Source organism: Cuculus canorus, chromosome 3, assembly GCF_017976375.1.
Source record: "Cuculus canorus isolate bCucCan1 chromosome 3, bCucCan1.pri, whole genome shotgun sequence".
In the NCBI taxonomy this organism is placed as follows: Eukaryota; Metazoa; Chordata; class Aves; order Cuculiformes; family Cuculidae; genus Cuculus; species Cuculus canorus.
This window is the reverse complement of record NC_071403.1, coordinates 101933956-102002431: the sequence shown is the minus strand read 5'-3', so window position 1 is coordinate 102002431 and position 68476 is coordinate 101933956. Positions and strand designations below refer to the sequence as shown.

General features: G+C 50.3%; 4 protein-coding genes across 12 annotated transcripts in view; 2 read left to right on the top strand and 2 right to left on the bottom strand.

Moving 5' to 3' along the window:
- The window catches only part of RNF8 (ring finger protein 8), a 14408-nt gene extending 14152 nt beyond the window's left edge, over positions 1–256 (bottom strand). For 2 of the 3 annotated variants that reach the window (XM_054061259.1, XM_054061258.1), the window contains exon 1: positions 101–256. In XM_054061259.1, the coding sequence (XP_053917234.1) occupies positions 101–178 (78 nt within the window). In that variant the 5' untranslated portion in view covers positions 179–256. The remainder of the gene's footprint in view (positions 1–100) is intronic. The other variant, XM_054061260.1, reaches the window with a different exon arrangement.
- Positions 257–1995: 1739 nt separating this feature from the next.
- AARS2 (alanyl-tRNA synthetase 2, mitochondrial) lies at positions 1996–20628 on the top strand. 2 transcript variants are annotated; one of them, XM_009559204.2, is made up of 22 exons: positions 1996–2259; positions 3138–3326; positions 4012–4157; positions 4956–5150; positions 5655–5799; positions 6249–6394; positions 6677–6785; positions 7398–7436; positions 8192–8303; positions 8845–8972; positions 9708–9858; positions 11674–11843; positions 12840–12953; positions 13364–13504; positions 14128–14265; positions 14654–14763; positions 15906–16014; positions 17528–17650; positions 18087–18197; positions 19037–19120; positions 19260–19370; positions 19762–20628. In XM_009559204.2, exons 1-22 carry the CDS (start codon positions 2035–2037, stop codon positions 19924–19926), a joined length of 2961 nt encoding a protein of 986 aa, XP_009557499.2. In that variant the 5' UTR covers positions 1996–2034; the 3' UTR covers positions 19927–20628. The 2 variants fall into 2 exon arrangements, with proteins under 2 accessions (XP_009557499.2, XP_053919156.1); XM_054063181.1 differs by lacking the exons at positions 1996–2259; positions 3138–3326 and having other exon boundaries at positions 4993–5150; positions 19762–20622.
- Positions 20629–36467: 15839 nt separating this feature from the next.
- TCTE1 (t-complex-associated-testis-expressed 1) lies at positions 36468–47646 on the top strand. Of its 3 annotated transcripts, none has more exons than XM_009559194.2 (5): positions 36468–36568; positions 40903–41169; positions 43059–43615; positions 44689–45138; positions 47070–47646. In XM_009559194.2, the coding sequence occupies exons 2-5, from the start codon at positions 40977–40979 to the stop codon at positions 47244–47246; spliced, it is 1377 nt and encodes a 458-aa protein (XP_009557489.2). In that variant the 5' UTR covers positions 36468–36568; positions 40903–40976; the 3' UTR covers positions 47247–47646. The 3 variants fall into 3 exon arrangements, with proteins under 3 accessions (XP_009557489.2, XP_053918674.1, XP_053918675.1); XM_054062699.1 differs by having other exon boundaries at positions 36476–36560; XM_054062700.1 differs by lacking the exon at positions 36468–36568 and having other exon boundaries at positions 40929–41035; positions 42907–43615.
- Positions 41070–68225, bottom strand: TMEM151B (transmembrane protein 151B). Of its 4 annotated transcripts, none has more exons than XM_054062695.1 (4): positions 68055–68225; positions 59010–60990; positions 58513–58915; positions 41070–41282 (listed from the first exon to the last, which is right to left on the bottom strand). In XM_054062695.1, the coding sequence occupies exons 1-2, from the start codon at positions 68145–68147 to the stop codon at positions 59554–59556; spliced, it is 1530 nt and encodes a 509-aa protein (XP_053918670.1). In that variant the 5' UTR covers positions 68148–68225; the 3' UTR covers positions 41070–41282; positions 58513–58915; positions 59010–59553. The 4 variants fall into 4 exon arrangements, with proteins under 4 accessions (XP_053918670.1, XP_053918673.1, XP_053918669.1 ...); XM_054062698.1 differs by having other exon boundaries at positions 41071–41282; positions 58797–58915; XM_054062694.1 differs by lacking the exon at positions 41070–41282 and adding an exon at positions 48005–53570.
- Between the last annotated feature and the right edge of the window lie 251 nt (positions 68226–68476).

Genomic DNA, 68476 nt, shown 5'->3' with positions numbered 1-68476 from the left:
GCGGCGCCGGCAGCGGACACCGATGGCCGCACCTCGCCCTCCCGCCCCCTCCGAGGCCCCCGAGCCCTCGGGGAGCCCTGCTGGGCCCTCCCCGGCTCACCTGCGTGCCGGGCTCCAGCAGGAGCCACTCGCTGCTGGCCCCGACCCGCCGCAGGCACCAGGTGCCGCGGGACGCCATGGCGGCCGCGCCAGGCCAGAGCAATCGCTGCTGCAGCTGCTGACAGTGCTACTTCCGGCGCTCCCGCAGAGCGAGCGGCAGCTCAGCAGCGCCGGGTAATCGAGCCCGGAGAGTGAGAGCAGGCTGCGCATGCGCCTCACGAGGCAGGGGGGTGTGGGGTGTGGTCTCCCTGTATGTCTGTCTCCCGGGGCGCCGTTTGGCATCGCTTCCGACACCCAAAGTGTTTGCAAATCAACGCTCTAAGACTCTTTTCGGAGTCTTTAGAAAGCAAGCAACCTTTAATCAGGTCTGGGCAACACAGGAGAGCCATCTCCATCAATGGTGTGCAACGAGACAAGAGCTGGGACAGAGCCCGTTTCCCACTTACATGGATAAATTTTCCCAGAAATCTTGTGCATATCTTGGTGATACAAGAAGTCCTTACTATTACAAAAATTGAAATGTCTTTGACTTAAGCTAAAGTAGAGTTAAGTTTCACCTAAGCAGCTATTTTTTTTTAAATTTAGACAGAATGTCCCTCTGATGGTGTTTTCCATCAGATAGTGTTTTTCCAAACGCTGTTCATTCTTTGAAGATGATAACATCTTGTGTGCACTATGATCTGTGCTGAACAAATGTGTTTTCTTCTGTAAACACCTCTGTTTAGACTATTGTAAATGCAAGGTAAGACAGAGCTGGAGCCAGCTCCAAATCAGCAGAGTTTTGACTGTTGTGAAGTTCATAATGACATTAAAATTAGACCTTAGAAAGTAATAGAGCATGCATAAGATTTCTGGGAGAATTTATACATAATGCGTATGAGGGGGAAAGACATTCTGTACTCAGCTTTTGTCTCGCTGCACACGATTGATGGAGATCACTTCCCAGTGCTGCCCAGGCCTGATAAAAGATGCTTGCTTTCTAAAACTCCTGAACAGTTCTTAGAGAGTTTATTTGCCAGAATTTTCAATATCGCTGTTACTTTCCAAGGACTAATTTTAATGTTATTATGAAGTTCACAACAGTAAAAAGCTCTTGCTAATTTGGAGCTGGCTCCAGCTCTGTCTGACCTTGCATTTGAGATGGGGAAAGGTTGCAAACAGAAGTGATTACAGAAGAAGACACACTGGTTCAGCACAGATCATGCTTCACACAAGATGTTATCATCTTCAAAGAATGAACAATGTCTGAAAAAAACCTGCTTGAAAGAAAACATGCCATCAGAGTGACATTCTGCCTAACTTTCAAAAAAATAGAGTGACTTAGATAAACTTTACTTTAGCTTCAATTAAAAAAAAATCTACTTTTTGTAATAGTAACTACTTTTCATGTCACTCGTGTGAAAGTTCTACTTGTGTGAAAGTTGTGGTTGTCCTGTGCAGGGACAGAAGTTGCACTCAATGATCCTTGTGGGTTCCTTCCAGCTCAGGAGATTCTATGATTCTATGAGCCTATGATTCTACAAGTCTATGAGTTTCTATGAGTCTGTGTTTATATGAGTTTATGGTTCTATGAGTCTACGATTCTACGATCCTGTGAGTCTATGATTCTATGAGTCTGCGACTCTATGGCTCTATGATTCTATGGTTTTGTGATTCTATGGTTCTATGATTCAGTGGTTCTATGGTTCTACGATTATGAGCCTATGATTCTGTGCTTCTATGAGTCTATGGTTCTATGGTTCTGAGTCTATGATTCTGCGAATCTATGATTCCATGATTCTACGGTTCTATGACTCTATGCTTCTATGAGTCTATGGCTCTATGAATCTACAACTCTAGCTGTCTATGAGTCTATGATGAAGCCGTCCCTTCCGGCTTCCGCCCTTCTCTCCGCCCCTTTCGGAAGCCGCTGCGCCCCTTCCGCCCTGGCGCATCATGGCGCTGCTGTCGGCGGGAGGGAGGCGGGCGCTGCTGTCGGCGCGGTGGCGCTGTGTGTGCAGCCCCCGCCGCGGGGGTGCGGGGTGCCCGCCCGCCGCCCGGGTCCGCGACGCCTTCCTCCGCTTCTTCGAGGAGCGTCACGGCCACCGCCGCCTGCCCTCGGCCCCTGTGCGGCCCCGCGGCGACCCCCGCCTCCTCTTCGTCAACGCGGGCATGAACCAGGTGCTGTCCTGGGGCTCCGCGTCGCCCTCTTCCGTGGGGCCGGGGCGCGAAGTGCTTGTTGGGAGAGGGCTGGGAGCAGGGATATACTGTCCTGATGACCAGGCGCTAGTCCTCAGGTGAGGCTGGGTATGAGATGAGTTTTACTCCGTGCCCACGCTGCAGCCTTGCTGCAAGAGGAACGCCTGGATGGGAGAAATGCAGTGACTTTCATGGCCACTCTGGTGATACTGAAAATGATGGCAAATAAAACTCTAAGACTCCTTTTGGACTTTTAGAAAACGAGCATCCTTTCTCAGGCCTGGGCAACGTGGAGGTGTGATCAATTGTATGCAGCGAGACAAAGGCTGGTTACAGAATATATTTCCCATTTCCATGCATTTTCTCAGAAATCTTATGTATGTTCTATTACTTTTCAAGGTCTAATTTTAGTGTTCTGAACTTTACAACAGTCAAAACTCTTGCTAATTTGGAGCTGGCTCCAGCTCTTTGCTTGGCCTTGGCTCTAAGATAGATGAAAACTCCAAACAGAGGTGATTGCAGAAGAAAAGACATCTGTTCAGTACACAGCATACTACACACAAGGTGGTGTCATCTGCAAGGAACAAACAATGTCTGGAAAACACCATTTTAAAATAAACATGCTATCAGAGGGATATTCTGTGTAACTTTCAAAAGCCACAACTATACTGTACTTTAGCTTAAATCAAAATATTCCACTTTGAAATATTCCACAAATTGTGTCACTAGAGGTTGCTTTTTCGGAGCTTTTTACAGGCATAAGTGGTGATTTGTAGGCCAGACAAACCAGTCGGTCATCCCACAGCCCCATGTTGGGTGACGCTTGGCAACAGTGGGTGTCTCTCTGCCTTTATTTCTAGTTCAAGCCCATTTTTCTGGGCACGGTGCACCCCCGGAGTGAGCTGTCGCGGCACCGGCGGGTGGTGAACAGCCAGAAGTGTGTACGTGCTGGAGGGAAGCACAATGACTTGGAGGATGTGGGCCGAGACACTTACCATCACACATTCTTCGAGATGCTGGGGAACTGGTCCTTTGGGGATTACTTTAAGGTGAGGCCATAGGAGTGAACCCTCTCCAGGGAGAAATGCAGCCTTTCTTTCAGAGCTGTGCTGTAGCTCTGTGCTGTCGTGCCACAGGGCTCTGCAGAAGGCATTTAGATAACCTCCAAATTACTTCTTGGGAGCTCTGTGGCCTGGAGCAGAAACAGTCAGCTGGTGTGCTGAATTGCTAAATGTGCAAAAAAAAAAATGTCTCAAGGCACGCTCAGCCTTTCAAAGCTGTGAATAGCAAGTGCAAATCAAAAGTTCTCTGTGTAAGTACCAGTGTTGACCACTTAATATGGTGAAAAGAGGTTTCCATTTCATTTGGTGCTTGTTACTAAAAAGCTTGAAAAGTGGAGAATGATAAAAGATGCTGGTTATTTTGCTAGCAAATACATTCTTTCCTTGGAAAGAAAATAATCCATGTAACTCTACTGGTAACTACATGGGTGTGGACTATGCCGTGAACTTGAGGGCCTCACAACAGTTTAGGAATGTCAGTTTTCCACAGGCAGCAATGAGTCGTCTCACTCATCTGACCCTTCCTGCTCTTTGCAATGCACTTTAAAACTGGGAAGGGAGAGAGCAGCTGAAATTAACCTTCTTTGCTGGTTGACTCCCATTCTAAAGAGCTGTCCTACTTTACTCTGGTCTCTGGATTACTCTGCTTTGTTTATGTTCCTTGCGTGCTCAGGAGGAGGCATGCAGCATGGCCTGGGAGCTCTTGACAGAGGTCTACGAAATCCCCAAAGATCGTCTCTACGTCACCTATTTTGGCGGAGACTCCTTGTTGGGGCTGAGCGCAGATGAGGAGTGCAGGGATGTATGGCTCCGCCTGGGGTAAGTGAGTTAGAGAAGAGGTTGTGAGCAGTGAGTGGGCATTTCAGTCTCCATACTCTCTCATTTGCTCTTTTGTTGATGGGAATGTTGATGTAGGGGCCAAAAGTTGAGTTTTAAACCCCTTTTGCTTCTGGTTTGTTTGGGCTGCTAGAAGTCAGCTGGGCTCTGAGCACTGTGGGGCACTTGACCTTTAAGCTGTAGCTCAGATGTCGTCAGTCTAGGGGCCTGTGTACCTAGGAGTGGCTGGCCTGGAAGAAGTGCATGAAGGATCTCTGATCCTTTGCTTCCTTTCCATCATGAGCTGTGGAGAGTATATTCAACTCTGAAAGCTAGCAATGACTACTTCAATGTTAGTTTAAATCCATCACAGAGAGTGCTGAGCTGCTTTGGGAGCTTGTCCCACGCTGTATGTGGGCTTTGGAGCCAAGCCAGCCAGCTCTGTGCTGTCATTGGTGTCCCACCTTGTCTATTGTGATCAGGTCTTAGCTCTGCTGGATTTTTTTTCCAAGGAGGAGGGCAGGCAGCTTCTCAGACCCAGTGGAGAATATCTCTGTTAGCAGGAGCCAGACTGAGTCTGCCAGCCATTCTGGGCAGTGAGTAGGAATCTGTCTGGTTTGATCCAGCTTGTTCCTGTTAAGGAGAGAGTGAACAGAAGCAAAGGAATCCTAATGTGTTTGGTTGTTGAGTTTGTAGTAGTCATGAAAGGACTCCTTCCATCCATCTTTCTCTGTGATCTAGGCTACCATGTGCTTTGTGTGCATGCCCTAGTGCTGCCACCTCTGTTGTTTGCCTTTCCAGGGTGCCTGCCAGTCATGTGCTTCCTTTTCCATTGAAGGACAACTTCTGGGAGATGGGGGACACGGGTCCCTGCGGCCCCTGCACAGAGATCCACTATGACTACGTGGGTGGTGGCAGAAATGCTGCAGCACTGGTGAACCAGGGCAACCCTGATGTGGTGGAGATCTGGAACCTGGTCTTCATGCAGTATAACAGGTACCAGTCTGGACTCCAGAGCCTTTCCCTATTTTCTGACTCCAAAATCGTAGGTGTGTATTCCCCGACATCTCACTGCTTTCCAGGAGGTGGCAGTGCAGGAGCAAGGGAGAAGCTGTCCAAAGCGGCTTTCAGTCCCCTTTGCTTTATTTGTCCTGTCCTTCAACCACTGCTGCCTATTCTTCCTAACTGCTGCGTCCCAGAAGCCTCTTGAGATCTGCAGCACCCTGGGGAAACCCGCAGAAGGAAAAGGCCTTGGGTCCTGTTCAGGGAAGGCCTTTTTCCTTGTATCACAGTCTGTCTTGACTATCAGATGGTTGGATCCTGTATGCCTGACAGTGCCAAGGCAGGCTGCTCTTAGTCTCATTCCTCAGCTTCCTTTTGTTGGGTCACCTTGCTGTTCCTGTCCACTGTCACTCTCCCGTTCTCTTTGACTCACCTGCACCTTTTCTTTGCCCCTGAACTGACTCTTGCTTCTCTTGCCTTTTAATTTTTTCATGACAGAGAGGTGGAGGGGAATCTGCTTCCCTTGCCGCAGCACCATGTGGATACAGGAATGGGCCTAGAAAGGCTGGTGACAGTTCTGCAGAACAAACGCTCCAACTATGACACAGATCTCTTCACTCCCATCTTGGATGCCATTCACAAGGTGACGATGCTTCTGCTCAGACTCACAGCTAAGAAAAAGCTCCTTGAATGCAGACTGCTTGCCGGGTACCGTAGTACTGCCTTCTCTATGCATACTACTGTGCAGTATTTTGAGACAGCAGGTATTTCTAGCCAGGTTCAGAGCAGCGTTCTAGGGAAACTGGGGAGAATTTCAGGCTGGAAATCCTTTGGGATATCAACAGTTCTGATCTGTTGTTCCTCCAAAGTTCCTTAAATTCCTCAGTGCTAGGGCATTGGCTGACCAGTCAGAGGTGTGGAAGTCTTGGTGTGTAATGCTCTGGAAGGATTTAATCAGTACATCTTAGATGCACAAGGTTCAGAGGTGGCTGAGAAGCATGATGTCAAGCGTAGCTGGTTGCCTCTTGCATTGAAACTTTTCCTTCTGTAGTCATTGATTTCTGCTCGTGTGTCTCCTTACTTTCTGTTTAGGGCTGCAGAGGCCCCAGATACCAAGGTCTGGTTGGGGATGCTGATGTTGGACGTGTGAATATGGCGTATCGTGTGGTGGCAGATCACGTGCGTACCTTGTGCGTCTGCATCACTGATGGCATCTACCCAGGCCTCTCTGGAGCAGAGTAAGGACATAAATAATGGCATGGGGAGGGTGGAGTTAGGTCTAGACAGGAATATGGACAGCCAGAGGAGAGGTTCTGGCACAGGATTTGGGAAGAGAGGAAGGCAAAAGTCTGGAAGAGATGCCAGTCTGCAGGCTCATTCTTGGATGGGCGTAGAGTGTATGGAGCAGCTGGCCTGTGTCGGTAGATCAGTCCAGAGGAGCTGTGTGGGTGGTGTGCTGGATGTAGGAGCTGGGCAGGATTGCTTACATTGCTTCCTGGTGAATCTTGCCCTGTTTCCAGACTGGTGCTGCGTCGGATCCTGCGCAGGGCTGTGCGCTTTAGCTCAGAAGTACTTCATGCTCCACCCGGGCTCCTGGCCTCGCTGGTGCCTACTGTAGTGGAAGTGTTGGTGAGTAAAAACTGCTGTCTTGGAGGAAAAGAACATCACGTATGTCCTATGCAGCCCATGTCCTTTTCCTGTACGCTGTCAAGAGACAATCTTGAAACTGAAGGAGGTCCAGGAGGGTGTATCTATGGTGCTATTCACTACAGCAGTAAAAATCTTTTGCTTCCTGATCATTTGCAGTAGGAGGGACGGGGCCTAGTGTGACCACAGCAGTACAGTCAGCATGAGTCTGTGTGTGTAAGTGTATGCAAGTGCACATCATTGTGTAGCAAGGATAATGACTTCCAAACAGTCTTACCTAGTTAATGCCATCTGAAATTGGTCCCTGTGAATACTAGCAGCATCCTAAAAGACAATGTTTTCTTCCTGAATGGATGTGTTCTCCAAAAGATGTTGTGCATGGGCTAGCAGAGGCAGGTCACAGGGAGGCAGCCAGGAGATGGCAGCTATAAGTCCATGTCCGATTCTTCTCCTTGTTGCTATCTGGAGCTGTGTGCTGGGGCTCCCTTCGCAGCTTAAGCTGCCTGAGAAACAGCTATGATGCTTGTGGCATGCTGGGAGATCCTTTGCGGAAAATGCTGAAGATGATATCACTAACTGAGGCTCGCTCCACAGGGAGATGCCTATCCAGAGCTGACGAAGGATGCAGACCAGGTAAGCAGTGTGGAATCCCCTGGAGGGAAACCCCATCTCTTGTTATCTTTGTGAGGCGCTGCTTTTAGGGCAGAAGTCAGCCGTACCTTGGGACTTAGCTGGAGAGTTTGCATAGGCTCCTCCCTAGCCATGTTCTCCTGGGTGGGCTGAGATGTGATGGGAACACTTTTTTGTCCTGGACACGAGAAGTATCTGTGGCAGACTTCCTTGAGGGAGCTCTTCTAGATCCTCACCAGGGACTGCTCATCCTGGTATGAGGCAGCAGTTGCCCTAAAAAAGCCAGGGTAGCTTTTTTGTTGAGTGCAAGTACAGCCTGTCTCAGCCTGTGTACCCCTTGTCCAAAATGGATTGGTGATTTAAGGTAGGTCCCAGCTTGCTTCTGACAGCAACTGTGATGATGAATTTCTCTTGCTGTTCCAGCCATGCCATTTTAATAGGGTCACAGATGTCAACATCTGGCAGGGAGCATTTTCAGCCACCAGCCTACCCCAGGTGGACGGTCAATATTTCTTTGAGAGGAATGATGATAGGAGGCACAATGACTTTGACACTGCTTTGGAATGCATCAGAGCCATGTTGTGATGCATACTTACAGAGCAAAAAAGCTGGTTCAGGCAGACACAGTAGGCCTGTTAGACACCTGCTTCATTTGCTTTGAGCTGACTGTAGCAGGGGGCCCAGTGGTAGCAGGGCTGAGCTGAGCTGGGGAACTCCTTGAAGTGTTGTGGCAAACCATTCTTCTGATCTTTTGGCAGATCATGGATATCATCAATGAGAATGAGGCAGCTTTTCTGTCCTCCCTTGAGCGTGGGAGGCGCGTTATTGACCAAACAGTGCAGCAGTTGGAGCCCTCCACAAATTTCCCAGGTGAGTCTCCCTCCTCTGGCAGGCCACACTTAAAGATTGTTTGATCCAGGTACTCACAAGCATTGCAGTCAAAACTGTGGTGGATGTCTGCCTTGCCCATGTGCTTTCAGTGACCTTCTAGCCCAGAGCAGAGAAACAGATGTTGCTCCTTTCTCCAGATTCCAGTTGTATTCTAGCACTTTGTTCTCACAACAAACTAGGCATCAGGATAGCTGGAAACATTCCCTTGCTGCTTTATTAACTGATTAACTGGGTCCTTACAAGACAATGACTGTAAGAATGAGCTGAGAACCCAAGCAGACCAGCTGCCTTGCCTAGATGTGCTAGCAGGAATGGTGCTGTAAGGCATCATTAATACTCAGTCCTGTACAAGAACAACTGCCTGGCTTCTTTTCCTTTCCCCATTACCAGTGCAGTTGCACACAACACATGTACATCCAGTTAACAAGACACACACTAGATTGGTCACATCCAAGCAAATCTTGAGATGTCTTGGCTTTCCATGTTCATGTGGAGTTCATGTCCTTCTTTTTTCCTGCAGCTGAAGTAGCCTGGTCTCTCTATGCAAATTTGGGATTCCCCCTGGATCTGATTGACTTGATGCTCGAAGAAAAGGGAATCAGCTTGGATTCAACTGCTTTTAATGAACTTGTTTTGGAAGATGCAAAGGCAAGAGGGAAACTATTCCTGTTAGAATAATTCAGAGCCTTCCATCTCTCCTTTGAGGATGGAGGTAGAATTTCTTTCACTGCTGAGGCTCTTTGGATGTATCACAGAGCCGCCGCGTGCCTTTTACCTGAAGGGGAAGTGGGTTTGAAAGAGCAGTGGGGTCACAATGCCTTTGCTTGTCTGTGTGTGAGGGAGAAGTATTGTCTGGGGATTCTCTTCCAATCAGTAGAAGCGTTTTATGATGCTGACTGTTGCTGGAGTGAAGATTACCATAGAATTACATAGATTAGGAGTGTCCTCTGTCAGTCATGTAGTCTAGCTCCTCACACAAAGCAAGGCCAGCTTAGATAGCCCACACAACAAGTAATTTTTGTAGAGTTTATCTCTATGGTCTCTAGTGCTGGAAGACTTGCACTGCCCTCCCCGTGCAGTAATCTGGTTAAGGCCTTGTTCTCCTGAGCCTTAATGAACTGGAAGTTTCACTGCTACACAGCAAGGTGCACCAGAGGAGGAGGGTTGTATTAGCAGTTGCTTACAGCCTGCTTCAAGGCTAGCACGGAGTGGTGTTGAGTGCTTGTGGGGTTTGAAAGAATGGGGTTGGTTTGCTAGTAGCCTCTGGATATAAAAATAGTCATTTCCAGAAAGGTGAAAGAAGTTCCTAGCTGTATAGCTCCAGTTATTGGTTTGAGTGCCCCCAAGTATCTCCCATCTAATTGTGCCTTTGTTTTGCTGTAGCGGAAGGCTAGTGGCCTACAGGGAGGACCGCTGGAGCACCCAAACACACACCTTGATGTGCACTCGCTGGCTCAGCTGCGGAACAACAACGTGCCTGCTACTGATGATTCCCCAAAGTACGCCTACACCCTTGGGCAGCACGGCCAGTATGGTAAGTGGCCAAGTCCTGCCTGTAAGGCAAGATCTGCCCGAGAGCACTGGCATTCCTCAAATGGCTGCTTTTGTTGCCTAACCTCATGCATGCAGAACATGTAGTTTGTGGTTCAAACCTGTCCACGTTGCTGCTGCACCTTTTCTCTGCCCCTGTACCTCATCCCAAAATAGATGCTTTTCTTATTGCTGTTGATGTGTCCCCAGGGTGGCTCTGGGTTGGTATTACTGTGCAGTGGTGAAGCAGGGACTATTGGCTTCTGCTAGGGATGAGTCTGTTCCCAACAATTAGGCTTCAGGGTATTAGTGCAGAGGAGAAAGAATAATAATTATGGAAAGGCTTTAGGTAAATGTCTAAAGCCATGCACTTGCTATTTCTTTGACAAACCACTAGATGACAGTGCAGACTTTTTATCATTTAGGGTAACTGGGGTTGCTGATGCTTTAGGGAATGCATAAAGCTAAACCACAGAGAGTAAGAGGTGGTGTGGCTGTCACAAACAATTAGAAATAGCTGTGTATAGCCAGCTTCCTCTTACCCAGTGTGCTGGTGGCAACTCACGCTAAGCAGAAAGTGAGGCAATTCTAGCTATATATACTATGACAAGAGTATGATGGAGGAAGATAGCCCAGCAGTGACGTTGACTGTAATCTCCAAGCTAGCACTGTCCCACCTCCTCTGAATCATGGAATGATTCAGGTTGGAGGGGATCTCTGGATGTCCCTGTTTCTTGATTGAAGAAACATTAGCTTCACAGGCAGATCAGGTTGCCCACAGCTTTCTCCATTTATGTTTTCAGCATCTTTAAAGATTAAGATCCCACAGCCTCACTGTTCCCTGTTCTTTATCACCTTTAGTGTGAAACATTTTTTTCTTTATGTACAAGCAGAATTTCCTGTACTCTGGATGTAGTCTCACAAATGCTACGTAGAGGTGAATAACCACTTTTGTTCACCTGCTGACTGCATTTATATTCATACAGCCCAGCAGGCGAGCAGTCTTCCTTGCTGCAAGGGCAGCGTGTTGACTTGTGCTCAGCTTGTCCTGGGGACCCCAAGTTTTCTGTCAGTCCCTTTCTGTAGCCTGCTGAGATGCCTCTGAAAACCCGCTCTTCAGTGTATCAACCAGTCCTCAACAATTTGTTGCCATCGACAAGCAGAATATGGTTACATTCCATCTTGTCATGGGTAGTCATTAATGAAGATGTTAAATGGTGTTGACCCTGGTATCAGCCACCAAGTAGCTCCACTAGTAACTGAATATCAATTGAACCTTGAACTATTGAGTGATTCTCTGTGGGGCCAGCTGCCCAGGCAGTAGTAGACCCACCTTATGGTCCACCTGTCCACTCCACATTACCTGAATTTGCTTCAAGGACCCTACAGGAGAGCATGTTAGAAGCTTGCTGCATCAAGAAAGGTAGCATCCCTGTCATCCTTTGTCCACCAAGTCTGTCATGTCTTCATAGAAAGCAGGCAGGTTTGCCCAGCCTGCAGTTTAGCAAGATGCAGATGTGTCTGTGCCACACCTTATTCTACCAAGCTCTTGTGCAGCCAGCCAGACTGGGCATCCGTGTCTGATTACCTGCCACACAGCAGGTCTGTCACTGAGTGAGGGGTGACATAGTTCCTAATAACAGATCCTTTGTTCTTTCTGCCAATAGCTGGTCCTCTCCTACCAAGATAAAGAAAAATACCAGCTTTTAGTATAGACTGGGTGTTGGCTGGGTTGGCATGGGAAAGTGGCCCTCTCTTTCCTGTTGCAATTTGACAGGGTGTTTGCACTGACTGCTGCCTATTTTCTTCCCTCTGACAGAGTTCAGCCCATGCAAGGCCACTGTCCTGATGCTGTACAGAGATCAGTCTCTTCAGGAGGAGGTTGGGGCAGGGCAACGCTGTGGTGTCATCTTGGACAGGACTAACTTCTATGCAGAGCAGGGCGGGCAAGCCTCTGACCAAGGCTACATGATACGTTTAGGACAGCAGGTAAGACTCTTTGCTGGCTGAACCTGAGGCCACTGTAGGCACTGAGACCAGGCAAACTTCCCCAAGTGACAAGGTCCTTTACTGTATTAGTTTGCAAGCTGGCTGTTGACACTTCCCTTGGCTTTGTGTCAGGGTTGGTGGGGTGAGGGAGAAGCAACAGTAACATCAGATGTGTGCTTGCTGCTCTAGTTGTATCAGCCCTTTGCAATTGCTTGCTTGGTAAGACTGTAAAGTCTTCTTGGTTCTCCTTCCAATGTGCTGCGCTCTTGCCAGCGGGGGCTGCAATGCAGAGAAGGCAATCAATGATCAGAGTATCTGTGAAATGAGTAACTTGTCTCTGGCCACACTTGGATGGCTGCATGGAATGCCCAGCCTGAGACCTGGTGCAAAAACTCTTATCCCTTCCGAAAGCATCAGGGAGGATTTCTGCCTCTGCAGCGTATTCCTTCAACCTTGCCAGAGCGAGAGCTTTGACCCTGTCCTAGGAAGTTACATGGAGTGCAGCTTCTTCTCCCTCCTGCATTCCAGCTTTTGAGAATCACCCCTGGACATTGATCCTGCATTTTTATCCTTGCAGAATGTGATAGTGCCTTGCTCAGCACTTCTCTCCAAGGTGAAGTGGGGATGCAGGTTACTCTTACTAGCCCAGTAAGGCAGAAATGGCACCTTGGATGCCTGAGACTGCTGCCTTGGCAGCTGCTGTCCATTCTGTCATGGACAAGCATCCTTTTTATGAAAACTCATCACCATAGAAGGTGTTGCTGCCCCTCCACTGCGAGCTGGCAGCCTGAACATGTGCAGCAAGTGGCTGGGTTAAGGGAGGGTCTGAAGCAATATGTTTATGTTTGCAGTAAGCTTTTCAGTGCTTTTCCTACTCCATCCTTGTCTTTTAAGGGTGAATAGATTGTGCGTCCCTGCTGGGTCAAGCAGCCACAGAGCATAGGTATTTGGAGGTTCCCTGTGTTCTGATTAATCTTCCTGTCACTCTTTGCTCAGGACGTGCTCTTCCCCGTAAAATTAGTTCATATCTGTGGTGGGTACGTGATCCATGAGGTCATCACTGTGGAAACCCTGCGTGCTGGGGACCAAGTGCAGCTCTTTGTTGATGAGGTAATAACTCATAACTCGCTGCTCTTATTTGTAGCCTTATTTTGAGAATCCGGTGATATCCTGAGTAATCTGGGCACAGCAGAGCCTTGTCTCTTTATATTCCTGAGACTACTCTTCATTGTGATGTGCCATGGGCAGGAGACCTCACAAGTAACTCTGTAGTCTTCTGTGAGCCATTTCTCTGTTCCAAAGTATCCTGCCTACCTTTGCCGTTTTACAGCAGAGATCTCATAGGAAAAGAAGTTAGATCTGCCCTGTAACATAAATTTATCTGACAGCCATACCCCTTGCTTTCCCCCCACATCTCCCATCCATTCACATGCAGCCTTTCTCTTATCTCTTCATGCCACCCCCTGCTCCCCCAAGCTGTGGAGAACCAGCACTCCTTGTCAACTTGTCTGTACTTTCAGGCCCAGCGGCTAGCCTGCATGACAAACCACACCGCTACCCACCTGCTGAACTTTGCGCTCCACCATGTCCTGGGTGACAACACAGAGCAACGAGGGTCCCATGTGACAGCAGAGCGGCTGCGCTTTGACTTTGATGTCAAGGTGACTCTGGACTTCTGTTTTCTTGTTCTCAGCAGTACCAACATCCCAGTACTGACCTTTTCTAGAGGAATATTTCTCTTCTCACTATAATCACTCCTTTAGAGACAGGTCACGTTTTATCTGAGCAATGAAACTTGGTCCTCTGGAGTGACTGGCTCTGTACTGACCCACCTCTGAGGAGGGCTTGCTGAGGCGGTAAATGGAGGTCAGAGGGGAAAGGATTTAGCAAGGCCAGTGGAAATGAGGCTGAGCTAAGTAGTGTTCAGGCATCAGAGATTCGCCAGCTTGGCTGCGTCACCTGTCTGATGTGTGTGCTGGTCATCCACGTGAGGGATTGGGAACTGAAAATTGTTGGGTCAGGCTAAGCACTGTCCCTGGTAACCCATCACTTGTTGCAGCATCTCTCTTTAAGAGTTTGGTCTTGGATCGAAAATCCTCATGGAAGGAGGGAGGTGGGAGGGTCATGATACTCACAGTTCCCTTTTACAAGTCGGGAAGATGAGACTTAGAGGGAAAGTGATGTGCCCAAGCTGAGTTGCCTGGGGGCCCTGCCCTAGTTCTGCTTCTTTTGTTCTGTGCCTCTCAGGAACCTTCTCCTCAAGGTGGCTGATTTACTTCCTCAGGGCCCTGTAACTGTGGAGCAGCTGAAGCAAGTGGAACAAGTGGTCCAGGATATGATCAAACGAAATGAGGTTGTGCATATGGCTGAGGTCCCCCTCACACTGGCAAGAAGAGTTCAAGGTCTCCGTGCAGTGGATGAGGTATGACAGGATGGTAGTGCACATCTTTGAGCCTTCTCCTTCAGCAGGAATCGTCTAGGTCACTGTTAATGCAACAGGTTTCTGATTCCCAAAACTCAGGAAAGAATGTAGGACAGAGATGAGATCTCAGGAGCACTGTATTATAGAACGTGGAGGCTGGTGATGCATAGTCTTTCTGGTCATTTCTTTGGTCCAGAGCTTGTAGGGTCACCCAACTGTTTCTTTCTCCCTGTTGTGGCTGGTTGTGGGGGAGAAGCAGTGTTGCCCCTGACCGGGGCTACTCTGGAACAGAGGAAAAGTAAGGCAGAGATCTGAAGCCATGTGGTTGGTCTGTAAGTGCCCCTGAAGGACCATGTTGTTAGCTGCTGATCCCTGTCTCCTCTGTCAGGAGTATCCAGATCCAGTGAGGATAGTGTCCCTGGGGGTCCCCGTGGAGAGTGTGCTGGCCCGCGACTCGGAGGCTGCAATGCAGACCTCTGTGGAGCTCTGCTGTGGGACGTAAGTGACTTTTACTTGCAGTCAGAGGTTGTGTGTGTGGGCACTGGTGGCTGAGGTAGATACATTCTTTAAAGCTCCACTCCCTGTCCCTATCCAACTAAGTTTCCTCATCAGAAAAATCTTGTGGATGGTCTAGTTAGGAAACCTGGAAAGTCCCAAGGTGAGAAAACTTCGGTGAAATGCAAAGCATTTTTCCTTGCTTCATAGTCTGAAACCAACTTGGAAGCTGCAGGGCACCAGCAGGGTGTGGGAAAGGGATGTGTGCCTGTCACACCAGAGTAACTGGGCTCTGGCTTTGGGGTTGCAGGAGAGCTGGGGTCACAGCAGGAGACTGAGGTGGTTGTGAGATCTTGAGTTCACTCTAATTATTTTAATTTATTTTTACTTTAATCTAATAATTGTAATCTTTGTCCAGTTCTGCTTTTAGCAGTTATGAGAGTAGTACAAGAGTTACCAATCTTAGGACAGTGCTGATACAGATTAAAAACAAAAAACAAAACAGCAAAGTTGGCCTTTGAGCAGATACAGCTGAAAATGAGCAAGTTTCTAGTCATGAGATCATTCTTGTGGGAGTAGTGGGGCAAGAAACTGTGTGGGAGTGGAGATGATCAATTTTGTGAAGCTGCCTGGAATGATTACTTGTGGTAACAGAACCTGAGATGCTGTAGTTGTTTTCATATCCAGTGTTGAATAGCCAGGCAGGAAAAGGGAGTTTGTCAGTGCCTGTGACTGCACAGCTACCCTATGACTGGAGTCTAGTGGCCAGTCTGAAAGCTGGCCTGACAAGAGTGGTGGAATTGGAGGAAAAAATTGCTTTCTACGAGGTTCATTAGCAGCTGAGTAGAAGAGAAAAATCCCAATTCATCCCACTGCTGACAGAAAAGAGGAAAGCAAAGCAAAACTTGGCTGTTATGTGCCGTTTGACAGCAGGTAGCACAGAGGTTCCTCTGGAACAGCCTCAACCCTACTGTCTCTTGCCTGACAAGGTGCGATCAGGGTTTTAGAGATGGGAAGGGATTGAAACTGTTGGAATTGCAGAGGGGCTGCTGGACTTGAGATTTGTCTGAAAGCAAAGCAGACTTTCTGATTTCTGTTCCCAGAGAACAGTTTGTTTTCTTTCCTGTTCTCTGCTGACTTCACAGGCACCTTCTTCAAACAGGAGCTGTGGAAGACCTGGCCATCATCAATGAGCGTCAGCTTGTTAAAGGGATTAGCCGTGTCATTGCAGTGACAGGGGGACAAGCCAAACAGGTGAGAAAGGGGGAACAGAGATTTCTGCCATATCAAGACAGTTCCAGAAGGACCCAACTTTGCCAGGTTCCTGCATAGGCATTTGGCTTCCCCCTGCTTTGCCTGGAGCCTCCCTGCTGTGCTAGATATGGCTTCCTTTTTCACCCATGGACTCAGCTTTGCTACCGTAGTTCACTATTCACCTCCGCTCCCCCTGTCCTAGCCTCCTTCATCCTTGACCTTCATTCCTTTCCTCATATCCCCTTTTCCAAGATAAGAACTTGGCAGAAAATATCAGGAAGCCTCTGGTCTATAATTTTAAATCCCCAGGCTGGTATTTAAAGGTATGCTTTGTGCTTTGGTTTCACCTTCTGCTCACCTCCTGCCTATCACAGTTGGATTTGTACTTTATGATTACAGGACGCTGTCCTCATTCTTAGAGTCCTTTTGCTTCTTTTCTTTAGTCTTTTTGTCTGCTAAACTGTGTTCTAGTCTGTCTGAGTCTGTATAAAAAGTAAGCAACCTACTATTGTGTCCGTGAGATCACTCTGTCCTTTGAATATCTGGAAGTGTCAGGGGCTCCACAGCCTTGTCTGCTTCCTTTCAGGCTGCAGTCAGAGGAGAGTGACTCACTCTCAGTGGAACTGGGAGGGCTAAAGACAAAGCCCACCCCTGCAAATCTGTTGCCTTTTGGCTGAGTGTCCCCTGTGCATCTGTGTGCCTAGCAAGGCTTTCTTTGGTGCAGAGGAATAAAAAGCTGCAGGGCACATCCACATGCTTTGCTGGAAGTCCTGACCTGGAGAGCCCCCAAGAGGAGCTGTGTGCGTGTGTTAATCAGACAAGGGAGACTGCAGGCATGAAGGAGTGACTAGAAACAAGGGATGCATATCCTAGCTAGGCAGAGCAATCCTCATTGTTCACAGCTTTTCTTATGTAATCTCTGCTGTGAAAAGTCTCACAGGACCATCGTGGGCACAAAGGTCTGTCAGGGAGGAAATGCTCCAAACCATTTGGATTGTCACTGGTGAAAAAAGCTTGTATTAGCTTTTTTTTTTTTTTTAATTAATGGTAGCATTAGTGTTGTGGAAGGCAAGAGGTAGTATGTGAAGATCAGCTGAGCTCAGGAAATATGCTTGAACAGCTGATGAAGTTTCTTTAGTTTCGGTGTGTCTTTTGTTTCTTCAGTGGGTAGTTTCAAGAATGCATTTGCTAATGAAAAAGAGCACTAAGAAGTAAACAAGGCTCCCAAGTTTTTCTCAGTGAAATCTTGATGATTTGGTGTGAGGTACTGAGGAAACATGACTGTATGATGGCATGGACCCTTGGCTGTGACCATTTAGTGTTGGTTGCAGATCTAGAAAGGAGCATTCAGTTTCAGAGTCTCTTGGGTACAGTCACCTTTAAAGTCTCTGTAGGTGTCTTCCCACTGGATCCTGAGCAGCACTTCAGTGTTTATGACCCTGCTGCCTTCCCGCTTTCTCTGTTCCCTGCTCGTTCTTTCTATTGCTGTATTTGAAGTTTTTTTTCCCTCCAGGCTCGGGAAGTAGGCCAGAGCTTGGCTATGGAAGTGGACTCTGTCTCCCTGCGAATGAAGCAGAGGAACACCTCTATTCCTGAGATGCAGAACCTCTCCAAAGAAGTGGGCCAGTTGACTGAAGTAAGTATTGCATTCCATTATCGAACAATACCAGTGGAGGCTCTATACGCTTGAGGCACATGACTTCTTCCCTACCAGGTTCACATCTTACTGTGGTCAATAGCAAGGGCATGTTGATACCTGGTGCCACTTTGGTCCCAAAAATTTCAACCAATATCTAGATGCCTCTGTTGCAGATGACCTGCTGACAGTAAGAATGTGAGAAAAGGCAGTGGGAGGGAAGGTAAAGCAGTGAAAAAAGATTCCCATTTTTTTCTCCAGGCTTTATGTGGCCAGCTGAAAAGAGAAGGCTACACACCACAGTGAATGGCTGGCCTGATCACACAGGGGCATAGGAGGGTCTGGAAGAGGCCAGGCTCCAGCCTGACCTCCCAGAGAAGTAGCGGTTTATTTCTAGGTGCTATTTAGTGCTCTTATGCAGCGATTTGTCTTGCAGGTGGTGAATAGCACTGCAATACCCCAGTGGCAAAGAAAAGAACTGCAGACCATCCTCAAAGCGCTACAGCGAACAGCCAACACAGCCATCAAGAAACTGGAAGTGCAACAGGTACTTTGCCAGGAGCACACTTACTGCAGGCTGCTAACAGCACTGTGTGGCATACGCCACTGGACCTGGTGTCTGTCACGCTTCACAGCCACTGTTTCACAGATCCCATTAAAAGGCAGGAGAAAGCAAGTACAATCACACACAGTGCAACACGAGCCCTCTAAGTTGATTTCGCTGACATTAACCAGGGCTGTCATTTAAAATGGCAGTGAATGACTGACTGGTCTTCTGGCACCTGCAAAATCGCCATGTCTCTCTGCCTGTGAAGATGGAGAGTCCCATATCGACGCTTTTGGCGAACACTACCAGGCAGATAGGTATCACCTCCTTATTTACACATGGAGAAGATGAAATGGCTCTGACAGTGGTTCTGCAGTAACGCAGTGGCAGGACAGAGCCTTTTTCCCAGCCATACGGATATTGCTGTGGCTTCCCACTACATTTGTGTTCTGCCAATTTATGCTAAAATCCCTTTAGAAATGCATACTGGAGACTTAGTATTCTCAGTAAGAACTATTCTTTTCTTAAAGTAGGAGCCTTCCTGGGAAATGTGGTGATATGTAGGTCCAGTAAAGAGGCTGGGGACCAAACTTGTCACTATCTGTTCCACTTCTGACTGGGGTTCATCTCTGCTTTCTTTTGAGGAAGGAGCGTTGTACACATCCCTCATGTGGAGATTTCAGTCTGCCAGTCTTTGACTTCTGCTAATATACATCTCCTTTCTTTCACACAGAACAGCACTTCCATTGCCTATATACTTATTTTACATGCATATATCACCCTCCAGCCCACCCTGTGCCACCTGTAGCTCCTGAAACACTGTGTGGTTCCTTTTCCAGGCTGAAAAGAAGGCACAAAGCCTGCTAGCGAAACATAGCAACCAACCTGTCATCATTGATACCGTCCCCGCTGAATCCCTGTCTGTGAGTAATCCTCATAGCTTGTCGGCTCAGCAGTACCTCCGGTGCTGTATACAGTAAGAGGGAGCTGCTGAGCACATTTTCTGTTGCATGCCAGCCTCCTTTGCTGTAGCCCAACCACTCTTCTCCCTGCCTCTCCTAGATCTTGATGAAGGTAGTGAACCAGTTATGTGACAAGTCTCCTGGCACATCAGTCCTGCTGCTCAGCCCACAGGCTTCTGGTGAAGTGCTCTGTGCCTGTCAGGTGTCCAAGGTAAGCAGAACCCTGATAGAGACAATGGGGAACCCGCCTGCAAAGGAAGACTGAACCCACTGCTCAGCAGGTCCCAGTTGTGGCTTTTCCTTGGATTCTGCCCAGTGTTCGTGGCTAATCATTCAGAGTTAGCTCCTGAGATGTCCATAAGCACCAGATATGCTTTCAGTCGCTGTTGTGCATAAATATCCCTGGATCCTCCAGGCCGTGTTTGCTCAGGGGCAGGACAAAGCATTAACATGTATGCTCAGTCTTTGTGGTTTTTGCAGTCATGACTGTCTCAGACAGTGAGGGCTTGGGCTGGGTGAGGAGATGATGTTATTACCTTTCTTTATTCTGACAGCAGAATGCTCTGTAGTCCAAATTACTTTGTTCTGTGTCTCTTCTTCAGAACTACCTCCCTGTGTTCTCTGCTGCTGACTGGGCCGTGGCTGTCTGTGCACAGATGGAAGGGAAGGCAGGAGGTTCTCCCGTCGTTGCTAAGGGCAGTGGAAATGCCAAGGGCATACAGGGAGCTCTTACTACTGCACTGGAATTTGCTCAGAGTAAACTCTGAAATAACTGTGATGCATTGATGGCAGGACAGCTGTATGCAGCCCAGCTGCAAGCTACGTGGACCCTTGATGGAGAGCACACGTTATAGTCTGCTGATCTGAAAAGTTTTGCAGCTCCAGCACCAAACACTGCTGCAACCACTGCATTTGAGAATTGGGCTTCTTGACCATCAGGAATCAGCAGAAACCCCCACTCCTGATCCCACTGACAGAATGATGCTGCCTGTTCTCACCATGGACATTTGGGGATTGAGCCTCAGAAAGCACCAGTTGCAGCAGCAGAGTCTGCTGACTTCTGGAACAGTGCAGTTCTGGGCATGCCACCAGCACTGAAAGGCTCCATGACAGCATAGGGAGGTGGCACAGTGTTAATCTAAAGCCATTAAATGGCAGAGAATGTTTAATCCCACGATTGTTCTTGTTAGTAGTCTCTCTTTGTTTTTTTCTTCTGCTCTGTTCTGGCAGAGGGTTTTGTTCTGTCCCTGCAGCCCCATAAGTTGCTACACACTCTTGTCCAAGTATTCCTGTCTTTCTGCAGAACTCCTCTGATGAAAAATGCTACCCTAATTTAGAAATGGGAAGCAAAATCCCATACTGAAGCAGAGAGGGAACAAGATTATCCCAGCCTCCACCTCTTTGCTTTGGGTGGATGTTTGTATCCTTGTTTCCTCCTGCCACTCCATTATAACTCCTTTGTCACACTGCCTACTGGCTTCTCACATACCAGCACCTACCTACAAAACATCATGGCTCTGGTGACTTGTGCGAATGGGAACTGTTGCTCTGTTGCAGCATGGAGCTTCCTGCAGCAGGACACTTAGCCTTGAGGTGAGCAAGTCTCCCTCCTAAACTGGTCAGTTTTCACGAGCATTACCAGACAGAGCAAATTCAACTCATAAAGCCATTTAAGATTTCATTGTTAGTGTGATGTCTAGAACTCTTGGCTGAAACACCTTTATTTTAGATACTGTATTGATATAGAGATGACAAATGGTAGCTGATGCAAAGGTGCAACAGAATAGTGATATAAGCAGGTTTCACCCTGTGAGAAACAAGAGCAGCCTGATGGGGATGAATTTCACGAGCAGGTAGGGTTGCCTGGCACTGCGGAGTGAGGAGGAGGCAGCAGCAGCTGCGTGCGTTTTGGGAGAGGAGGGGTAGAAGCACAGCGATTCTGATGGATAGGGAGCAGGAAATGGCTGTCACTTAAGTAGGGATTGGTGAAGAGCAAGTAGTAGGTTATGGCCCAGTCTCCTAATGAGAGAATTCCTCCACTTTTCTTAAGAGTCTGTGCGAGGTAGAGAGGGTAAATAGCTGCTGTGAGCAGAGCCTTCTTTCCCTTCTCTCTTTAGGGAACACCTTGCCTGGGGAAAAAGGGAGATGGATTTACAGGCATCACTAAAGGACAAGAGTTTTTCTTCCCTCAGTGGCTGTCCACTCCAGTGTCTCCTATGTGGTCCCTAAGGCTCCTCATCTTTGTGAAGTGCCAGGAAGCTGGTTTTGCACTTGGGAAAGTGCCTCATATAAACATGAGGACTTGGAGGCAGAAGGAAGGGAGCGCCTTTAGTGACTGGTGGTAGTATTCCCTACTATCTTCCTCTGCTTCCCCAAAGCACTGATAGCTGCTGTTGCAGCAGTACTGCAGACCTTATCCACTAGATGCTACTTCCAGACAGAAAGCTTAAGGCAGGGCTTGTTGCAAAGGAAGTCTCTGGGCATCTGCCCCTGCTGCCAAGTGTTCAGCCAGGCCCCGTTCTTTCATGGCCCTGCCAGCAGGGCAGGTGGCTGCTCACCCCATGATTCTGTATGCTGTAGCAGAGCAGCTCAGTGCTTTATCAAATTTCTTTCCATTTCTGGATGTGGAGGTGCTGCTGGTGCTCATTACATCTCTGCAAGGAACCTGAGCACAGGGTTTAGCTGGAACATCCAGTCCAGTGCTTTGGGGACCTTGTGATGAAGCTAGTAGAGTACTGGATCGGGTAGACGGAGTCCTAGGGTTCGTGCTGTTGGTTGAAAGCAGCGTTAGTGCCTGGTATTGCACAGCTCCTGTTTTTCACTTGGGCCACAGTGGTACCAGATGTGGGGAGGGAAAGGAGTGCTCTGTTTTATTGGGAAAGTACTTTCCCAGGATGCTCTTGCGTTACTGTATTTATAGCTGCTACAGGAGGTGATGTCTCCTTTCCGTATTGGAGAGTAGGTGTGAGGAGGAGGAGAGGAATGCTGGGTTGTACTGCTCCTGCACCATGCTCCAAAAAGCAGGGGCTGAGCTTGCCAGCAGCAGCCTTATGAAATTAACTCACTTCAGCCTGACTTTTTAGCTTAAAAAAACAGTGACCCCTTGCAAATTTTTGCCCAGCCCTGTAAGGGGCCAGGGATCCGTGTGCTGAACTTCAAAGTACTGCCTTTACCGATGAGGAAGGTGTAAGTTAAGCCCCTGTCATCATTCCCCTGGAGGTTCAAGGGGTGCTATGGCAAAGGCAACTGGAGTGGTGCCTCTTGGTGCTGGTGGAAGAGTGTCTAACTCAGCTGCAGGGGTCGTTGGGCTTTCAGCACTGCGGAGTACGCAGCAATGGCCTGACACCTCAGCACCCCAGCTCTGCTCACTGCTTCCCATGTCCCATAGCAAAAGTGGCTTCCTGCTCTCAGGGCAGCAGACCAGCCCTACAATGAAAAATAAGTCACCCACTCCCAAGTAGGGGTGCTAGGGGAAGGTATAAAAATCCTATAAACATGAAAATCCATCTGATCAGTAGGCAGGGCTACAGCTTGCTGCAATGGCACTGGCTCCTCTCCTGCCTCAACCAAGGCAGTCGTGGGGGGACCTTCTAGCTTGGAGCCCATTTTCTTTCTCTGTTACTCTTGGCTTTTCTGGGAATGAAATTCAGTATTTCCTTGCATCTTTCTAGGCCTGTAAGGATTTATGTGGATCATCAATGAGGTCACAGCGTAACCAAGTTGTAATATTACTAGATCTCATAAGTTCAGTAACACTACAGCTGCTCTGCAGTTGAAGAAGGAAAGAAAAAATTTTATTCTACCAAAGAACAGTTTTGTGTAGGCATCTGTGGTGCCTGTATCGCCCCAGGCTGGTAAAGTAGGTTGCTGCAGTAGAAATGCTGGGTTTTGGGCCACAGCCATACCAGGCCATCGCTGACCTTAGGAGACAGCATTTCCTGCTGTTCTCCTGGCAAACCCTCAGTGCACAGACTTGCATCCCATCCTCCCCTTTCCCTGCTGCACAAGGACAATGCATTCGTGTCCAGTGCTGCAGCCACAGTATCTGCTACATTTCTGCCTGGTAGGCCCTGCGTTTCAGTGGCAAGTCTAGCGATGCTTAGCTGGAAGGGCTTGAGGCAGTGAAACATGAGTTTTAAATATAGTTCTCTGGCCAAAATAGCCACCTATATTCATTAGGGATCTAAGGTGTGAGCAGTACCCTAGGCATGCATTTGCAACTCCAAACACACGCACACAGAAGGGATGGCAGGAAGCGGGAAAGTAATTAAGGAGATAAGGTTTTTTTCTGTGAGCAGGTGCTGTCCGATTGGCAACATCTCCATAAGTACAGATGGACCTTAAGGTCCCTTAAGGGCACGTGCAATGCAAAGCCTTGCCAGCCCCAGTCCCAAGCAACTACCTGACTTTGTGCAAAAGGGGAGCAGAAAGTACTTGCTTGACCCTTCTTGCCCACTTTGTTCCAGCAGCTTTGCTTCTGATAGTCTGGAGCTTTGCTCCTGAATGACGTTTAAAAATGTTTTTTTGCTTCTTAAGGTAGAAAAAGGTGCTAAAAAAGGGTAGAAACGTGACCCTGGGAACTACTGACCTGTCAGCCTCACCTCTGTGCCTGGAAAGATCATGGAACAGATCCTCCTAGAAGCTATGGAGGACAGGCAGGTGATTGAAGACAGCCAGCGTGGCTTCACCAAGGGCAAGTCCTGCCTGACCAGCCTAGTGGCTGTCTGTGATGGAATGACCACATCAGTGGACACTGGAAAAGCAATGCATGTGATCTACCTGGACTTCTGTAAAGCCTTTGACAGGGTCCCCCACAACATCCTTCTCTCCAAATTGGAGAGATATGGATTTGATGGGTGGACTGTTCAGTGGATAAGGAATTGGTTGGATGGTTGCATTCAGAGAGTAGTGGTTGATGGCTTGAAGTCCAGATGGAGATCCACGATGAGTGGTGCCCCTCAAGGGTCCGTACTGGGACCAGTGCTGTTTCATATCTTCATCAATGATATAGACAGTGAGATCAAGTGCACCTTCAGCAAGTTTGCAGATGACATCAAGCTGAGTGGTGCAGTTGCCACACCAGAAGGACGGGATGTCATCCAGAGAGACCTGGACAAGCTGCAGAAGTGGGCCTGTGTGAATCTCTTGAGGTTCAACAAGGCCAAGTGCAAGGTCCTGCACATGGGTTGAGGCAATCTGTGGTTTCAGTACAGGATGGGGGACGATATGATTGAGAGCAGCCCTGCAGAGAAGGACTAGGAGGTGCTGATTGATGAGGTTTGACATAAGCCATCAATGTGCACTTGCAGCCCAGAAGGCCAACCATATCCTGGACTGCATCAAAAGAAGCGTGGCCAGCAGAGCGAGGGAGATGATTCTTCCCCTCTACTCCACTCTTGTGAGACCCCATCTGGAGTATTGTGTCCAGTTCTGAAATCCCCAACATAAAAAGGATACGGAACTGTTGGAACAGGTCCAGAGGAGGGCTACAAAGATGATCAGAGGGCTGGAGCACCTCCCATATGAAGATGGGCTGAGAGAGGTTGGGTTGTTTAGCCTGGAGAGGAGACGGCTTCAAGGAGACCTTATAGTGACCTTCCAGTACCTGAGAGGGGCTACAGGAAAGCTGGGGCGGGACTTTTTCCAAGGGTGTGTAGTGATAGGATGAGAGGAAATGGTTTCAAATTGGAAGGGGGAAGATTTAGATTGAACATTAGGAAGACATTCTTCCTAATGAGGGTGGTGAAGCATCAGAACAGGTTGCCCAGGGAAGTTGTGGCTGTACCCTCCCTGGAAGTGTTCAAGGCCGGGTTGGATGGGGCCTTAGGCAGCCTGGTCTGGTGGGACGTGTCGCTGCCCATGGCAGCGGGGCTTGGAACTGGATGATCTAAACCCAAAACATTCTATGATTCTATGCTTGCCCTCCCTGCCTTGCTGCCCCTCCCGTGGGCAGTTTTTACAGTATGTGCTCTCCTGGCTCACAACTAAGCATGGCTCTGACCCCCCATAGTCTCCAGCCTGAGGTGCACACCTCAGGACCTGCCCACCAGCAGGTAGGAGCAGCAGAGCTTTTGCACATGCACGGACATCTCATGCAGCAGCACGCACCTCCCAAGCACCCACTGTAGGGATTCACACCTGTGCTTACGGAGATCTCCCTTCACAGGATTTCAGGTGTGATTTCCCTCACACTGCCTCACAAGCAGCAGGACTGCATGTGCTGGAGCACGAGAACATGGGGTGGGCACTCCTGCATGCACACGCAGAAGGTAACACATGCGTAGGGATAGCATGCACCAAGCTACTCATGGGACATATGTACACGTGTAACCCAGAAACCCATGACTCACACACGGGGTCTTGTAGGCTCTCACCATCACACTGCCCTCCATGCAAGCTCCTCACTCCCACAGCAGTTGGACACCCACGCTGAGCAGCAACCACGTGTGGGTAGACACTGCACAGAACACACAAGGCTGTAGTGATGACCCACAGACCCAGAGCACTTGTGGCAAGGCAGGATGTCTCATCCCTCAGGTGCAGCTCAGGGCCACCTTGGCCTGATGCTGCCACTCACCTTCTGCATCCCAGCTGCCTGGGAAAGGAGGGAGTGGCTCCAGAGTAGAGGCATTCAGCTAAGGGACAGGCATGTGGTCAGCCCCGTGGCTGAATAACCTCTCCAGTTCTGGACCCCTGGCTCCTGTGAAGCATTTCTGTGGAAAGAGCCATGTTTCCACTGCAGCAAAGTGCTGTCTGCAGCAGTGTGACGAGATCCCACAGCAGCAGGAGAGACACTTCACAGGGAATTCCGGCAGTTTGCCTTTGCTGCATGCCCTTCATGGCCAGCCAGTTCCCTGCACCAGAGCACTGGCGCCTTACAGTCAGCTCTTCAGCTTGGATCGCAGCTGGTGTTTCTGTGCTGCTTGCTGAGAGGTGTGGTTTGCTCAGCTGCAACCTAAGCTCCTCTCCTCTAGAAAGAGCCAGGAAATCCCACAGTGCTGGGAGAAGGGCCCCGCTCCTCCTCCATCCTCCCCAACACTGGTGAAACCACCATTCCATCTGCCATCAGGAGCAACCTGCTACTAAGCCCACCTTCCTGACTGGAGCACAGCTCTCTGGAGGGAATTTGAGGGATTAAGTTGGAGAGATTCATGTAATTCTGTGCCTTAAGTCTACCAGAGGGTGGCTGGTGGGGGCCAAAGATGCCAGCACAGAGAGTGTGCCAGTGAGGCTGTCAGGGCCTTAACCCGTCTCCATCCAGATCCACTATCCAGAGGACCATGCATTGCTGCATCAGCCATGCACTGCAGAGCTGCTCACCCTGCTGTCATGCAACCAGAGCAAAGCTTCCAGCAGGAAGATGAGCAAAGCAACACCTATGGCCAGCCTCAGGCACTGAGGTACTTCTGTCTACCATGTGTAATATCTCCCCTGAGACTGGAGAGGGGAGACCCTGTCCTGCAGAGTCTGCTGTGGGGTCCACTGGAATGTACTCTGCCTTGCCCAGGTCCGTCATACATCCAATGCCTCTGTGTTGCTCTCACAAGCTGAGGGGCTTCAGAGTAAGTTATGAAGTCCTAACACCCACAATCTAATATTAAAGACTCCTGTGGAGGCCATCAACCTTCAAGTCCTGCGGTAATTTCAGTCCAAAACCCTTCCTGCATTTTTCACTGGCAGTGGGAAACCTATCCAGAACTATTGCTATGAGATAGTCTGGTTTTTCACGGATGCTTCAGCTCCAGCCTGCTGCAAAAGTCCCTGAGGCTGTGCAGACACTGGGTTACTATTCCAGTCCCTAACCAATTTTTCTGCATCTCCTTCTAGTCCTTCCCCAGCCTCGTTTCATGCACTTCCCTCTTGCTTTGCATCAGAAGTTGCCTGGGCTTGAACTCCAAGAATGGGAAGATAAATCTGAGCCTATGTAGACCTTCTTTTCACATGGTGAGGAATTATTTACACTTGGGTTGGGATTTTGCTGCTCTACTAATTTTGTTGTCTCCTCGTTTGCCTGTTTGTCCCACATTTCAGACGGCATTCCCTCCCCCTTCCTTCTCTTGCTGCCCCCACTTGCTGGTGCCTTTCCTTCCTCCTCCGCCTCCTCCTCCTTCTGGCTGGCCTGGTTAGGCATATGCAAGAAGAAGACACACAAGGAAAATAATCAATCAACTCAAATATCACTGAGTTTTACAGAGAAAAGGGGAAAGAGATGCAAAACTAAATGACCTTTAAAACAACTGAGCTCTCAGGTTCCCTCCCCCACCCAGAAGACGCTCCTATGCTCCACTGTAACCTTCTCCTCCCTGTCCCAGCATTTATTTATAAGCACCATCAATAATTAAGAAGCTGCCTGCCTGCTTGCCTCGGCTGCCGTGTTGACGGAGACATCTCTGATGCTTCCTGGCTCAGCCTGGCTGCGTTGCTCACTTGAGCTTTTAATTTTCTTCCCCCGCTTTGTTAGGAACACAGAAATCACCCACCTGGAATGGAGCAGAGGCCTGGAGAGCCAGGAGAGCTCCCTGCGGTGGGCTAGTTGCCCCAAGAGTGACTGGAGAGCTCCTGACTCTTATGGCTCTCTACAACTACCTGAAAGAAGGTTGTGGAGAGGAGGGAGCTGACCTCTTCTCCCAAGTGACAGGGGACAGGACAAGGGGGAATGGCCTCAAGCTCTGCCAGGGGAGGTTCAGGCTGGACATCAGGAAAAATATTTTCATGGAAAGAGTCATTGGGCACTGGAACAGGCGGCCCAGGGAGGGGGTCGAGTCACCTACCCTGGAGGTGTTTAAGGGACGGGTGGATGAGGTGCTGAGGGGCATGGTTTAGGGATTGTTAGGAATGGTTGGACTTGATGACTTAGTGATTCTATGATTCTATGTGTGAGGTGTCCCTGCTGTGGGCACTGCCAGTCTCTGCCAGAGTCAGGGTCCAGGAGAAGAGACTCCCTTGTTGACATCCGAGGGCCAGAGAGCTCCCATGGGTTGGCTTCTTGCTCGTAAAACTGCAAGTGAGGGCTCTGTGGCTGAAGCCCCAAAGTCCAGGGGAGCACCATCACCCTGTACACCCAGTCCTGTGCACCCAGCCAGGGAGACAGACACACCGACCAAACAGTGCAGCCAAAAATCACAGCCAGGTAGGATGAGTTGGCCCAAGTAAGCACAGCTGGAAGCCTTACAGCAGACACCTACAGCTGGGCTTACAACTCAGGGAAGGAAGGTTTTATACTGACCTGGAGGAAGAACCGCAGGGCAGGCACGGAGGCAGTGGCCAGGGCTTGGCACATTGCTGGCACTTCAGAAGTCCTTGGGAACACTCTAGGTCACTCCTTGTGGGTTCAAAAGCACCCTACAGTCACCAGGCAAGCTCTGACCCTTGAACAAACCCTCAAGTGTGCAGTTTCCAGGCAGCCCAGCTCAGCAACTGAAAGCAGAGACTGCAGAGTGCCAGGGCTGAGCCCAGGTCGCTTTGCCAGTGCAATCCCAATGCAGTGACAGAATGCAAGAGGGACCCCGAGTGGGTCTTCCTGAGCTGGCCTGTGATGCTGCTGTGTGTAGTAGAGACATGCAGACAAGCAATAGCAGACAGCTGAAGCCCAAGGCATTTAGTAGCATGCATCCTGCTCCATCCAGCACGCACCAGGATACCTTGAGCTCCCGTGCTCCACCAGCCAAGCCCTGAGAGTGAACAAAAAGAGGTCCAAGATTCTGCCGTGCCCTCACACCCTGCAGTGGAGCCAAGGAGTGCCCGGGATCTGGGCACTGCAGCAGCCGGAAGCAGATCTGTCACAGAGCATGGCTCTGGAAGGATGGTGATGGCAGCTGGCAGCTCCCCAGCACTGCCAGCGCTGGGCTCTGCTGGGGTGGGAAGAGGGCACCAAAGGACAGTGTCAACTCAGCAGCCCTTGGCGCGCAAGCTCCCAGCCTGTCCTATCCCATCAGTGTCCAATTCCTGCCACAGCAGCCGTCCCAACATTGCCCTTGCTGGGTGGATAGGGTCCTCCTTTTGCCCCCCAAGTTGTCCCACAGCAGACCCTGCAACTGCTCATGCAGGATGTACAGAGCTGCTGCTGGGGACAACAAGGGTCTGAGAGGTGGAAAAGGCACCTTTTTCCCCAGGTACCCCCACCTCCCCAGCCCACACAGCCCAGCTGACTCAGGGGTACTGGAAGACCTCACCCTCTCCCCATTGCTTTCTCTCTTCTGTGGGTCAGGCTCTGAAGAGCGTCCTGAGCCTTCAAGGGAGGGGGTAGCCTTCTGCAAGGAGTATTGGGTGCACTTCTGCAAGGGCCAGCCAAGATGGCCTTGATGGTAAATAAGGCAAGCAGGGACAATGCCCGCATTTCAAATATAACAAAGCCCTTGGACATCCACTTTCTAGTGGCCACATGAGGGAAAGACTCTGCACTGCCTGCCCTGGGCTTTTCAAAATCTCACCTATGTTGTAGGTCCTGATCCCTCTCCATGTCCTTCTAGAGCACTTACCCTTGTTGGAAGCACCTTGGGTTTATCACAACATGGCACAACAGGGAGAGGTGGAAACTGGGGCAGGGAAGGGAATGAGACAGAGTCACAAGACAGAATGTGAAGCATGGACCACTCCAGGGAAAAAAAGAGACCACGCAAAACCAACAGTGTACTGCCATAAGAGTGCTGGAAAACAGCCTCCCACTAACTCTCATTCCCAGGCTGGGAAGGGAAAAGCTTCACACCTGCTCTGAATGTCGTGAAGGCTGCGATAAACCCAGACAGGAATAGAAATCACTAACTAGATGTTTTCCCTCCTTCAAGTGAAAATGCAGCCAACTCTTCTCCCCTGCACAGCACCCCAGCTTGGCTCACACACTCGCTGCCAGCTTTGTCAACCGAGGTGACGCCATCCACATTGGAGAACCCGGCAGCCAAGGGCGCAGGGCAGAGAGGAACGGGGCCAGCGCAGTCGAGGAGAGTTGGCTGCATCCAGCACCCCTGGTGAGGACCTGGCAGCACCCCATTTCAACAGGAACAGAGGTGCAGAGGAGGAGGGTTATCTAAAGCATTCAGTCACCAGTACTTCACGGCCTGACCTGCTGCAGCAAGCCCTTTTTCTGTGCATGTCTCCTCCTGGACTCTACTAAGGGAGATGTCTTCCCCACGCCCTCCAGGGAGATGAGTGGCAGCAACCTGGCAGTGAGAGGATGTGTGCTCCGGGGACGGGAGCCACGGGAATTGCTATGACACAGTAGTGGCAGTGGAGATCCTAGAAAACACACATATCCACTGATAATGGATGCCCACCCCTGGGTATCAAGAAGAGACAGCAGGAATTGTTAGAGGCCCTCCAGGAAAGGGAGGATTGCTCTGCTCCAGGGAACGCTCAGTTCTGAGCCAAAAGCAGCAGGCATTGCGTTAATGCGTCCATCTGAAGCAGAGGAACTGTGAATATCTCAGCAAATCCTCCCTGAGTCCCTTTTGCTGCCCAAACACAGCTCCATACTCCCAGAAGGGCTCACCAATAGGAAGTTTCTGCTGCCCACAGCTTGAGACACGCTTTCTGACAGGACAGTTGCTCTGCTTTTTCCCTTCTCCTTCTCCTTTCAGTAAGGGAAGACTGAAGCCCTGTCCTGTCCCGGAGATACTTGCTAGTCCTTTAGGCCTTCAGACCTATAACTACCTTTGCAGGCAGTTACCCAGTGGTGGTGAGCAAACCCAGCCAAACAACAAATATCCAAGAAGTAAAGAAGGAAGCAAGGGTGAGGGAGTGTGGAAGAACCAGCAGCTGTGGTCACATCATAGGCATTGCTTGTTAATTATAGCATAGCCTGGGAGCTGGGCACTGGGGAGAGCTTCAGAGTGGATCCTCTCTTCCCTGGCACCCCTTGGTCTGGGGTTCTGTTAGCACCCCCCACATCAACCCCACCACGACTGGGGCTGAAGATGCTGGAGCAATCACAGCAGCCTGAAATCTGGCAGGGCTGGTTCTCCATCTTTGTAGATCAAAGGGTAGAGGAAAAGGGAGAGGAGCCTGGCACAGCTCCTGCTTCAACCTAGTGTACCATCTGGCATTTGGATGCAATGCGAGGAGCTGAGTGGGAGTCAGCAGAGGGACCTGAGTCTTCTGGTCTGACGTTGGAGGGATTTCAGAGAGAGGGAGGAAAGAGAGCTCCAGCAGCATGGAGAGAGGCGTTTGCAAATGGGAGCCAGTAGGTCCCTGGGCACAGATCCTGCCTACAGGAAGGTTTTCATGATTCAATCAAGGAAACATGCAATCTGAAAAAAAAAATGTAAAAACTAAGAAGAAGCAAATAAACTGCCTTGCCCAGGGAGCTTCAGCTTGGCAGAGTGAGGCTGTGGGTCCACCCTTTTCCTCTTACTCTGCTACAAGCAGCAATGGTCACTGAGGAAAGGGCTTCTCACAATGAAAAGTGTTACCAGCTGCTGAGCTCAACCAAGAAGGGATAAATTCTAGTTTTGGGGAAGCAGCAAGGATTTATTGAGACACTATGATTGTTAAGATGGACAGGATGGCACAGAGATGGGGTCAGCGAAGTGCAGGCTTACCAAGCTTCTTGGTCAAATACCAGGGTGAAGGCTGTCCTGCCTCAGAATCAGTTTGGGATATATAGGAAAGATTTAACAGCCACCTACTGATGCCCCCATCTTCTTTGGATTCCCGGGAGGCAACAGCCACAGTGGGTGAAAAAAACCTTACACAGTATTTTTGCATCTGCACTAAAGTGACCTGGATGAAGGAAACCTTACTGCTTCAGAGTTCAGGCCAGATGTGGAATGGTGTGGAAGGAATAGAACATCACCCTTGGGCTGGTGGTATCTTGACTAACCCCACAACAGCTGGGCTCTGCCCTGTGGGAGATGGGGCACGATACCAGGCATATCCTGAGACTGGCTTGCACCAGCAGCGGTGGAGGGATGCCCCTCTCCATAGACCTTGGTGAGATGCATGGTGGTGGGGATGCCAACCATAATGACAGGTCACATCCCCTAGTTATTTCTTTACCTGCCTTGTTTCTTTAGTTAGAATCAAAGAGAGCACATCCAATCCACCCACACCCGCAGGCTTTGTTGGGATCATTTCTTTCACTCCCTGCAGGTCTCCGGTGTGCTGCTGGAAAGGTTAGGGTGAGAGGAGTTCCTGCAGCCCACCAGCTGGCAGGCTCTGCCTCCTCCCTTGTGCCCAGCATCCACAGGCAAGGCCTGCAGCATGTCCTGGGGAGACGAGCCCCTGCTCCTGCTGCCGAGTCCAGCTCCCCACAGAGCCAGCACAGGCAGCAGATGAGCCCCAGTCTCTCTTTCCCAGCGCAGGCAAGGGGCTTGGAAGGTAGGAGGTGGAACCAAATCCAGTCTAATTAAGGGTAATTACCATCCATCCTAGGAAGCAGCAGGAGACAGAACCCACGTTCTCCCTGCCTATTAATAGCTGTCAGCAGCTGCACGGTTCCTGCTGGGACCCAGGGAGAGCAGTTTCTGCAATGGGAGGAGCAGCAGCATGGGGAGCATCCTGCTCCCCCATGCTTCAGCGCTGGCTGTGCAGGGGTTTTTTTCCTCCTTTCAGGATGCCATTTTTTTTTGCCGCTTCCTGTAGGACTCTAGGAGATGTCAGCTGCTTTTAAGAAGTGTTTTCCAGTAAGACCTGCAGGGATCCAGCCAGAGGAGGGCCCGGAGACAGGGCTTTGGAGCCAGTCTCTGCTCTTCAGCATCCTCAGTTTGCTGAGTCCCCCCAGTTTTGGCAACTTTCTGTGTTCCTCATTGAAAGGGTAGAAGCCACCCATGCAAGAGGACTCCCTTGGACAGACCTTGCTGAATCCTGCCGTAGTGAATCCCTTTGGAGTCAGGCAGACATCAAACACCAACTGCTTCCTCTCAAACCTGACCTTCAGCTGTGCCTGTGGTTCTTCCCCTCAGAGAGATGAACTGCATCTGACAGATGAGGGTTGCCTCGCTGAAGGCATCAGCTAGAGAAGCTGCCTCACATGGCGTAAAGGACTTAATAAAATGATATCCAGAATGAGTATGGTGACTTCTGGCCATCATAGCATGAGGTAAGGACAAAGGGGGCTGCAGGAGATGCATTAGCAGAGCTGACTGGGTGGACACATGCACAGAGGGGTTTTTTTCCCCCTTCCACTCCTGCTTCCTCCAGCTGCCACTGCAAACAGTCTGCCATGGGCAAAAACCTCACCATATGTGTTCGTGCAGTCCCCAAGAAGACAGCTGGTCCGGGTGCCACCCCACCAGGGAAAAACCAAGAAGCAGATTAGAGGAGAGCTGCTTGGCTGCAGGATGTCTTGGTGGCCGAGTAAAGCAGGCTTCAGGGGATAAAGGCACCTTTCTGTGTCTGTGCACTATCTTCTCGTGCTCTGGCACCAGGAAATACCTAGCAATAGTCCTCATCCCAGCAACACCCAGCACAGTTTCACTGCTGGCGCTACACAGCTGTCGGAGATCTTTGTGCACAGAGATGCTGGGCTGAAGGTCCACTTGCACCCCCTTCTTTCAGCTGCTCATCTTGAAGTGGAAGATGCCTAGATTGAGAGGGGCCACATCCAGCATGATCTCTGAGAGGAACAAGGCTCTGCTTCTTGCAAAATAAAAAACAACAAAAACCCAAACCAAATCAAAACAAAACAACCAAGAGCACCGCAGAGAAGGGAAACTGAAGAGCAGAGGTTTGGCTTAAAAGAGGGAGGTCCCCAGGCCTGCCATGGATGGGCAACTTGATCTTTAACTTCTGCATATCCCTGCAGCACACAGGATGCATACAGGCCACCAGTCTTCCTCTCTGGATAATCTTCAGCAAGTGCAAGTGCAACATGTGATGCTATGTAAGACCTATTGGGGATGGAGCAGAGGTTTGGAGCTCTCTGATGAAACCTGAGCTACTGATGTCCAGTTCTAGAAATCACACCCAGTTGTGATATTAAGTTGTGGGCAGATGAAGCAAGGATTTTCCTTTCTCTTCACTTCATCACCACATGGCTCATCTCCCAGCAATGATTTACAAATGCCCTCAAAGTGACAAAGAAATCAGAGTGGGAGAAGTGAGGCAGGATAATATGATTCTAGCCAGTCATGTCTGGGACGTTGTAACTCCACAGCCATAGGTCTGTCTCCAGAACAGCACCAGAATCTTCGAATTAACAGCAGAAGATGCCCTGTGGCATATGTTCCTCCCACAAAAAGGCAGTACAGAACCTGGTTCCTTTCCTATTTAGTTGTTGTGATAAGACAGTTGACTACTGTTACACTGTCCTCAAACTCCAGGCAAAGATGGCTGAGCTGATAAGGCACAACACTATCACAGGCACTGTCTGGGGGAAATCTGAGACCTGGCAGCTGGAGGGTATAAAAGGCAGCTGAGATTTGCTGGTAGGGTGATGGTCTAGCCTCGAAGGGCAGGAAGGTAATGGGAAGAGATATGGGAATGGATATGGGTGTTTTACCCATGGCATTTGAGGAGCAACTGCCACTGCACAACTCACTGGAAACACATGCTAATGTCCACGTGCATGGAAATAAATCTTAAGGTAGATAAAGAGCTAAGACAGCTATTTTTTGGCCACCACTACTTGTTTTCAGCCTATGATTCAACACCTGATTGCATCCAGGTCAACAAATGACTTGCAGTGCTTAGGCAATATCAACTCTGAGATCTGCTGACACTGGGCAGACACAGCTGGATTAAATTGGACCGCAAAGTCTTCAAAACATGACGTTTGCATCATATTAGCAGTGAGATAGGCTAAAGACTTCCCCTGTTGAAAGCTCAGCTCAGAACTTGAGCACAATTGTGGAAACAACTTGGGGGGGAGGCTATTTCCATGATCCAGTTTGGCCATCTCCTTTGCTGCTCAGGAGTCAAACTGAATACATGCATGGACATCAGTGCAAGAGAAAATATTTCTCATTTTACATTGCCCTCATTCCCACTTTTCGCTATCTTGAAAGCCCAGAAGATGTGCTGCCACATGGCCAATGTGAGGCCAGTGTTTGTGACGGGCTTTGCCAGACTTCTGACACCCCCACTGTGCTAAACACCAGCTTGACACACAGGCGGTGTCACTCTCTTCTGAGCGACAGAATCATGCCACACCTAGAAAAGAAGTGCATTGCTGCCAAAGTCTAACTAACTCCCCATCTTTGTAACTCACAAAGGACACCTTAAAATCATGATTCTTTTTTTAATCTATGAATCTCTGCGTTCCTTGTTTTGTTGCTGAGCCTTTCAGGCAACCTTGGATTGTGTTTGTAACATCTTTTCAATGACCAGGAGGCATATTTAAAATGAAAGTTGGTGCAGTTTCCCAAAAATGCCAGCTATCATGGGACTTGCAGGACTATCATGAGAGTCATGAGAGCTGACACCAGGATTATGTATCTGTGCCATAGGGCACAGACTGGCTATGCTCATCATGTACCCGCTGAGCACATCAGCATTTTGTAGGAGCAAAAGAAAGCCACATTTCAGTCTGAATATCTACTGGCAAATACCAAAATGCTTACTTAGATCTGAAAAGTGGGAAAGAGGAGATGCATGTTTTCCTCCCTTTGTTTACTCTCTATATTCCACAGCATTATGCGTGCAGTCGCTGCCTTGCTGAGGATTCTGGTCTTTCCTCTGCTCTGCAAGAAGGTGCTCACTGGCAAAATGGAGAAAGAGCAGACTGAGGAGGACAGAAATGGGCACATAGCAGATAGACCAAGGTCTCGCTGACAGCAGAGTTCTCAGATTTGCTCTCCTCCCCCTCAGACCTGCCTGGGATGCATCATTCAGGGGTAACAGCCCCAAAATGTGAGGCCGTGAAGCAAACCAGCTTCAGGCACCAACAGCGTATCTTTAGCAAGGGAGTCGTTGTGAATGCTGAAGAGCTTTAAAATACAAATTTACAACAAAAACAAGTATACTGAGCACAGCCAAGCATTCACCGTTTGAATACTTGTACCTAATCACTCAAGGAGCGTCGCTTGCCCAGATCTTTCCATGCTGCCGAGACGCCTCGGGAGTACATGGGACCTTGGCAAATGGTCCCCCAGCACTCTTGGAGCAGCAATGTGGGCCAGCGTGGGTGGTGATGGACCTCTTGGGAGCTCATACTCTTCCTCCATGCTGGAAAAGACAGTTCGCACCAAGGCCCAGCAGTTTTAGTGTGGCTGAGTGACAGGGACATCACGCTCCCAAATCCCATCCCGCACCCAACCCCTGCAGCCGCAGGAGCCCCCGCCCACGGCAGCGGCCGCGTCCTTAGCGACCGGCCGGTCCCGGGGGAGGCGACCGGGCTCTTCTTACCCCTGTTCCGCGCAGCCGTGGGCAGGGACAGCAGGAGAAACCGCCAGGAGGGGGGATCCACTCCCGGGGCTGCCTGCATCCCTCTGGCGTCCCCTCCGGGGAGCCCCTCCTCTCCCTCGCAGAGGTTTGCAGGTCGTCTTCTTAATCAAGGGGTCGGGCCAGTGAGGTTTGTCCCCTCTCGGGGGCTCTGGAAAGGGGCTGCGCGGGGAGGAGGGAGCGCAGGGTCGCGCTGCGGGCGTTGCGGGGAGCTGAGCTGGTGGGGCTGCTGAGCGGCTGGGGTGTTTGGCAGCTGGCAAAGGTTTTCCTTGCCTCCCAGGGCGAGGGACTCGGCTCCGAGTCTCTGGGGGCTGACACAGCAGAGCCAGCTGTGCAGGGTGGCTGCGGCTGCAGTGGGCGATGCTCTGGTCCTCAACTGCTTTCATGTTTCTGACACCTCTTTTGGGCAGCAACCCTTACCTAGCAATGCTGGTGGGTATCCAGGCCCACAGTGCTGGCCCTTCCCACCACCTCGATTATAGTGATGACATTAACCATACTCCCAAAAGACTGGCTGGCCTCATTCTGCCCAGTCTCCCATTACAGACAAATCCCATTATAGCTGGAGCTAAATAGATTCCTCACTTGGCACACTTTTTTAAAAAAATGTACTTAAAGCCCATTTTGGAGAGTCAGCTCCTTTATGAGCCTGCATTACGCTGCCCTAATGCACACTTAGCATCAGCCTTTTGAAGTGCAAAGATCTGTGCAGGTGGTAGCCAGCAGTCAGGATCACTTGCCAATGTCCCTACTCCCCTGCCTGGAGCAGAGATGACAGCACAAAGGCTGGGCCACCTACAGAACAGCTGGCATTTTCAGGGTGCTACTGCAGTGACCTGTGAGCTTCCTCAGTTTCTGAGTAAACTGAGCTTCAGCGCGAATGCAATCTTGGCTGGAGTATAACCATCCTCAGGAAGAATTTTGCCTGCGTTTACAAACTCTTCGGTAAAAGCGATGTGTACAGCCACTCCATTTCTTGGATCACCACACTGCTGGCAGTAGGCATCAGCCAAAGGTCACTCGTTTCCATGCAACTCCTTTTTTTGTCTCTCTGGGCTTTGCTAAAAAGTGCAGAAAACTTTTATGTTGGCCCAGATGTCCTACTTCCAGAACAAAACAGGTACAGCTGAAGGTTTTGTTAGGCATGCTAGATGTCAGATTGGCTTCTTCCTGGGAAAAGAAGTGTGATTTCTTTTGTTTAGAAATTTTAGTATCATTTCCCTTTCAGCCTAATCTGTGTATGAAATGACACAAGCTAGGAATTTACTACATAATATCATTCACTGTATATCATTTAATAAAGCCCTTCTAGTGTAGGTGACTGATGAGTATGTAGAGTGGGCGGGAAGGAGCATGCATTAATGCTGTTGACTTGGCTTATTGATAGCGAATTGCAAGGCTTTTCCAGTTTTAAACACATACTTAGCAAACCTGGCTATGGGAATTAGCTTGGCTAATATTAGCTCTGGTTGGGTGAGATTCCTACAGCCAAGGTAGAGGGGATGCAGTGGTGAAAGAGGCCCTTTCCCTGGCTAAACACATCATAGAATCATAGAATAGTTTGGGTTGGAAGGGACCTTAAAGATCATCTAGTTCCAACCTCCCTGCCATGGGCAGGGACATCCCGTCAGACTAGACTGCCCAAGGCCCCATCCAACCTGGCCTTGGACACCTCCAGGAATGGGCCATCCACAACTTCCCTTGGCAACCTGTTCCAATGTCTCACCACTCTCATGGTGAAGAAACTCTTCCTAATGTCCAGTCTAAACATATCTAAGCATGTCCCACCTGATGTGGGACATGCTTACTGTGCTCAGTGGGGGTGGTGGTAATGGATGCAGTGTGAGCAGTGACTCAGCGTCAGACTCAGACCTCCCCAGCACCGCAGGCGTGGGGTTGATTCAGATGCCTTGAAGGCTGACTATTGCATGCTGGCAGACTTGCTCTTGCTGGATACACATTGAATATCAAATGGGGATAGTGGAGTCCGCAAAGCTGACTTGGTGTGGAGCTTCTCAGCAGCTGGGATATAAGACACCCTGAGCTATCTGCCTCTCTTTTGGGGCCATCTTATACTGGGTCTTGTCTATAATTGAGTAGCGCACACCAGCTTTGCTCAGCAATGTTCATCTGATGTATGGAGGGGCTGCATTGTTTCTAGAGCTGGGTTTTGACTCTGCCTGAGAGCAGCTGTGTCTCCCACTTGGTCTCTGGGAGTCCGTTTGGCAGTCCCACATGTGCCATGGATTACATACCCTCTAAAAATCAATCTGCCATCAGTAAACTGGCAATCAGGTCATCTGCTGGAATGCAGCCATGAAATAATCCTAGGCCACTGAGGCTGCACTGGCTTTCCCCAACAGCTGGCCTTTAGCAATTGCTTCCAAAAGGTCAGGAAAGCCATCATAAGTTCCCATTAGCTGTGACTTGCCTGGGGGACAGAGTGACACAGATGCTTTTTGAATAGGACAAAGGACTGAGCAAGGAGAAAACATTTTTCCCAGTCACTTCTCCTCTATTAGTGCCACCTCACTGCCATCTGGCTGTGTTTTGCCCTTCTGCTGAAGTCCGTCAAGCACCGAGAACTGGGTTTCAGCTGGGTCAGTGTGCTGTGGAGAATCAGGCCTTTTCTCTTCCCCATCAATGGTGGCCTGCCATCACATCACTTTCCTTTGGGGGCAGGGAGCTTTGCAGAGAAAGGACTCCCAGTCCTCACATCTGTCTATCCTCCTTCCACACCCACCCTACTTCAGATCAGTCCCCTTTTTCTTCAGCCTTTGCCTTCATCATCTTTACACCAGTGCCTTCCAGGAAATACAGCTTCCCTGCACTTGGTGCTCTTCATCCCCCTACTGCGTGCCGGAGGATGCCTTGCCACTGCCATCTCCACCCTTCCCTGACTCTCATTCTGAAACAATTACTCTCTTCTCAGACCTGCTCCAACTGCACTTGAAGAGGACTTTGCTGACGTAGTTTCTGCAGTACAGTATGAATCATTTTGCTCCTCTCCTCTAGTTCTCAGCATTTCACAGATCTCCTCTCATCCCTGTTTTGCCAGTTCTTTTGCAGGCCCTGCTTTGGATGTCTTTGGGAGGAGGAAGGAGCAGAGGGAGGAACTCTAACAAAGCAAGCTACAAATGTTTCAGAGAGAGAGAGGCCTGTACTGATGAGGCTGTACAAACTGGGAGGGCAGAGGAGAAGGGAGCAGCCAGCCTGGTGCCGAAGAAGGACATAGGAGGTTTCGTCTGGGAGATCACACCGGGGTTGTTTGGGATCAAAGTTCTGTTCAGCTGAGGGATGTTGTGGCACAAGGTACTACATAGCAGTTATCTTCTGTGTAGGATGTTATCACAGGATCCTTTTGGCTTTACCAGGTGCAAGGCCACCTTTGCCCAGAGGGATCCCCTTGGTCTTGCGGGAAGCTGTCCACACTTCTGACATTGCCATCCATGCAGCTACCTCATGCTCCTTTTAGGTGTCGTGCTGACTCTAACTGTTCGGCCCTGGCACTTTTATGTCCAGTTAGCCACAGTAAGGATCAGCATAGGTCTGTATGCCCTGGGAGATGCTCACCAAGATTGGGCACTCTTGTTGAACCCAGAACTCAAGGGGCAGGCTTCTTCCTAATGTCTTCTCTGCGTCTTTAAGAATAGTGGAGCTGGGAGGAGAACCATTAGGACTACCAGCTATTAACCATACATGCGAGATCCTGACAGCTGAGCATGCCAGTTCTGAGGCTGGAGTAGGAAACAGCAAATGGGAAACATTCGTCTGGGAAAGTTGTGCAGAGTTAATAGGACTGGGCATCCTGCCTTCTGCTCCAGGCTGGTTCTTTTAGCTCATATCTGCTTAGGTTCAGTGTGGTCTGAACAGATCTGACCCATCTCATCAATAATGGATGTTTGGAAGGAGTTCAGCTGGAGAGTAATTGGGAGAAGCAGAAATACATTTTACATGTATTCATCTGTAAAGCATGTCTTTAAGGAGTCATAAGAAAAGGCACACTGGATCAAACCAGGGTTTGGTCTTGTCCTGAAACTTGCACAGACTCCCAGCATCCACAACATCCCATGGCAAGGAATTTCTTAGTTCAACTGCAAACAGCGTGAAGAACCATTTTTTTCCTTTACTTTAAACCCAGCTTCACCTATTTCTTTTATTGGAACACACGATAAATTTTTGTCCATCCTCTTCAACAGAACTCTGAATTAATGTATTATTATATCTTTATGACACATGGTACATAGAGACCTCTTTGCACAGGGTATTGTATAAAGATAAGGCTGAATAATAGTTGTTTTGCTATAGTGCTTCCAGTCCAAGCAGAGGAGGCAGGCAAAGGGCAGGGACCGAGTGCATTACAGGAGAGCAGTGTGAGCAGAGCATTCCTATCACTGACCTCTTATTAAAGTTGCCTTTTTCTTTCACAGGCAACCCAGATGGAAAATACAGTGGTGACTCCTGCTTTCAAGCAATTTTCTTCTTGCTTCTCCTGAAGAAGTGCATGCTGATCAGGATGCAGCAGCCCGCAGCCAGTGACAGGAGCACAGCCATTCCTTCGCTGTATCCATCCCAGGCCAGCCCCACTGCTGACTCGAAATATAAGCACTGCATCGCTGAGGATCCTGAGTGGTCCCTCGTCACTGTCCCCTGCCTCACTGAGCTCTGCCTCCAGCACATCGCTGACCATTTTGAAAGTAAGCAGGAGTGTTTTTCCCCAGGACACATGGAGAGAGAGTGTCAGTCCCGGAGAGCAGAGGGTCAACAAGACAGGCAGATGCATCTGAAAGGCAGAGTGTGGTTCTCAGCCCTGCCAAAGGAACAGATGGGAAGAAATATCCCCTCAAGCAGCTAGTTAAACAAACTGTTTAGTTCCTAAGTACGTACTTGTACACTCCAGGGATGGCTGTAGTCCTCTGGGCTGCTGTCCAGGATGTGAGTCTGCCCCAGCCTTGTCCTATCATTTTGTCTTGCTCCCATGCTCTGCTGGACTTACCTTCCTCAAACATGGCCAGGGCTGTGGAATTGCTGTTTCCTTTTCTGAATATGCATGCATTACAGCAGCACTTGAGGGTGGACCCCATTGTTCTGAGTGCTGTAAAAAGAGATGGAGTTGTTCCCTGCTCAGAGGAGCTACCATCTCAGAATATGTAGTGTGTGCACAGTCTCAGGCTTTCTCTGTGGCTTTTGGTGGTGATGTGACAAGTTATATCCTCAAGTAGGGAATGTGCTTTTGGAACGGATGGACTGATAAAACACAGAAAAGAAGAAAATGCATGCCTCATCTAGGAACTGACTGGGAAGGGGAAAGGAAGGGCCTACCTGTCTTTTTGGCTGACTCAGTGAAGTGGCAGCAAAGATCAAAGGTATATGGGGACTGTATGAGAGTACAGAGAAGCTCAGTGCTGTTTTGCTCCAGGAGCTGATGGTAGTTGGGAGCCTGACCTGGGACATCCTTGCAGTCCTATCTGCCTGATCAGTTAGTCTGATGCCAAATGGATTTAACCTACATTGTATGCACGTAAAAGCAGTGTGTGATGTCTTGGGGGCCCTCATGCCACTAGCTGAGCTGTGCAGCTGCATCTTGTCCGCTGATGTGGCTTGAGTGAGCCTGAGTGAAGCTAGTCCAGTTCCGTATATGTGTCCCACCTCTGCTCACAGGACTTTGCAGGGAAGGTCACTGTAGTGTCAGCTGTACGACACTGAAGAATAGACTCTAGGAAAAGGCTGTGGTAAAACTCTGGGTGTCCTTAGGAAGGAAATGCTACAGAGACAGAGGAAATATAAAGCTAACCCCACTTTGTGTCTCAAAATCTGATTTCCCATGTGAAGATAGGCCTCTCCACTGATGAGTTCTGTTACTCAGCACTACTGTTTACCTGTCACCAAGCATTCGTGATATGAGTATGCATGGGATTTCTCTGGTGTTTTTTACCACAAAGAACTTTCACCAGACAGAAGCCAGCTGAGATTTATGGTGAGCATTGGGAAAGAAACTGTGAGAAGAAAGCTCTTGGGAAAAGAGAGCTTTTATTTAAATAAGGTGGACCTAAAGGCTAAGAGTGTGTCTCAGTGGAAAGGAACAGGAATCAGTTCAGGGTAAGACAAACATCTGAGTTAAGATAGAAAGGAAAAGGACACAGACAGTTGTTCTCAAATATTGTCCTTCAATATGCTTTGAAACCAAAGGGAGAAAGTTCAACAAATGACAAGCCAAACCTTGCCATCGCTGTAAAGCTGAATTAGCAGTCTTGGGAGCAGAAGTCTTGCTCTAAATATAAACTGCATTCAAATTAAATTTAAGCTGGGAGCTAAGTTTCTGATGCAGTTTCCAAATGTTAGGGAAGTAAACCCCATTACACTGATGTTTTATTGTAAAAGTTAGAAATCCTACACAGAAATGTAGGAGATGAATCCTATACATTTTCTGCCAGCTTAGCTCCCTGCACCAGCTGCTGACAACTGAGAAGAGAGTATCAGCAGAGAGGAGGACATGGGCACGCAGCTAGGGGTCCAAGCAGAATCGTAGCACCAGCCATGGTTCTTAAAGCTCAGACCAACATCTTCTCATTTTCATGCCCTCCAGAGAACCCTATTTTGGATCGTCTTCTGCCTGAGCACCAAAGGAAGGTGTTGGACAGGCTCTCTACTGGCCTTCCACTCACTGTGACTGCCAACCTAATAAGTGATGAGGACTACTGGAAGAGGTGCTGTACTGAGCGCTGGCAAGTGTGTAACATCTCCAATTATGGCTACAGCTGGAAACGAATGTTCTTTGAGCGTCATCTGGAGAACATCCTGAAACATTTCATCCCTAACACCACAGACCCCAATCAGGTCCTAGAGGTCATTCCACTCTGCAAAGACTATGTGCAGAAACTGGAGGTTGATCAGTTACTGCCACCAGTGAAGGTGGATCAAAAAGAGGAAATGGATGACCTCTCTGATATGGGGCTTGAAGAGGTCTCCACGCATCACTATGACCTGGGAGTCCTCATTACTGCGCTCCCCCACCTGCAGGAGCTTCATCTCAGTTATGGCGTGAAGGACTGTGGCATGAACTTCCAGTGGAACCTTTTTAACTTCACCTACCAAGACTGCTGCAACCTGGCTGTTGCTGTGAAGAAGTGCCACAGCTTGAAAGTAACGTATCTCAAAATGAACCTTTCTTCCTCAGCTAGATCTTCAAAATTGCCTGGGGCTAGAAACCTAGGGACCAGTTTTGTTTGCTGCAGCACCCTTCCTGTTGCAAGCTGCAGTCTGGCAGGGTGCACAGAAGTTAACTTGCTTGCCTAGTGCTGAGTATCTTGTTCTGCATATGTTCTTATTAGAAGAGATTGTCAGAGGGTCGGCAAGAAAAATACTTGCTCCCACAAAACATGTTCCCTGGAGCCCACAAGAAAGCAATAATCCTCTCTTAACTCCTCACGTGTTTTTGGGAGGAAGGAGAGGAGAAGCCCAGAGAGAGTTTTTCATAGGGAGATTTTGGTTGTTATGCTCAGTAAATACATGTCAACCTGCTCCAGAGCAGCAGAAATCTCTAAGAACATGAGGATATACTCATATTTGCCTTAGAGTGATGAGGCTTTTTCTTTCTGGGAACTAACACAATGCTCAGTTCTGCGGCACCTGCAGTACATATACTCAGCCCCCAAAATGTCAGCCAGCATTGCTATCCAGAGCACAGCCAGAGGGAGCTGGCTGAATGCTCTCCCTACAGACTGGCCTGCTTTGGGAAATGCTTGTCTGCTTGGCTTCCAGGAGATAAATTACCTCTCATGTGGCTACTAAGGTGCTTTAGCCATGCAGGGCATTGCCCTTCACAGAGAGCACTGTGGTTACCACCAGTGGGTATGCTCGTTCAGACGGTGTTTGACTGTGATCTGGGTGAGTTCTGCTGTTATTCTCTGACTCTCTGCAGATGTTTGGGCAGCTTTATCTCATTTTAATTCAGTCCCCTGTGTGAGAGATCCCATGGAGTTAGAGAAGACCAGGCATTTCCAGGAGATGAACCATTTCTCCCTGGAATAGGCATGGGCCATCAGTGGCATGTCCTGCCTGCTGGAATTATCTGCTCACTCTAAAAGCAACTATTTGAGCCTACTAAAGATGTTTGAAGTAAAGGGAGGTGAATCCTGTCTGGTGGGCCATGGGCTTAATTCACTGGAGGTCTTGTGCACTGACAGTTTTGGTGTCCCTGTCCTTTATCCCCACAGGTTTTCAAGTTGACACACAGCACAGTGGATGATGACAAGACCAGGCTGCTGGTCCGTAACTTGCTGGATCATCCCTGCTTGGTGGAGCTGAATTTGTCCCATAATCTCATAAAGGACAAGGGGGCACGAGCTGTTGGGAAGTTGATCAACCACAGCAGATTAGAAACCCTTAATCTGTATAACAACCAGATCCATCACCTTGGGGCTCAGGCTCTTGCTCAAGCCCTGGCTAAGAACTCCACCCTGATCTCCCTGAATCTGCGCCTCAACTGCGTGGAGGATGAAGGCGGAAAGGCAATTGGCCGTGCCCTGCTGACCAACACCACCCTGAAGTCCATCCATCTGGGAAGTAATAACCTGTCAGGGCCAACCGCTATACTTTTCTCCCAGGTCTTGGCTAAGAACACCACCCTGACAAGCATCAACTTCTCATGCAACCACCTGGGTCTGGTAAGTGAAAACCCTTCTCCCTGAAGTTTGTGAGCCTGTGTGGTGGCCATGCAAAGCAGATGCTGAGCCTGCCCTCCCTCAAAGCTGCAGAAGCAAATGCATCCCTCAATTTGCAATCTCGCAACAACAGCAATCAGTTGTGAGCAGTGAACAGACTAGCAGATGGCAGGAAAGAGAAGGACATCTTTTGTAACCACACATGCATTTATCTCACTTGTTACATCTAGCTCTGTTCACAGGGCTGAATCTGGCTTCCAGGCTTTGGGCTTTTGGGCAGAGAGGGATTTCCCCCCCAGGAAACTGAAAACCAGGGAGTATGCCTCAGAAAAATCACAGCCACTTCACACACGTGGGAGTAGAAAATAATGACAGGAAGTGTGAGATGTGGGCCTTACGCATATCCTCTGTACTTTGAATCTGCTATGCCATCTGTCACTCAACAGCACACAGATAGTGTCACCCTTCCCTGAATCTCTCCTGTCTGTCATGCGCTCAGGGGAGACTGTTAGAAAACTGGCTTGATTGTTGAGCTCCTTTAACTCACCCTGCAGCTCTGGAGCGGTGCGGTAGGTCAAATGTGTCACATCTGGGTGCCCAGAAGTGGCTCCTAAGACACAGGCTTACATTTTCTAGACAGAGGAGCACCCACAGATCTTACCTACATCCCTCAGAACTGCAGTGTGCAACATGCCCACAAACCAGATCGCTCCTCTCCTGCTGATTAAAAAGAGCTTTAGAAATCTGAAACTAGACAGCCAAATGCAATCATGCTGGCTTTTAAACTTTCTGCACTGCCTCATTTTTTTCTCACTGTCGCAATAAAGAGACAGCAAGACCAGCTGTCCCTGCTGGCAGGAATATTGGCATGAATGTGTTTGACAATGGTTTTAAAAGGATTCGATAGCAGAAAACCTTTTGTGAGTTCTGAGGTTTATGATCCTAGATGTGGAAAACCATTTGTATCTAATGATACAAGGGGGCAAAGGTTGGAAAGGAGAGAAGAATTTTTGCTTAGTAAATAATTTCTGTGCTTAACATCTTCCTTCTGATGAGCTCTCCTGGTACCCATTTGTGAAGCTCCACAGCAGCCCAGCAAGTGGGCTGGTGGTATTATCTTTGGGGAAATGGAGGTGCATCAAATTCTTACCTCCATACCCCATTAAAAACAGGTTCCTTTCCTGTCCTTTTTGCCCTGTCCTTTTTAGCAAAAGGTCTAAGAAGCAGGGTGTTGGGATGAGGGGACTGCCTGGATAGAGGAGATGTGGGCAGAAGGCATATTTGGTACCCAAAAGAGGATAGCTATGGAGGGGAAAAGTCAAATTGTCACATCCCTAAAGACAGTGCTTCAGGTAAGGTAAATGTCCCAAAGTAAGTTGTCTCCCTAAGGGTATCTACATTGTATATTCTGTCCCATACAGACTGGACTTCAGTTGTGTGAGATGTTCCCCCCAGGAAAGCAAACTGAGCTTGGGAAATGGCATCCGGGCGGAAGACTGCCAGCAATGAGGCTCTCGCCAGTGCTGAGATGATGAGCAGCACCCTGAACACACTGCCCTTTGTCCCCAGCCAGCAGTGAGCTGGGGACCAGGAGGCAGGGTAGAGCAGAGAGTCTTCTCAGGTTATCATCTCCAGCCGTGCTATTAACCAGCCGGAGCTTGAGAACTCCTGACACAGTACCCAGAGGGAGTCATTAGCATGTGTCATATCACTGAGTGCTGCATAAGGTTACACTCTTTCCCTGTGTACTTCTCCTGTGAGCAACATTTCAGGGTTGGGCAAAGGCCTTCACCACTTTTGGTATTATATCATTGGCTCCCCACCACTGGCAGCAGGGAAGCATAGGAGAAGTTGACCCAGGGAGGAAGGTAATGGAACAATAAACTTCACTTTTGGATCTCCTCCTCTAACCCCTCTTTCTCACACCTTTGCAGGATGGTGGGAAGCATCTGCTTGATGGGCTGGCAGAAAACAAGGCTTTGACTGAGTTCGACCTCCGTCTGACAGAGGTGGGCCAGGAGACTGAATTCCTCATTCACCAAATTGTATGGTCCAACCAGGAAGCGGCAAGGCTGGGGTCTCTGCAGCAACCTCTTGCCAAACTCCTCTGAAGAAAATGCTCCAGAGAGCAATGAGCTTTGCAGGTGCAGCATTGGAGATAACTTTTCTTCAGAGGCTTGTTTTCATTCATATTTCTAAGAAACACTCAACTTGTGGCTGCCATCTCAGCCTTCTTCAGATTCCCATCATCCAACCTGCAACTAAATCCAACCCAAGACTAAATACAACTCTGGTGTTTCTTATGTGCTCCAGCAGCACGCTTAGTTCAGGCAACTGGATGTTGTTTGGTTTTATAGCAAAATCTGTCTGGAGTCTTAGATATGGATGGTGAAAAAAATTCAATAAATATAGGTCTTTCCACCAGTTTCCTACTTTGCAATGCTATGCTTCTGATCAGTGCTAGCCTGCTTTGCAAACAGGTAAATTCTGTATGACCAGATGCTTCCCTTAACTAGTAGGTAACCATGACCTCAGTGCAAACCTATCAAAAGAATCTATGTTTCACATAACTTCAAGCTTGAGGGGTCCCTGCAGGACTGCTGGCCCACACAGCCTACAGGGCTAAAAACAGAGCAGTCCCTCAGGCTGTGGCCACCTGAGGGCAAGATAGGGCACATACCTGATTGCGTCAGTCCTTCAACCACCCCACTCAGGAAAGGTCACAGCAGGGAATTAAGTAAGCAGGCTGACCTCCATCCATCCACTCCCGACGGCTGAGCAATGCCAGGGCTTCACAAGTCTCCCAGCCCTGCCTGGCAACAGTACTCACAGACCCACCACTGGCAGCCACCTCAGTGAATCATCTGAAACTTTTATTACACCGATTTGGTTTACAATCTTTGTACTTTGATATTTCCAACAAAAAAGGCAACATTGTGATATACTGTTTGTACATATATAGAGAGACAGACAGAGCTAGATCATATTGACAGAGTTGAAAAGTAAAAACCGTTTCCCAGTGTTCACAAAAGGATTTGTTCACCATGTACCCGCTTTTGCCTTGCTCTGCCTGATGGATACAGACACCTGCATTGCTGCTGGCCACCAGCCCCTGGCCAACAGGACTTCTCCCTGCACCATGTCACCTCCTTATGGATCAGAAAGGATAGAGTGTGGGGCTGTCCCTGGTGGCAGTGGCCACACAAGGGTGCCAAGAAGGCTCAGCCTCATGCTGTCCCAGGTCTGTGTAGCTCCATTTCCAACTATTTGTGGATGGTCCAGGGGCTACATCCACAAGAAAATTCAACCAGTGACAGCAGCTGTGAAACTTCTACACCTGGGCATCTCCCAGTATTTGTTTCTCGTCCTCGAGACCGAGGTATTGAATAGATTTATTTCTTTTTATTTGCATTTACAAAATATTTGCACTGAATGACACACCTGAATGAGATGAGAAATTGTGTTCAGAAACAGCAGAAAAGACCCAGATCAGCATCAGACTGATGAAGGAACAGCTCCAGCAGCGAGGGTGGGTTGGGAGGTTAATGGAGGTGGCCTGGTCCTGGGCAAGCCTGCCTGTAGCTCCAAGTACAGGGCTGCGTCTGGTCAGCCAGTTGTGCAATGAAAGCTCGTGCTGGGAGGGCAGCGATGAGATCCCTCAGACATGCTAGCAGACACTTGAGGAACTGGCCACCAGAGCCAATGAGGAACAAGGATGGACAGACAAGGGCTTGGGAAAACGTATCATCACCAGAACAACTATTGACTCACTTTCTAGGATACTCACATCTCTTCCTATAAGTGGCCAAGACAGTGAACACCATGTGAGCACCCTCAAAACCCACTCCTGTGATGCCACACACAGGAATCCCTGGACAGGTAGCTGCTGCCTGGAGAACTCTTTGCCTTCCCTCCCTTCAATCTCCTGGCCAAAGAGCAAAGTCCCACACCACTTGCCTACACCCAAGACCTACAGTCCACACTATTTGCCAGTTTGCAAAGGTGGAAACCATTTCTAATGCCACGCACATTGGTAAAAATGAAAGCTCTGACAGCAACAGCAAATCGTCTGAGTGTGAAGACTCCCATCACTGGTGAGTCAGGTTCAGTTACTGTGGCATGGGACTGCCTTGCAGAGCACTAACTAGCAGGTCACTCTGTGGTGGGAAGGGCATGTGCCAGCACAGGGCTAGTACTAACCCCTTAGCTCTCCCATGAGATCCATTCCCAGGGAGTATTCCAGGGCTTTGCGATGGGGGGCGGGGGGTCAGCTGTGGGCCTCCATCTGGAGGAGGGAACAACCTCCAGCACCTTGCCTGGGAGCTGGTCTTACCTCCACTGCTGTCCACCAATGCAGCATGAATCACACAGAACCACAGAAAAGTTTGGATTGGAAGAGACCTGCAAAGGTCATCCAGTCCAATAGCCTTCAACTATTGAGCAGCACTCAGCAGCAGAGAGATCCCAGCCAAGCTGGGAGCATCCCCTGGCCCATGGGTCTGTGCCAGAGAGATGAGGGGAGATAGAGGTAGCTGGGAAGTAAAGGAATGACACAAGGGCTTGCACTTGGGCTGTGCCAGCAGGTGCCCCATTGGGCCAGAGCAGGGGCACCCAGCTGGCTCCCGCCTGCAGCAGATGGTGAGCCCTGCTTCCACTGCTCTGAGCGCAGTGTGCGTGGCAGTAGGAGCCGGTGGCCAACTTCCCAAGCCTGGCAGCTTCTGCTCTCAGTGATCCAGGCATCCATTTGCAAGGTGTCACACTGGCATATGTCGTAAACAGGACAGAAGGTTGATTTTGAGCACTGACTAGGAGTGGAGGAGCAGGCTGCTACAGGGATGGGCAGAGGCTGTGCGTGGAAGTGGTTGCTGTGTTCAGCCTCCCTTTGCTTTGATGGAACTGGATTTGTCCACCCTCGGCTTCTGTCCCTGCTTGCCAGGCACCTGCTGGCCCTCTGTCTAGTCAGCCAAGGTGCTGGTGGCTGACGTTCAACAGCAGGAAGAAAATGAGGGGGCAGGGGGGTAGTGTGCTGCTCCAGGGACAGCACCAGAGAGCCATCTCCAAACTGAGAGGGTGAGGGCCCGGGCAGGCTCAGAGCGTTTTCTGGTCACCTCTTATACGGGCAAACTATGAAACCGAATTGAGGAGTAAATGGCCAGTTTGCAAAATACAGCACCAAGCACTTACTGGCCTGAAACACACCCCCCCATAACCCTGCACCCCAGACAACTGATGCAAGCTCTCCTGATTGCTGGGGACCCTGGCACGACCTACAGCACCCATGCTCTGTGTGTAGCAGCCTCCTTCAAAATTCAGTCACCAGCTGGCCCTGGCCAGGCCCCACACATCACCCTGCTGACAGGGCACTTTTTGCTAACCTAGACACTCTCCTCTTTCTCCCTTCAGCCACAGCGAAGAGAGATGAAGCCTGAGCTTATGTAGCTGGGGAGCAGTGCAGAGCCAAGCCCTACATCAGCCTCCCTTGGCGGAGGGGACAGCTCAGAAATGAAGTGTTCCTCCTCCCTACAGGCTATGCCTGAAATAGCCACGCCTGTCAGATCCCCATCCCTGGCCGTGATGGATTAGCCTCTCCAAGGCACAAGGCAATTTATTCATTAGTGACATTTACACCTTGTGGCTGCATTAGCCATCGCAGCTTGGTGACATGTGCTGGAGCTGTCAGTGCTGGGCTTGGAGGCAACATCGCTGCGTTGACTATGAAGCGAGGCTTGGCCTGGGCACCTCAGCTTTGAAACACCCCCCACCTCTCTCCTCAGCCACAGCATACACAGCCTGCGTTGAAAGCACACTTTGTTTCCAGGTTTCTCCATCAAATGCCCTGTTCTCTCTGTTTCCTTCCCACCTTACCTGCCTCACAGCACTGCTGCTCCTGCACAGCAGCCTCTTGCCCTGTGTCTTCCATCAAAACCACATCTGCAAAGCCTTCTACAGATGTTCTCATAGAGCCCCTCCTCTCCACAAGTGTTGCTGAGCATTTAGGTGCTATTCTGCACTCCTCAGCTAGCTCCTCTATCAAGGTGCTCCTGCGCCTTGTTCAGCCCACAGCAAAGCTGCTCTCAGTCCCAGTGGAGAAGCACAGAGACCATCTTTAGTGACTCCCCAGCAAACGCGCTGCTTTCACCATGATGCTGTCCCCTAGTCCCATACCACCACAAGAGCCAACCTGCCTCTCCTTCCCGGGGACAGCACCAGGGCACTGGGGATCAGGACCACCAAAATGTCAAGGGCTTCTGTTTTCTGACTTTGGTCTGTTGAACTTACCCTGTCTACAAAGGTTCAGAGAATTGCTGTGGAATTCTCTGGGAAAGCATGAAAAGATGCAAAAGTGAGGCTAGGATGTGCTGCAATGCTCTGCAGGCTGTGGTCTCTCCATCAAGCAAGCATGAGGCATGCCAAGGCAGGGAGCATTGTTGGAAGGCCATGCACTTAGGTAAAACAGCAGGTTATAGTGAGGTCTGACCACCAGCATGCCTGAGGTCATCATGCATCTGCTGGCATCTCACAGCTGGCCCACGGTGCTAGCCAAGGAAAGGTCTGAAATGATGCAAACGCAAGGCCTCAGAGGAGTCAGGGAAAGTGCTCTGGCTAGCTGAGAGGAATGACAGTTTGCCCATTGCATTTGGGGAGGGTGAGAAGAGCTGGAGAGTGCTGGCCAGGGAGCAGATTGAGCAGCTCTTGTTTCAAGCAGGCAGCATGGGATTATCTTGTTCTAAAACACAGCCTGCTCCATGCTTTTATCCCTGCTTCCCGCCACTCACTGCAGCAAATGTGACACTTCACACCATCTCCTCACAAAAAACAAACAGGTCAGGAGTTTCATCTCACAAGAAACAAGTAATGCTCTGTCACTCTGCAAAGCCCTTGCTGCGAGGACGGATGGGCAACACCAGACCAAAGCCACAAACACACCAACGCTCTGCAGGGCCATGGGTCCCGGCTGTACACATGAGAACGCAGAAGCCCACCCTGCCATGCACACATACTTGGGTCGATGGCCTGGTCACACCTCCAGGGACAGAGGAAGACTTTATAAACCCCAGCCTTCGTTCCTGATCAGCTTATCCCACTGCAAAGTCACAGAGCTGCCATCCCAGTCTTCCTTGAGCATTTTTTCTCCACCAGCACTGCACATTTTTAACAGAGCTGGCGAAGTGGAGTGGTTAAACCCACCTTATCAACAAAAATTAAATTTTGTAAACAGGGAACAGCAACCTGAAATGCTCCTCACAACTGTTAAGACCTTTTAGTCTCATTTCAGTTTGAAAAAGCCATTGGTATTTCCAAAATGAAATCCTGTTATTCTGGAGTCTCTTTTTTTACCGCTTTATTCCCAACCAGCTGAGCAGTGCTGTGCACGCTGCTTTGTCAGACACTCCATTACTTTCCTTGCCCTCCACTCGGCCCCTAGGGACCAGCTTTACCTCAGCAGGCAGGTGTAGCACAAACAGAGCCCACCAGCTTCTGGCTGGGCTGAGCAGGAGGCAACGTCTGCTTTCAGCCGATCCTCTCTCTCTCTACATCTGCTTCTGGAGATGCATATACACTCAGGCTTGGAATTTGCCAAACCTTTTCACCCTGACCGGTTTGTGGGCTACCATCCAAAGCCTGAATTCATGGCACAGCAGTTGATAGTGCTGCTAATGGATATTGGGACCATAGGACTGATACAAAATACTACATCATCTTACCACATTCTAGCTATGCTTTTTCTTTCACTAATGTGAGTAGCTAAGATTGCAGAAGCAGCTTGTGCTGATGGAGAGTGAAAGAACCTCGTGCGTCTGTGTGTGAAGTTACTTTGCTCTACAAAGTCCACTAAATTATAATCACAGTAGGTGAGCCATCTGTTCCCATAGTTCGAAGGACAGGGGAAGGTTCAGGATGGGCATCGATTTCCCACAAGCTTCTTTTCCCCAAATGAATTTTACAAAAAACAAACAAACAAAAAGCCCCAACAAAAACAGTCTTCCTCAGGAGGAGGGGAGGAATAAAACCCACTTAGCTTTCCAGCAGCCGCTGTGCTTATTCTCAGTGCTGGATGGCCATGCTGCACACTGTAATGGGCTCCTGAAAACTCAGCAGCTTCTAGAAGTGTTGCATAGGTGGATGATGTACCTGTTAGTAGAGCCTGCTATTGAGTTGCAGGAAGAGAAGCTTGCTGAACTCCACAAAGAAACTGTCCCTTCCTCAAGACAGACAGAAAAGGTGAGGAGGGAAGGAGGAAGGGGGGGCCATGAGGCCATGGGTCTTGCAGGTTCAGTTCTGTCCTTGGGACCTCTTTTTCCTCGTGTGCAGAAAAGCTATGGTCCTGTGGGAGAAGGCTCCTCTCCCACGGAGGTCAATCTGCTTGTTAGCTTGCTTTTGAGGGAGATGACGAGATCGCATCCATGGACATAACGTTTCCCTTGGCAGAGCAGCTGTGATGGAGGCAGTAGAGCAGAACAATTCAACCCACTGCTTGTAGAGACAGTAGATATTCAACATTCATTCATGTTGGCCAAGTCCCAACATGAACTCTATGCATCAAAGCAACACTGTGACAGATGAATTTGTCTGGACTCAAGGACACTGAGAAGCTGCTAAGCCAAGCTCACATTGGTATAGCACCACTGGTTTCAATAAAATTACACTAGGAATAAGCATAGCCCATTAATTTCTACCTGAAATGTGGCTAAGCCCCTTTCCCCTTTTTCCAGAATGCCCATGGGGAAAAGAGCCCTAGCCAGGCTCAGCCACAAGTTCCCACTTAGCTCCCAAGACCTATGAACCAGCCTTTGGTGCCCACACACACCTGGCTCAGTGGAGACTCTAGGCCCACGTGCACCGTGGAGGCAGTACTACCAAACAGAGCTAACAGTAAAACCATGCTCCATTTTTGAGATGAAATGGATTCAGACCACATTTGTATAGACCTTATTCTAACCACAATATATATGAATGAAACCTGATTAAAAGCACATATCACAAAGTGAGTTTTATAGCTCTTTGGTAACACAAGACCTCGGTGGTGTCATAGTATTTCAGACCCATGTCCTATAGCTACTGCAGCAGGATAGGAGCACACTGCAGCAAGGTTGTATGCTACTAAAAGTAAGGCAGCACCCTGGTGATAATAGACAGCAGTACTGAAGCAATAATTGGAAAGGCTGGAGAGAGACCTTAAAAGATATTATTCTTCCCTTAGGCTGATCAGCAGGTGATGATTTATTGGCATTGGATGCTACCTAATTTTCTGAAACTTCCACTTAATAAACCTCCTCCTGTGGTCCTCTCTCCATGGGCACCCATTAAGAGTTCCTAAACAGCTCTGCAGCCTCTCAAGCATGAGTGGAAAGACAACAAAGAGGGCAGTGATGGGCTGGGTCTCTAACGTGTATTTTCTGGGAAGATGAAAGGGACAGGTCCTTGCTTGTTTGAAATCAGAAAAACAGCAGCTTCCCCAGCACTAATCCTGAATATCGGCCTGGACTCTGGGAGGCTTGGTGTTGGTCATAAGATTTCCTCTTCTTGTCCTAACAAAAGTCCCAAGAGTTGCTCAGCCCAAAAGACCTCTCTGAAATCTCCCTCCTTGGTGTGATCTGCATGACATGCAGTGGGCACAAGAAGTACCACCAGGCTGGTTATCACTACCTGGTTCTGGTTGAACAAAGAATTGGGCACTATCTGGGAAGCTTCCAGTGTGTGCTGAAAGATGGATAAATGGGTGGTGATATGTCTTGAGGATCAGCTAATCCAGAGCTCCTCACATGCCCACACTCTTTCTTTTTCTAGTTCAGGAAAGCTGAAGAGCTTTTAAGTACCTGGGCAAGCATACTGTCAACAACAGGAAACACCAAATAGCACAAACTTATTGTCCAGCCTTGCAAGCAGTGAGGACTAGCTCTCTTCTAGGGACGTATTAACACCATGAAGTGCCAGGAAGAGAAGCTGGCAGAGTTCCTGCTTCACTTGTCCCATTATGAGAGGAAAGCTTGCTGACGAGTGCAATGCTGAGTCTGGAAAACTGCAATGGGTGAATGATGTATGGAAAAAAACAAACCAGTCTGACTGCGGAGATCCACTAGTTATGCCCCCTTGTACTGATGAGCACATGGCTTTCACCTTCCCAAAAGATGATGCAGGCTGTCCTCCCTTGCATAATGGGCCAGCAGCTCTGTGTACTTTGCTCACTTTGAAAAGATCTGCACCAGAAATGAGGACACAGCCATCCTGACAGACCAAGGCATTGCCTGCACCTTTGGCCCTCTCTTCTCGACCAGGTTGAGCAGGAAGGATAGACTCACTACACAGGGAAAACTTCAGCACCATTATGCAAGCCACAGCTTGTCCTGTAAGAACCCGAGGGAGAGAAGATCCTGAAATTGGTGAATGGAAGGCTGCAGAGACCAGATAACACCTGCTTGTGTTGGGAAGGCTATGGGGAAAAGGAGCAGAGCCAATTAAATTCACCAGTCAATGAAGGAGAAGTAATGGGATTAAGATACAGCAGGGAAAATTCAGGTTAGATATAAGGGAGCAGGTTATCATGAAAGGAGCAGACTGGGCCATCGACTGAGCTGCCAAAGGAATCGTCGTCACCAACACAGACGCGGCAGAGAGCAGACATAAGTCTGCAGGAAGAGCAGGCGCCTGACTGCTGCTCAGCCTGGAGCTGTGGCGGGTGGACGTCTGTGTGCCGGGGGAGATGGGACCACTCCACCGCAGACAGGCTGTGCGCCAGAACAGGGACAGACTGTCTTTGGATATCTGTGCTGATAACCCGAGATGCAAGGAGAATTAAATCAGCTGCCCTCTACCCGGGGCACCAGGGTCCTTTGCCAACACTTAGGAGGAAACCTATACAGGCACAGACCTTCTGCTGGCTGCATCCCATGCTAGGGGTGGGAAGGGAGGGCCCAGTTGTCTGCCGTGGACTTCCCTGCCTGGATAGACATGCTGCCCTGCCATTGCAGGGAGGGAGATGGAAAGGGAGCACAACCCCAGTTTCAGTCTGTACTCTTCACCTCCACCACTTCCCTGACAAGACGCCAGGCAGTTCCTGTCCCTCCTGCCCAATCCTGCTCTCCTACCATGCCTAAGTGTTGCATCCCTCTTTCCTGAGCCTAAGACAGGGCAGGAAGGTCTCCAGCCTGGCAAGAAAGGAGCAAGATGGACTTGGGGTGGGGCTACCTCCACCACGTGCAGTGGGGTAGGAGGACCAAGGATAAGAGGAAGAGATGTCTGAAAAATCCTGGCATGCAGTGTGAGAGCACTGGTGAGAGAGGTCCCACTCCTCAGGGTGCTGAGTGTCTGGCATAGCCACAGACTGTGGCACTAGGACTGCCTCTGGGACCTGGCATTACGTGCACGAGGAAGGTGTTCAGCAGCAGGAAGACTCTGCATGAATCCTGCAGGCCAGAATATCAGCCATGCCTCAAAGACACGCATATCAACCTGGACAGACCACCTCCAGAATAAGATTTCATGGGTGAAAAATGGGGCCAGAGGAATAAACTCAGAAAATCTCATGAAGAGGCCTGGAAAGAGCCAAGGACAAGGTATGTGAAAGCAGAACTCTGCTGTAGGCGCTAAAGGACAGGAGCACAGAGACCCTGCTAATCTGTCTCTATTCTGAGGACTGTCTTTGCTCCAGGGAGCTAAAAGGCCTGCCAAACTTTTGATAAATCCATCTGTCCAAGGCACCTTGGAGACTGGAGATAGAAAGATGGACCATCACAGCCGATTTCAAGCCATGTGTAGGTGATTTCAAAGAGAACTTGTTGGGAAGGACAAGCAGACCATTTTCCTCACTAAAGACCCATTGCAGCTCCATTGACTGAATGGATCTCCTGATTCACTAGGATACACAAGCACAGACCATTATCTCCCCAGAGTCACAAGGACCCTCAGCATTGGCCTTGACTTACATTAGACCCTTGGAGAGAGAAGAACAAATACACACCAAGCCAAACATCATCTAATGCAAGAAAATCCCAGGGCAGCTAAGGGGGCTGTACCAGCTTTCACCCAGTCTGAATCTATACCAATAATGATGAGAACAAAAGGCGGAGGAAGGATGTGTCCACACCAGGGACCTCGTGCTTCCCTGTTTTCTCTTATTTAAGCCAATATCTAGATTTGGTAGTGATGGTAAGGGCAGATTACAAGACAGAATCACAATGGAGTGGGCTTTTAAAAGTCTTTCTGTTCAAACTGCCATTTTTCAGAGTCTAGCCTTTGAGATACAGGAGGCCAATGGCAAGAGACCCAACCAGGACATGCAAGGAACAAAGAGCAGAAGAACAGACCACTCTGGGGACAAAGACAAACATTGCCTTATAATCCCCACACGTACTGACTGCTCCAGGCTTGCCAGCAAGAGGTGATTTTCAAAAGAGGACTGATGTGATGGAAGGTTGCATTTGCAGCCTCCCCAGGACCTCGGAGAAAGCAGTACAGCAGCGTGACTAGAGAAACAGAACCTTCATTAATAAGTTGGCAGGGGGAAGACTGGCTGAACTAAAAATGCCTTACTGTTTGCTGTGACATCTTACCCTTCTGCAAAGGATGCAGAGGCAGACACCAAGCTTGAACACACAGTTTCTAATGGACTTGTCACCCAAGACCTGCTGTTCTCAGCCATTATTTGCCCCACTGGATGAGGGAAGAGTGGTAGATGAGGAGCAGCGCTGCCTGGAGAAATTGCTGTCTGATTGGGCACACACTGCCCCAAAGAGCTGACTGAAAAGGAGACAGCTTTTCTGAAAACAGAGATACAAGAAATCTGGGGATGTGTTGATAGAAAAGTAAAAGCTGGGTGCCTGCACGCTACAGCCACTGATGCATCTTCATGACATAAAGCCTCCTGGGCCAACATCACTGAGATGTTTTCCAGCAGGATAGAAGGGGCAGCGTAGAGCTCAGAGCAGGCTAACCCGCCCTGACAAGAGCAGAGCAGAGTAGCCCAGGGGCTAATGGGCTACACAGAAGCCACTTCATTTCTCACAGTCTGACACCTTTCTACAAAAATCTCAGTAGTGCATATCTCTTGGTTTTAAGCAGGTTCCCCTCTAATGTACCCTCAGCCTCTGTTCTGCAGAGCACCCTTCAGGGCAGATACCTCCCAGCTGTGGGACCTGCAAGCATAACGGGGCCTTACAGTAAGGGAATCACGTTGTTCCTCACTTCCCCAGCCCAGGTTCCCGACACTCCAGCATGCTTTTGCATTTCTTCCTACCAGCCCCTCAGAGCTCTCTGCCAAAGCCCAGCTGCCAAGAGCCTGCAGCCAGAGCCCAGCCTGATCTCATGCAAAATTCACTCTTGCAAACATGCACCAACCTGCTGCTCTATTATCAACAGAAGAACTACAGCTGAACCTACCAGAACCTTCCTTGATGCTTGTCTGTATCGATTAGGATACACTTCAAAGCCAGGTAGGGACCCCAGCCACTTGACACGCTGCCTATTACCACGACGCCTGTCCCAGTGCCATCCTCTTCCCTTTCCTCAGCTCACCGGGGACCTCTCATTTTCTCTCTCCAGCTGAGCCTTCCTCCAGCAAGTGGATCAGGAGTGCTGCAGATCACTGCTTCATCTGGATTTGCACATTCACACCTTCTCCGGTGCTGCCTGCCTGCTGTAATCCCAAACCAAAAGCCCTTTACCTAGGGGATGCTGACTCCCAGAGCTGGCATGCCAAGGCTTCCTAAGGAGCCGAGCCTGGGATCCTCTGCACGTGGTGCCATTCCCAGCAGTGAGAACAGAGTAACAGTCGAAGCATGGTCTAAAAAAAAAAAAAAAAAGAAAGTGGGGAGGGTGGGGAATGGTCAAGGTGAAGGGAAAGAGCTGGATTCGTGGCTTTCAGCCTTTGCTCTAACCTGCTGCTCAGCTCCAGGTGTTTGGGTGCCCAAGACCTTTAGGCACAGGCACTTTCATGCTGCTCCCAAAGGGCCTGTTCCTCTCCACTCTGCAAGGGGTCTCACTCCAGTGTGGGCAGCGGGTTGGGCAGAGGTGCAGCAGGGCGCTTTCTGGTGGCTGCTGGTTCCTCAGAGCACGAGCCAGCCTGAGGCCACGGCTGGAAGCCAAAGCACTCCCCTCCCTGCATCAGGCCTGTCTTTTTATTCCCCCCCTTTGGATCTTGGTGTCATGAATAATGATTTTGGGGTCGGTTTGGTTGGGTTTTTTTGCACGTGGTGGTCGGTCTAGAGTTCTGTGCCATATCTAGGGGAGCATGAGCGTTCACCCCTTCGGGAGGTCAGAGCCATGCCTGGGGGGAGCTTTCACTGGCTGTCAGAGCGAGATGCTGTGCCCGCTCCATCCTGATATCCTCCTGGGCCATCTCCCTTCCTTGCGCTCCTCTCCCCAAATCCTGTGCTGGCTCGGGCCAGGCAACAGACAATGAGATCTCACTGCCCTCTGCTTTCACAGTGAGGTCTCCACACAGGACCCGTTTCGGTGGAGGTGACGGTGGTCGTGGTTCAGGCAGCCTTCATTGCGGTGCACAATGAGGATGGGAAAGTAGAGGGCATCCTGGTAAGGAGGGGGGTCTTCCTCCTCCACAGTCACCTGGCTGGAGAGGCGGGTCTGCTCCGTGGGACAGCTCTGCTCATTCAGGCTCCCACTCCGGCTCTGCCAAAGACAGCTGCGTCGTGAGCCATACAGGCGGCCCAGGGAGAAGCGGCTGCTGCTGAAGGGGATCCTGGGGCTGCCGTTGCAGATGCTCAGGGCGCTGCGGGAGAAGATAGAGGAGCTGCTTATAGTCCTGTGGCACCGCTCACAGTTCTGCCGGTAGCCACCATACCGGCAAGCGGAGTAGCTAGTGCAGCCAGAAAGCCCCACCAAGTCCATCAGGACTGCTTCTGAGTAGCTCGGCACCAGCTGTTGATTGGATCGAATGTGCCACTCCAGCTCAGTACTGTCCACTGTGTTGACGCGGGGCATCCTCCGGCAGAAGGTACGCTCCTCAGCCGGCGTCACTGCCACATAGTCAAACCCAAAGAGTTTCTCCACATGGTAATGGACGTAGGAGGTGCGGTACTCGTTTAGCACCCGCAGGGGCCAGGATAGGGTCAGCAGAGCTGCCACCCAGAAGACATAGTGGGACACATACCAAGGCAGGTTGTCTGGGTCAGAAAAGGCCACCATGTATTCCTTGAAGTCCACGTTTTTGAGGTGCATCCCCTCTCTGGCCTCCATGTAGTCATCTAGGCCCTCATTCTCCGTGAAGAAGCGGGCCCGCTGAGTCAGGTAGGAGTTCTCCGACTCCACATTGGCAAAGCTGAAACACTTGGTGAAGCGGAGCCGTGTGGCTGGGTAGCTCTCCAAGTCAATGAGGTCCTTGGAGATGTCCTTAACTCCACAATTGGAATAATCAAACTCTGCCTCTGCCACATGGGTGTTGACCCGCTCGTGATACACTTGTGTGGTGGTGTAGGCATCCCCATTGCGGTAGCGGGTAACCTGCCGGGTCCTACGGACATAGTGGTAGCTGATGGCCTTCCACCAGATGCAGGGTGTAGCCTGCTGCATCCGCTGCACGCGCTCATGAACGCTTTCCACATCCACTTTGTACTGCAGCTCATTGCGGGTGTAGCAGTGCCAGCACTCCACCAGGTACACCACATAGAGCATGACCAGGAAGGCCAAGGGGATGTAGACATAGCCGTTGGAACAGGGGCTGTCATGGTACATCATGGACTTGCCCTTGTAAGCGCTGTCAAAGGTCAATCGAGTCACCTTGGTGACATGGCACCAGGTCATGGCTCCCATGCAGCCGTACATGAGGAGGGACAGCAGCAGGCATTTCCAATGCGACTCTCGGCACAGGGACTTGCTGAGAGACTGCTTCACCGGCCGCTGCTGCTCCAGGGGACCAGGAAAAGAGGAGAGAAAACAAGAGAGGAGTCAGTATGCTGCAGTGGCAGGGGGAAGGGGAGCAAGCAGTGCTGCGGTGACACCCGTAGCAATGTGAATGGGGACAAAACGGCAGACGCCAAAGGGCTCCTAGCCTCAGCAGGCAGGCCAGAGGCCAGGATGACAGTCCCACAGTGCAGGTGGCTGTCGCCCTCATTTCCCTTCGCAGTGCTCTGCCCCAGCTTGGTGGATGGCTAGAGCCCAGCTGGGTGGGGAGAAGAGCAGCAGAAGGCAACTCTGCTGGCCTGCACCCCAAGCATCCCCCTTCTTCAATGGGGAGTAGCTGTCACCACTGCCACATCCCAGGGAGATGTATTGAAGCAAGACAGAGGTTGGGGGATGCCCCCTGCGCCCATCCCACCAGCGCAAGCAGCTCCAGCTGACGGGTCATCTCATCTGAACAGCTCACCACAGCTCATCCCAACGTGACTCTCACTGCTCGCAAACCAGTCTCTCCCCCTTTCACAATAAAAACTGACAGCAACATTCAGATTTCTCCCACCAGGCAGCACAAACAGCCTGGGGTTCCTATAAGGCAGAGAAATGGATCTTCTGCAGCTGGAAAGGCCTCTGTTTGGTAATGGCGATTCCCACCACAGCACTTGGCAACCAAAGAGGCTCTGAAGTGCTTCACAAGTGCTTTGTAAACCACACAAGTGGGAAAGTACTTTTCCACAACTGAAATGCAGCCACCTCTGGTGGGAAAGAAAGAAAATGTGGAATAATGTCCTAGAAGGTGTTCAAGCTGGAAGAGAAGAGCATGCCACTGCTCTGCAGCAGCAGGGAGGGTGAGCAGCCAGTCACAGCTGCCAGTAAATGTCCCTGCTGGATCTGAGCTATAGGTGTGACAGCTCGCATTTCTGGAAAAACTGCTCTCGGGTCTCTCATGGTGAGGAAAAGGCAGGACTTCAGCAACAGGACTTCTAAAAGAGATTGCACTGGCACCTTCACCACAGGAACCGTGCAGCGTTTCACAGAGACCCAGGAAAAAGTCCCACTTAAGGAATCCTCTGTCACTTTCTGCAACACTCTGAAGTCTCAAGTATTGATTCAGCTTGGTCAGTGAAACCTGACAGTATCACACCCAAAGGGAGAACATGCAAAGTGGTTATTTGCTTTCTTACACAGAAGACTTCATCCAGCACAAATATCATCCAACCCAGCAATCTCCAAAGGCATGACCTGAAAGAGGGGGGCAAGAACCACAGCCTTGTGCAGATGCTACTAAACTCACCAAGAGGATTCCAGCTTTGCTTTCCCTTCCCAGCTGCACAGGGCACAGCTCCTAAGCTGACCTCCACCACCACAGTAACTAACACCAGCCATAATGACACCACTCAGGGCAGTGAAGTTCAAGCCTAGCCCCATCCCTCATCCATTCCCGAGCGCACTGGGCTGGAGAGGCCTTTCAGCCAGGGATCCCAAAGAGCTCACACTGTTAGAAAGTGGATGGCAGGCACTCTTGCATGAAAAGGGAAATTAAAGCAAAAATCAGAGGTCACAATATCACTGGCAGGTCTAGGGACAGATCTGGGCCTCTTCTTCCCTCTAGGAAGTCCCCCCTTTATGCCCGTGAAAAGCCCATCAGCCCTGGCTTGGTCCCCTAAAGTACCACATGCTAATCTTTCCTCCCTACAGCTGCCAAAGCCTAGCCCACCCCATGCCAGTGGGACTTCTGCCACTGTGATTAGCAGGGCTGGATCCAGCCCAAATCTCCAGCAGAGGTTTCTCTCCCGGAGGCAGGGAGCTTCCCTTTCCGCTCATCCAGCAGCCAGTCTGTGATGAATAGAGCAGGCAGCACATCCAGAGGGGTGGTGAAAGGAAAAACGGCACATCCCCCTGGGGGCCCTGAGCATCAGTAGCCCTGAGTCCTCCTCTTTGGGGAAACCATCTGAGAGCAAGAGCTAGCAACAGACACAGAGCCCAGGGAAAGCAGGAGGGGCAGCGCTAGTCTGCAGGCAACAGTGAAGGCTGTAGGGCAGCTCTGCTCAGTAGTCCTGGCACAGACCCATTTGTGCCCCAGACTCCTCAGTGTGACCCTCCACTGCAGCAGCCTCACAGTCATGGGGCAAGAATAGAACCTTGGGCAAGAGAAAAGGGAGCGAGGAGAGGAAGAGGGGGCACCCAGCAGGCAAAGCCAACTGAGCTGTGCCCTCCCTATTCAGGTCCACACTGCTGTCACAAGAGGCTGCCCAGATTCCGCTGCCTTCACTTGGCTGCAGCACAGCTCTACTGTGCCACTACCCAGGTGGCTGAAGGTTTCCTATCCCGCAGCTGCCCTCTGCATTGCAAATCCTTCCCAGCAGCACCAGCCCTGGCTGCAAGGCTCTAAGGGGACTGCTCAGCCGAAGGAGGAGGAGCACAGGATGTCTGAGCAGAAGATGCGAGGCACACGGTAACCCTCGGGTACCTGTGGGGTGAAAGGGCTTGCACAGAAACAGTGCCTTGTTTGAGGGAGGATCTGCAAATGGAGCACAAGGAATAAAGCAAAGCATTCAACTCACTCATTTGACAAGATGGGGAAGGGGTACCAAGAAGGCAAGTTTTCAGCCAGGTCTTTTTTGGAAAAGTAAATTCCACATCCCTGTCACTCCCTGGCCCCTAACATCCTGCACTGCCTGTGTCACCCTGCTCAAGAGAAGGGCGGTACTGGCTTTCGCCCTGCAGAGATGCAGGCAAACCCTGCTGCGATTACCTACCCGGGCAGGTCGGCCGGCAGTGCGATGCAGCTCAGGCTTGGTTCCAGGAACTGTGTTAGCAGGGCTCTAGTCCACGCATTAGTCTCCTCCTAGGACTACGCAGCATTGAGATACTGCAGCACTTTTACAGGGTCACGCTAACCCCTGCTGTAAACTGTTTACAACCAGTTTTGTCCTAGGCTTTTGAGGCAAAATACTTACACATCCACCGTGTTGGTGAGGTTTCTGAAAGCTGATCAAGAGTCAATGACAGGGGATGCAATCACAGCAGAGACAGAGGAGGAGCCAGCCGCAGAGTATAATCCCAGTAGGAACTGCAGCATGCCTGCTTCTCTCCTGGGCTGCAGAGGGCTCACAGGAGCAAACAACCAGCTCCACAGCTTCTCCCTGCAGAAGCAGCTAAATAAGGTTGCCTCCTTGACCTCTTAACCAGCTTTGGAGAAGTCCAGAACAGCAAACATACAGATGAGAAAGCTGGGGAAAGGGAAATCCTTACTGTCCTAGAACGGTGGCACCAAGAAGAGAGCAGGCTCTGATATAAATGCCATAACCATGTTCTCACTGCAGTCTGATGAAACGAGGCAAAAGGCTTGCCCTACTTCACTGCAGATAGGGTTTCCCTCCATCACCAGGAGCCTCCCTCGTTGCTCTGACTTAAGCACTGGAGAGTGGTGAGCTAATCCACTATTCTAGGTGCACCTGAACATCTCAGCAGTGCTAGAGGGCAAAACTGGTCCAGCCATGGCCACTTTCTGGGACCCCAGTCAACGCCCTTCTCTGTGCTTCAGTCCATCATGTAGAAAACACATGGGACAACCCTGGGAGCTAACTCTGGCTGTAACAGATTGGGAAGGACAAGGGGCAGAGCATTGCTAGAGCCTCCCTACCCTCATGCATAGTGTTTGCCTCTGACATTGCCCCTACAGTGAAAGGAGAGGATTCCCACATCTACAGCTGCTGCTCCAGGATGAGCAGGAATGGGTGGAGGGGGTCATGAAGCAAACCAGGATGCCTGCAATGCATAGAGCAGAGGCAGTAGAAAAGAGGGCCCCCATCACTGCTTGCACTAAACTCCTCTGAGATCTGGAGAATCCACTTTGCAACAAAAAGCTGTGAGGGGATAAACCTGCCCAGAGCCCCAGTGGCCAAGCGCATGGGCCAAAAATGCCTTCATTGCCCCTACAAACTTGGCCTTGCAACTCTAAACACTAAACAACTCCAGAAATCCTTCAAGCTCTACAAAGCTTCTCTCTGAAGCAGCCTGGCCCTGGCCTCATGTACTGTCCTTCCATTTAACAAGTGTTCCCAAGTCCTCACCATCTGCGCCTCACACCTGCTTCTCCCTGCAGAGACCACCCCGAAATCTCCAATTCACCCCAGAACACTAAGCCTTCACTTTATAAGATGCCCCAGGGTTCACAGGGTTAGGTGTCCTATAGACAGCCCTCTACAGTGCGGAAAAAAATAATCAAAAGCCCCAGAGCAGCAGCTTTCAGGTAGTTCCTGAGTGTCAGGCTATGGCAGCAGCCTGCAGCAGACTCCAGTGGGACTCCTGAGTATCCATTTCCACGGCTGTGCCCTGCTGATTTGCCTACACTATGCAATGATTTAATAAGCCCTGTCCCCTTTAACCTCAAATCCCCAAAACAAGGCAAGTGGGGAGGATACAGTAATTTCTAGGAATTGCCACCATCTCCCAAGGCCCCAGACAGACATCGGCAACTCTTGGTCAGGATGGTCCCAGCAAACACCCACATCACATCCCACATGCCTACTGCCCAGATTCAGGAATCACCTGCCCAAAAAAAAAGAGCCGGCTCAGCCTCAGGCTGGCAGCATTGCCAACTGCAGAGGAAAGGAGAAGGCTGAGCATCTAGAAGCCAGGGAATTCTGCCAGCAGTCAGCTCCTGCAATGGTACCAAGGTCTCCATTTTACATAGCAACCTGGAGGAGAACTGGTTCCCTCCATCAGATCCCACCTGAATGGTAGGGCAAGGGCATTTTTTCACTCGTTCCCAGGCTGAAGAGCTTGTCCCTTGGCATTTCATACCCTCCAAGGTGGAAATGCATTGCTGAGTGAGATTCAGCTCACCACCACTAAGTGCAGGTGTATGCATATGATGCCAAGAGGAAACAAGGGCTCAGCCCGCCACAGCCAGCTGGGACAAGCTGAGCAGCACCTGAAATCTTGGAAGGTTCTGAAGTGCGGTGACCTGAGACATGTCAAGATGAGGTACCGTCAAACAGGACAGAGGTCACTTCCCATTTTCCAATCCCCAGACATCTCCTCTTGCTCCCTGGATAATGGACCCTTACAGGTAGGATTCAGCCACACTCCTGGAACGCTCAGCAATGCTGGCAGCAGCAGTTTGTCCTGATGGAAATGAGGACAACACACTGCCCGTACAGCCTTACAGAGGAACAGTAGGGGAGCAGGAACACCCATCCCTTCTGATATTTCTGAAGACAAGATGATTGCCCTAGGTCAGTCCATGAATCCAAGCTGCCTGCTAAGGTCTCTCCTCATTGCATCAGATGAAATACCAGTAAGCATGGCATTGTCAGGAAAGGCTGCAGCTTCCCTCTCCTCCACCAGCTGCTTCATGCAAGCCTGTGATAGATTCTGGCTGCAGGAAGCTTGTCCTTAGCCTAAACAGTGCAGATCATGGATTGCAGCCCTTCTGCCTGCTTCAATGGGGTAAGATTATACTGACACCCTACTTGGCAGCCACCATGGAGCAATCATAGCCCAGACGATCTTCTCATAATCCTTATGAGGCAGGGGACACGGTAGGTGAGGTTAACTCATTCAGGCACTGCCCCTGCTATGCTTCTTTCATCCAAACTGGCTCCTGCTCTGGCAGCTCTCAAAAGGCACCGTGCTCTCTTGAAGGTAGCACCAGAACTGCCAGGGCACTGGGGGCAAAAGACCACGGCACAGCATGGCACAAGCATGTCCTCATGCTAAAATGGTACCTCACAGTTTAGCTTCCCTGGCCAAGATCTGTTTGGAGAACCCGTGTTCATGGCACCAGAGGCTGCTGAATGGAAGCAGAAAAAAAGAGGAACAGCCGCAGAGCAGAATATACAGTATTCATACAGCTCCCCAGTCCTGGAACCTCAGCATTCCTCTCCCGCAATTATTTATGTCTAAATATAAGTCTGTATATATAGAATAACCATGCATGGGCATGTACACTATACCAGGATTATGCAGTACTTGCTAACCGCAGCTCCTCAACAGCAGAGGACAAGTGATGCACCAGATTCTGAGCAACCCCTCAACCTGCCCTTTGAGCTGTGCTCTCACCAGTGAGGACAACCCACCACACCAGGTGAACACTTCCCTTCCTATGCTGCCTAGCTGCCCTCCATGGGCTGCTGGCCCCATGGCATAAGGTGGATCTTGCTAGTCAGTGAAATTGTTTTCTCTCCTCTTAAGAAGCCCAAGCGGCAAGCGGGATCTGTGGGGGCAGACAAAGGGGCTCACACACCTGCCTTCCTCTGCTGTTCCATACGCACGGAGCACTCTGCTTCTTACCTTTTTTTGGCACCTGCTGCCTGGATGCTAGAGGAGTCGACAGTTGGAGGGGGACTGCAGCATACCTGGAGGCAAGGCTGTGCCAGCACCTGGCCTGCCCTAGCCTGCACCTTCTGCTGTCTCCATCCTACCTCCAGCTGAGAGCAGCCACCAGCGACAACCCTGGGATCCAGCACATCCCCAGACCCCTGCTGCCCACCGCACCTTCCCTCGCAGTGACCCAGGCAGCTGTGCTACCCCCTGCGCCCCGCAAACCAGAGGACAGGAAGGGGGCTCCTCATAACCATTTCTCCTCGGCATAACAACCCACCTCACCGAGCCCAAGCAGCACCCCGAGCTTTTCTCTTGCGATTTTCTCCTTTCCTCCGCCTCTGACACCCCATCCGTCCCCATCCCCGGACGGCGCCGGCTGCCGCATCACTTCCATCCTGGAGATTTTCTCCTGTTCCCCCTTCCTCCAACACCTCATCTGCCCTCATCTCCGGAGGGCGCCGTCTGCCGCATCCCTTCCATCCTGGCGATATTCTCTTATTTTCCCTTTCTCCAACACCCCATCCCCGGACGGCGCCGGCTGCCGCATCCCTCCCATCCCGGCGATCTTCTCCCTTCCTCCAACACCCCATCCCCGGACGGCACCGGCTGCCGCATCCCTCGCACCCCAGCGGCCCCGCGGCGAGCGCTGGAGAAGCGGTGCCGGGGTTCCCGGCTCGGGGGGGCACAGCCCGTCCCGGCGGGGCGGCCCGCGGGCGGGGGGGCGCCCGGTCGCTCACCTCCTCCCGGGCCCCCTCCGCCTCCTCCTCCGGAGGCACCGGCGTGCTGCTGCCTCCGTCGCTGGCCGCGGCCGCCGAGGCCGGGGGGGACATGGCGGCGGCGGGGGCGCCCCGCTGGCGGTGCCCGCGGGCCGGGCAGCTGCATTCTCCCGGCCGCCGCCGGGCGCTGCCTCGCCGGGGCGGGGGCGGGCGGGCGGGCGGCGCGGCTGCGGAGCCCCCGGCAGCGGCTGCAGCGCTCGCCGCCCGCCGGCCCCCGGCCCCGCCGCAGCGCAGCGCCCGGCACGGCGGAGGGGGGCGGGCAGAGCCGCGGTGGGAGGGTCGCGGCGGAGGCGGGGGGTGGGATGGGGAGGGAAATGGGTTGGGGATGGGGATGGGGAGGGGAGATGGGGATGGAGAGGGAGGTGGGACGGGGATGGGGATGG

Excerpts from the sequence above, each read along its gene's own strand:
- AARS2 (XM_009559204.2), top strand. The coding sequence starts at position 2,035 with ATGGCGCTGCTGTCGGCGGGAGGGAGGCGGGCGCTGCTGTCGGCGCGG. Across the intron at positions 2,260-3,137 it reads TCAACGCGGGCATGAACCAG|TTCAAGCCCATTTTTCTGGG; the intron begins GTGCTGTCCTGG and ends CTTTATTTCTAG. Across the intron at positions 6,786-7,397 it reads CTACTGTAGTGGAAGTGTTG|GGAGATGCCTATCCAGAGCT; the intron begins GTGAGTAAAAAC and ends CTCGCTCCACAG.
- TCTE1 (XM_009559194.2), top strand. The coding sequence starts at position 40,977 with ATGCTGATCAGGATGCAGCAGCCCGCAGCCAGTGACAGGAGCACAGCC. Across the intron at positions 41,170-43,058 it reads CATCGCTGACCATTTTGAAA|AGAACCCTATTTTGGATCGT; the intron begins GTAAGCAGGAGT and ends CATGCCCTCCAG. Across the intron at positions 43,616-44,688 it reads AGAAGTGCCACAGCTTGAAA|GTTTTCAAGTTGACACACAG; the intron begins GTAACGTATCTC and ends TTATCCCCACAG.
- TMEM151B (XM_054062695.1), bottom strand. The coding sequence starts at position 68,147 with ATGTCCCCCCCGGCCTCGGCGGCCGCGGCCAGCGACGGAGGCAGCAGC. Across the intron at positions 60,991-68,054 it reads CGGAGGGGGCCCGGGAGGAG|CAGCGGCCGGTGAAGCAGTC; the intron begins GTGAGCGACCGG and ends CCCCTGGAGCAG.